We start from the raw sequence: 72089 nt of genomic DNA on the forward strand, positions 1-72089 counted from the left end.
TTTTAGATTTCTAATTTCTTCTTCTTTGGTTTGACTGTATACTTTCCTGTGCTTTGTCTAAGTCTGATATTCTCTCTTTTGCCTCACTGATTATGCTTTTAAGGTTCTCCACTGCATTTTTAATTTCTTCTATTGATTTTTTCATTTCATTTTGATTTCTCATTATGATCTCTATTTCATGTTCTATTGAATTTTTCATTTCACGTTCATTCCCCCTTAGGATCTCAGTTTCATGGGTGAGATGTTCTTTCATGTCCTGCATGGATGGATTTCAGTAGTTCATGTGCTTGCTTTTGATTACTTCTATGTAATCTTATGATCAATCTTTTGAGCTCCATTTCTTGCATTTCTTTTATCTCATTGTCTTCATAATCTAGTATTGATGTGTTATTTTCCTTTGGAAGCATCATGTTGTCTTCCTTATTCTTATTCTTGTTTCTTGGATTATTGTGTATGTTTTTCAGCATTTGTGGAGATATTCACTGGTTTCTTTTTTTTCCCCCACTGTGGCACCTTTTATTGTTGTACTATGACTCGATAGTTAAGTGGGTTGTCTGATTTCTGTGAATCTCTAGAGGCCTTTAGTGGGTGTGGCTAGAGAGCTCTGTTCAGATCTCCATGGTTAAGAGCATGCCTAAGGTGACACACCCAGTTTGGGGGTGTTAAATCTTCTCTCTCTTTTTTTTTAACCAGAAGGTAAATATATGCTGCACAGCTGAACGTTTCTCCTCAATGGAGACCAGTGCCTGAGCACTAGCCACGATGGTTATAATACTCATCTGCTCTGTCCCAAGGATCACACAAAGGATTGGTGCAGTCCTCAGTGTAAGTTCAGATCCCCAACAACGTCTCTCACCAGGTATCCAGGAACTCCTGAGCTTGTGGCATCTCCCACTGAGACTGCTTAAATCCCAGCCACACCATGAATTCTCACACACACCCTCAGTTATTTTTCACAGTCCCAGTTCAGAAGCTTCACACAGTCACAAGATCCTAGCCCCCTGTTATTTCTTCCCACCAGAGTCAGGAGTTTCCACTCAGTTGATTGCCAGGCACAGATGTGAGCTGGTGCAGCTGTTACATATGTCCACAATGGCACCTGCTCTGTCGGCTTGTCACAGTACACCTTTGTAAAGTGAGCAGAGAGAGAGAAATGTGTCCATACTGTCCTTTTTTTTTCTCCTTTAGTTTGGCTGATGCACTTTTCGCTATGGGGCTTCATTCCCTCTAGGCTCTTCCTGCCACTTTGTTGCCAGTGGCTTGTTGTTCTGTGGTCTGATCTCACCTCACTTTCCAGTGCTGGTGTGTAGATTCTCAGCTATTGGAGTCCCAAACTTTGGGCACCCACAAACTCCACATAGGTCCACCATATCCCTCTAATTTCCATAATTTCCTCTCTCATTTTTTCCCTAAGTCTTCTCTGAGACTACACTGTCTCCACTTTTTTTAAACTATCTTCACTTGGGCTGGAGCAGGAAGCTTCCTCTCTATTCCACCATCATGGAACCTCCAAATAGCTGAAAATTGACCTCAAATTTTAGTCCTTTTGGGATCCTAAATTAGTCAGTTTCACTCTGTGGTTATCATTCTCTTCATATCACAATAACTATATTTTTCATTCTTCTTTTAGTGCTAATCAAGTATTAGAGCTCTCTTATTGACTAAGTGCTCAATATTACAATTGCCAGTCATTACTCAGAAGGTACATTTAAGATGCAAGGAGAGAAAATTATTTGTTAAAGTCCAATCAACAACAATTGAGTATGGCCTTTCCACTTCCTCTCTTCTCAGGACTCACCTTAGAATCTTCAACTGCAGTTACAAAATGTGCAACTCCTATTGTCAGAGGTATGTGGCTACCACCATAGGGAGCAAAAACTCTTGGAAAGGACAAGGGAATCCACTACTTCATGGTACCATTCTAGCTCATTAGTGTCTGCAACTTCATTTTCTGTTTAAATTGTATGATGCTGAGAACTAAGTAATAATTTGCTTTTGGGTCTGAGGTGAAGTTACTTAAAATGGAAGCTCAAGACTGAGGTCTCCCAATTTGTAGAATAAAGTCACTGAAAGGCAATTACCAGATCAGAGATGGTACAGAAATTTGAACAGCATAATTCACACATTGTACTTAAAAACCAAAAATTACCAATTGCTGTGGGCCAAGCATCAATGCCCATGACACTACTAGTCAGATTGACAAGAATTTGATAATAATTTCATGACTATTCTTATTTAGACAGGAAAAGGAGGAAAAGTAGGAGATCTTTGACACTCTTATTTTGTCTAATTGCCTAATTTGTGGGAGAAACCAGAAATTAAGTGCAGATCTAAAAAAAGTTTTGTTAGATATATACAGAAAATCAGTTGAGCTGATGAATAGATGAATTTCAGGAACTTTTGGGTAAAGAAATATCAGATAGTACAATTTTAAATATTCACAAAGTTATTAAAGAATACTCTGTTTTCCAGCTATACTAATCCATTAAATGTATTAGAATAATTTTCCTCTCTGGGAAGTATAATCCATTGATGGCCAACAAATTGTTTTTGTAGGAAATATCAAGCATAATTTTAAAGGATTAAAATGAGTTATTCAGGAATATTAATTACTTCAATGAAGATTTTAAGTTAGAAGTAACACCATAAGAAAATTCAAAACACAAAGTTAAACCTTTTAAGTTAATTTAAAAAAAACACTTAAGGATCAAACATTATCCTGACAAGAAATTATAGCCAGTGGACCAGGAAATACATACTGGACCACAGGCAAAAAAGGACTATTAAAACTCCCAAGGAGAGATCAACTAATATTTCTGTAAACTTAGGTCAAAACTCTTGTGCTTATCTGGAACAGCACCATGCCTGCGAATTGCCAACCCAACCTGGATCCATCAACAATACAAGCCATCACTACCTTCACTAAAACCATTGCTGCCCTCAGATGGATTTATGACAACCAACTACTAGACGTCCTTGTGAGTATCCTGGACAAGAGTCCAACCTCAGAGTTTGAGTCCAACATCTTCAACACTTACACTGACACAGACATTAACATTAACATTCAATAACATTGATCTATCCTGATGATGGGATGCTAATCTGCCTGTGCAACCCCATGAAATCAACTTCAAGATTCTTCAAAACCTTACTCTCTACAATATATACAACCTGTTTAATCTTTACTGCAGTTGTCCTGTCTTGATATTAACATTTTATGAACAGTGAGTGAACAGCAGTGACTGGTAGAGAAAGCTCATCTCCAACTGCACCTTCTGTTTGATTTAAACCTTAAAAGAATAAAAATAAATGGATATTAATAACTGGACTATAATCACTACAAACCCATATACATATATGGTAGACCTGCAGAGCCCAGATGGATTTATACAAAGATTCCATTCATCACCTTTTACACCAGATCAATTCCTAGCTGGATACACAATCCAGGAATGTGAAAAAAAGAGCCCAATAGTGTATGGAAACAGATAAAACCAATGAAAGCATAATCTTGATTGATGATGAAATAGATAGCATTGATACAAATCAAGAACCGTTCATCAAAAATATAATAACCTATATCGATGACCTACTTCCACAATTAAATATTCATCATCTCACCATTTTATACCAATTATTGGCATGCTCAATGAGAAGACATCTTGACAAACTTTACTACTGCTTACAACCTGAGACAGAAACAGAATAATATGAATTCCTTATCATCTCTTATATTATCCATCAATTTCTTCAAATCACAATCCCAAAGCTTCTCCCCCCGCCAAGTATTTCACCACCAACCCTAGTACTCCAACCTACAATCATACTGACAATCTGGAAAAATCTTGATGAAAATATTACCAAAATTGCCAGATATTTTGATCATAAATAGCTTGCCAAAATCATCTCTTATAACATTAATAACTTCAATGCCAAATATGCCTTATGCTTCCATTTAAGTTAATATGTTTATACAGACAATGCAAAGAATACTACAAAGCAAATAGAAGATATAGCATCTGGTGCTACACACACTTTGATACACCAGAACTAACTTCAGCTGACCCACATACATATGAAAAAATGGAAATATGGAGACAAGTTATGGCATCCAAATCAATATAACCATACTACAGGTAGATAGTAGGAAATGACATAATGTAAGTGTTAAAAGTAAATGAAACCCATGAATTTCTACAAAAATAACTGAACTCTATAAAGGTATCAAATAGACAGATCAAGAGGATACAGTGACACAACATGTCTCAGTTTTATTGCCAAAACGCTATGAACTTTAAACTTGTCAGCCTGGAACCAATTCTTTTTTTAAGTTTTATTTATTTATTTATTTGAAAGGGTTAGAGAAAGAAAGGCATAGGGAGAGAGAGAGGTCTTCCATCCAATGGTTCACTTCCCAATTGGCCACAGTGGCTTGAGCTGAACTGATCTGAAGCCAGGAGCCAGGAGCTTCTTCTGGGTCTCCCATGTGAGTGCAGGGGCCCAAGGACTTGGACAATCTTCTAGTGCCTTCTCAGGCCATAGCAGAGACTGGATTGAAAGTGCAGCAGCTGGGACTCAAACCTATACCTATATGGGATGCTGGCACTGCAGGTAGCAGTTTTACCCACTATGCCACAGCGCCAGGCCCTGGAACCAATTCTGGTACCAACTGGACATGGGGGATGATGAGGGCTGTGAGGACTATGGCAAACAACAATATAAACAACAAGAGGGAAAACAAACAGAAGAAGAGGAGAAAGAAAATACTATTTCTTCTACTTCAACCACTTCAACTGAGACAAACCAAGATAAAGGACCAACACTGCCAGTGAGACATCCTAGATTTTCATCCTCAACTTAATCAAAACCATTCCCATATGGACTTCCATGGCCAGAAGATACTATAAGACAATACAACAACACAAACACCACAATCTTATGCATGGTCGATTTTCCAAACCTGCCATATAATGGAGAGCTTAAAATAAAAGGTCACAATAACAACTGGGACCTGGCAGTAATAAATATCTCACAAGCATAGAAGACTCATGGAAAATTACTGCACTAAGAACTAAATTTTGGACATACCCTGTAGTACTAACACAAACCATCCCACAAGTCTTCAAACAAAAATATATTATGGACTAGACAATAAACAAATATCCCTATGTACACAGATCACTAATTACTGCTTTTTTGGATTAAATGTACCAGGACTTATTAATAATAGTCAAAATACGACAGACTAGATGCCATCCATTGCTATTATTTGCTTCCCATGAATTAATATATGATTAACAAATATTCCCAGTTATAACCTTCCAGATATTAAATGGACAAACTACTTTGGACAAAACATAACAACAAAATAGATTAATAAAACTGTTCAACTTCAAGCAAATGAAAATATATATACAATCACTGATAACAACACAGCTATAAGTTACAAAATTGGAAAAAATAAGCTTAACTTCACATTTAACTCAACAGGACTTTGCAGAGCCAACTCCTAATACATAAAATGACTAGAAATTAATACTAGCTTCTCAGTCTTATGAGTGGGATGGGGTTGGGTAGAAATTTGGTCTTGCCTCAATGTCAGCTCTGGCAGCAGCTAGGACGTCTAGACAAGGTCGGGTCCAGTGGAGTAGCAAGCAGTTTTGGCCAGTGAACAATCTGGCAGAGCTTTGGAAAGATGCAGCAGACCCACTCAGCCATCACTTGCAATAAGCCATTGTTCCCCAAGAGGATGGAAAGCAGTTGTGAGGCTTGATTTTTATCCCCCCTCTGGCGTAGGTGGGCAGTGATTGTGATCTTGGGTGTCACCAATCACAGGCCCATCCTTTTTGGGTGTCACCAATCAGAAGTTGGTTTTTGGGTGTGGCCAATGGTGCAATAGAAGCCTTCTGAGTGTACGCAATTGTGATACGGTAAAGTGGGTGAAGTAATGTAGTTGCCAGCTGGTTGGCTGCTTCTTAATGATGTAATGTTTCCTTGTCCTTATCGTGCTTACCAGCTGTGTCTGTTTCTGGCAGAAGGTCTGGACAGTTCCTGGTGCTTAGTAGCTTTAGCTTAAGTAACTCCATCTTGGTTTGCTTTTTCTCTTTTTTTTTTTTTGGGCTAGTGGTGTTCTGTAACTCTTGGGACTCCTGTGAGATTCCCCACAATGTGCCAGCTGGAGTTGTTTATTTTGAAGTTGGAGATATAGATTCAATGGGGATCTTTGAGAAGAGAAAAAGTGGGAAAGTCACACTCAATTGTTGCTGACTTCCCTTTGTCAACTCAATTTCTCTGTCTGAATCAATGTTATACCTCTCACACTATGACTAGAGCTTGTAATTTCAAGCTGCTTATCAATGAACTGAGTACTAATATATATTTTGTGTTAAATCTATAAAAATGTATATAATACAGCTGCTGTGGTAAACACAAAGAGAGTGATATATGTTTGTGTAACTGCAGATTTTATTACCATTTTTCTACTTCTCATCACATTTAATTGTTCCCTAATTTTCATCCTATCAGATACTATATTGATTTTACCTGTACAAAACATTTAGACATCCCATGCTAGTTTGTGTGTGTGTATATAAGTGTAAGTGTCTGTGTGTGTATGTGTGTTCATGCAGGTGCCCATATAAGATGGTGATTGTATTGAAAATGCTGTGAGGAGCCCTACTCCTAACTTCAAATACTTAGTCCTCCTTAGAACTGCCTGCCTCTGAGACAGAGCACTGGGTCCCTGTTCATTGTTCTGGGCTGAATTGTTTGTTCTCAAAATTCATATCTTGAAACACTAATCCCAAATTAAACTGTTTACCAATAAAACCATTTATTAGGTAATTAAATTATAATGATATCATGAGGTGAATCCTTAATTCAAATGAGTGGGGTCTTTATAAGACACTAGGGATGCACAAAGACAGAGGAAGTACCATGCAAGCACATAGCAAAATGGTGGCTGATTGGAAATCAGGTAAAGAGGCCCCAAAAGAAATCACATCTACACTTTGAACTTGGAATTCCAATGTAAACAGCTATGGAAGATGAGAGACTATCCCAACTGGGGCAATATATTATGGAGACTATGGCAAAGTGGTACATTCTCATTTCTTCCTGTGTTAGCTGCAAAAGCCTGGAAGATTCACACAGCGTGGTATTAGAAAAAAAAAAGTGGCTTTATGTGTCTAAATAAAAAACTAGGAAAAAAAGGAAAGAAAAGAAAAAAAAAACCCAAAAGATTAAAAAAATAAAAAAAATCACAGCTGGTGTTGTGGCACACTAGGTTAAGGCAACACTTCTGATGTTGGCATCTCATATCAGAATACTAGTTAAGTCCCACCTGTAATGTTTGTAATTCAGTCCCTGCTAATATGACTAAAAAGCAGTAAGAGTGGCCCAACTTTTTGGGCCAATGCCAACTACGTAGTAGATTTTTGATGGGGTTCCAGACTCCTGGACTTGGCATGGTTCAGCTCTGGCCATGTGGCCATTTTAGGAGTGAATCTGCCATAAAAGATTTCTATATATCTGTCTTCCATTTAGTCACTGTGACTTCCAAATTAAGAAAACTTTTTGTGAACCAAAAACTGTCCAGGAAAAAATAAACTAGAAACAGGAAGAAAATACAAAAAAAATAGTAACTTAGCCATGTATATGTATATATTTTTGAAAGCCCCATATTCTGAAATAATTAGAAATCTAAAATTTATTTTAGATAAAAATATAAAAATGACACTAATTGAATTCTGTGTTCCTACAACATAAGATCTAAATTACCTTTCACAGCTTCTAAAAAGCCATATATCTACAGATTTATGGGTGTAATGAATGGTGTGGATGAAATCAGAATCTTAACTAGGCATTACAATAAATTTAGAGTGTCACTTTTACTCTTAAAATAATTAATAAATATAAAACAAGGACATCACTTAGTCACTTCACTTTAACACTGCTTCAATTTTCCGCAGTTCAATGTGACCAAATGTCCCATTGGTGGCTGAGATTCCAATTGCATGAGTAATAAATCTAAAGCAATTTTTGGAAGTGACAAATTGGCTAGATAAAATGGGACCCTATAAAGCCCAAATTAAGTTAAATAAAATTGACCAATATAAAAAAAATTAAATCATTCAAGAAGTGAAATGTATTACATGGGGACAGTGTTATGGCGTAGAGGATTAAATCACCATCTGCATAGCCACCATCCCATATATGTGCCAGTTCAAGATGTGGCTCCTCCTCTTCCAATCCAGCTCCTTGCTAATGTGTCTGAGAAAGCAGTGAAAGATGGCCCAAGTACTTGGGCCCCTGTACGCATGTGAGAGAACCCTGTGAGTCTCCTTTTTCCTAGTTTTGGCCCAGACCAGCCATGGCCACTACAGCCATTTGGGGAGCAAATCAGAGGATAAAAGGTCTCTGTTCTTCTCTCTATGTACCTCTGCCTTTCAAATAAAGAAATCTTTTTTTTAAAATGCATTAGGAGCCAGCACTGTGGTATAGCATGTAAAGCTGTCATCTGTGATGCTGGCATCCCATATTGTGCCAATTTGAGTCCCAGCTGCTCCACTTCCCATCCAGATCTCTGCTATGGCCTGGGAAGGCAACAGAACATGACCCAAGTCATTGGGCTCCTGCACCCATGTGGGATACCTGAAGGAACCTCCTGGCTCCTGGCTTTGGATGGGCACAGCTGGAGCTGTTGCAGCTGTCTAAGGAGTGAACCAGTGAATGGAAGAGCTTACTCTCTCTTTCCCTCTCTCTCTGCCTATCTGTAATTCTGCCTTTCAAATTAATAAATAAATCTTTTTTAAAAAAGAAAAATTTAATGTATTACAGAAGGCCTAATTAACATAGGGGTGATTATGCCTCTTCTTCCACATTTCATAGTTCAATGTTGCCTGTTTGCAAAACCTAGAAAGAATAAATGGCACTTCATGGTGGATTATAATCTTAATGCTATTTGTCATCTATTATGCTCCATATCTTATAGCAAATATTTTTATTCTGTTCAATAATTAAATCAGTTGTCATCCATTGAGAATGTGGCCAATTTATTCTTCAGTGCTTTATCTTTATCTATTATATTATATATATTTATCTATTATATATTGCATATATTTATCTATTATTTATATATATTTATCTTTATCTATTATCTTTATTCTTCAGTGCTTTATCTTTATCTATTATAGACTCAGTCTGTTTGCTTTTACCTTGAATGGCCATAGTATATCTCATCAAGATACACACGGGACATCTCAACAGCCTGGTCATAATTCACAACATTTTCAAAGATATTAACTGCATCCACCTTACATAATGGACACAGGTATAACATCATACTAATGACATCCTCACCCAAGGAGATCCATTTCATACAATCTGATACCTTTTGGTAACAAGGTACTTTGTTACAAGGCATCTTGGTAATAAGGCAATGTATGCCTTATTCATAAATTTTGATTAATCTTCATGATGATATTTTACAAATCATTACATGCTAACCAGGGCCCCTAGCAAAAAAACTCTAGGATCAATCTAAATGAAAATCAGTCTTCATTGCTCTCAGATTTGTTCACTTTTGGGGCCTCAACAACATTCTCTTCTGTTTTCTGAGTTCTCTAAATATTCTATGACAACCACTAGTTCTCAAATGTTATGAAGTTAGAGACTCTCCCTTGGAACCATGATACCAGTGAAATAAAATTTACTGCCTACCTCCTGTGCTCTCCTGGAAGTAGCACCTTCTATAAGCACTGAGCCTGTGACTTTCCACACCCAGTTGTCTACTGTGACTTTGGGCTTTGAAGTAACACATTAATATCTCAGCATGCATACTGAGGCTTTCTCAATATATGGTGGAACCAAACCCAGATTCTGGAATAGTCCACTTTCCAGAGGGTGGCCTCCAATGTCTACTCTCTGACCCACTGACAATGTTGTAGGCATCAATAGCCAACACCAATCAATAAAAGCTATTTAAATTAGATTCTCCTATTATGGTTTTTCTGGGTATATGCATGAGTTTGCAGTCCAGAAGCTCAAAGCTTATAGGTAAGCAATCAAAGGTGACAAAGGGTGTGACATAAATCCCATTGGTTTTGGCTAACTCAAGCCTTGCTAGGAAAAGATTTTTCACCTAGAATGATAATTAAGGCAAAACAGACCTAGTTACAGGTTCAAACTAATGATGAAGCTACAATATTGGACATAGATATTTTCAATGACAACATGATACCCTAGTAGCATTTGATCTTATTAAATGACATGCTTTAAAATCCTGCCCTAGCTTTCTATCATAAGCTTCATGAATCTCCTATTATAATTATCACAAACATGTATTTCCTGGATGTGATAAACATAATGTTTATGTCTCCCACAAACATGAAACCACTTAAATACATTTGTGGAAGAAGTAATTTAAAATGTTTGTTATGCTCTAAGTGTTTTAAGCCTATGTACATAATTTTTAAAAGTTCATGAAAAATATGTGATATTTTAGTTTCAAAACTATCCATATGAAAATAAAGTTATCTTTTACTTTTACTTTCTCATCAATTTTTTTAGTGACCTCATATATAAGCTGTCCCTTCACCATGTTGACATTAGTAGATGAGGTCATTGGAATGTAATCAGTGTTAAAAGTTAGCAACAGAGGTGTAGCCTTCTTGTTAGCAGTAGCGGACCTATAAAAAGTGGAAAAGAGAGCATTACTCCTCTGCATGCACATGCCGAGGAAAAGCCATATAAAGACTCAGCAAGAAAACTTGAGTCCACAGACACCCATCACCAGAAAAAAAGGAAGCAAGCACCTTGATACTGGAACTCCAGCTTTCAGAACTGTGAATAATAATTTTACTTTGTGTAACTGAGATCATATGTGGTATCTTCCTATGGTATCCTCAGCAATTAGAGACATGGTAGCATAAAATTCAGGGTAATTTTTTAACAACTACTTAAACATGTGGAAGTGGATATGGAACTGGATAATGGATTGCAGAATGGCATGGTTTAATGAACATACAAGAAATACAAACATAATAGCTACAAAAATAATTAAATACCTTGGAAAGCAATGATATCCTTGATTACAAGGATATCAAAGATCTTTATGATGAACATTACAAAACATTAAAGAAAAAATGGAAGAAGACACTAAAAATGAAAAAAGTTATTGATGAGCATGAATTGAAAGAATCAACATCACGAAAATATCCATACTACTGGAAGCAATTTAGAGATTCAATGTAATCCTAAAAAAAGCATCAATGGCATTATTTTCAGATCTAGAAAAAATTATGGTAAAATTCATATGGAAGCACGAGAGATCTCAAATAACTAAAATAATCTTCTCCAACAATAACAAAAACAAAACAAAGGCATCACAATACCAAATTTCAAGACATATTACAGGGCAAGGGCCAGCACTGTGGCATAGTGGGTAAAGTCACCATCTGCAGTGCTGGCATTCCACATGGGACTGGTTTGAGTCTCCACGGCTCCACTTCTGATCCAGCTCTCTGTTTTGCCTGGGAAAGCAGTAGAAGATGGCCCAAGTCCTTGGACCCCTGCACCCATGTAAGAGACCTGGAAGAAGCTCCTGGCTCCTGGCTTTCTATCAGTGCAACTCCAGCCATTAAAGAAAATTGGGGAGTAAACCAGCAGATGGAAGACCTCTCTCTCTCTCTCTCTCTCTCTCTCTCTCTCTCCCTCTCTCCCTCCCTCCCTCCCTTTTTCTTTCTCTGCCTCTCCTCTCTCTGTGTAACTCCAACTTTCAAAAAAAATAAATCTTAAAAAAACATATTACAGGCAATTATAATCAAAACAGCCTGGTACTGGTAGAGAAGCAAATGTGTAAACCAGTGAAACAAAATAGAAAATGCAGCAATCAATCCACACATCTACAACCAACTTATTTTTTACAAAGGAGCTAAAATAAATTCCTGGAGCAAAGACAAACTCTTCAACAAATGGTGATTCTGAGAAAACTGGATCTAGGCATGCAAAAATATAAAATGAGACTCCTACCTTACACAAAAATACACTCAAAATTAATCAAAGACCTAAATCTACAACCCCATAACATCAAATTACTAGAGAACATTGGGAAACACTGTAAGATGTTGGCATAAGCAAAGACTCTTGGAGAAGACTCCAGAAGCACAATCAAAGCCAAATTTGATAAATGGGATTACATCAAACTGAGACGCTTTTGCACTGCAAAAGAAATACTCAGCAAGGGGGTCAGAGCTGTGGCGCAGAGGTTAAAGCCCTGGCTTAAAGCACTGGCATCCCATATGGGCACTGATTCTAGCCCTGGCTGCTCCTCTTCCAAGCCAGTTCTCTGCTGTGGCCTGGGATAGCAGTGGAGGATGGCCCAAGTGCTTGGGCCCCTGCACCCACATGAGAGACCCAGAGGAATCTCCTGGCTTCAGATTGGCATGGCTATGGCTGTTGCAGCCATCTGGGGAGTGAACCAGCAGATGGAAGAACCTCTCTATCTCTACCTCTCTTTGTAATTCTTTCAAATAAATAAAAATAAATCTTAAAAAAGAAACACTCAGCAAAGTGAAGATACAACCAACAGAATGAGAAAATGTTCTCTTTTTTTAAAGATTTATTTATTCAAAAGTCAGAGTTACACAGAGAGAGGAGAGGCAGAGAAAGAGAGATAGAGATAGAGGGAGAGAGAGAGAGAGAGAGAGAGGTCTTCCATCCAATGGTTCACTCCCCGATTGGCTGCAATGGCTGGAGCTGTGATGGTTCAAAGCCAGGGGCCAGGAGCTTCTTCCAGGTCTCCCACATGGGTGCAGGTTCCAAGGACTTGGGCCATCTTCTACTGTTTACCCAGGCCATAGCAAAGAGCTGGATTGGAAGTGGAGCGGCTGGGTCTCAAACTGGTCCCTATATGGATGCTGGCACTTCAAACCAGGGCATTAACCCACAGCACCACAGCACTGGTCTCAAGAAAAACTTATGAGAAATGAAATAACAAATTTAATTTAACAGAATTCTAAACAAAATATCGACAGAATGGCTTAGTTTCTCCTAATATTATAGTACAGTGGAAAAGGAGAGCAATATACTGAGGGTGTAAAGGATACTAAAACAGAACAAATGTGAAAATTTTTGATAAAGAAAGCCTGTCCATATCATAAGAGAATGAATATTTAGAATAGAACAAATGCCGTAGCTGGAACATCACTGACGAGTAAACTATATTCTATGTGGAGAATAATTGGTATGTTTAAAAGAAGTGGTGTTGCTGTTGATGTCTTCTGTGAGGATTTGTTCCTGAGAGGAGGAGCATGGTGGGGGCAAGAGTGGCGGAGTCACCACACAGACCCCGGGAGTCGGGTGAAAGCAGGCCAGAGGCGAGCAGCCCGCAGACTCATTTATTTCAGTTGGTACAACAGCTTATATAGCCAAGGCAGCCAATCTGGTCAAGGGGCAGTTTATGCCCTAACCAATCACAGCCTGTTGCCAGGCAGGCTCCATTGCCAGGTGGGTTTCAAAGCCATTCCTGAGTAACTGGTGCTCACTTGCCAGTGGCCATCTTGGCATGGCCTTCTCATTCCATCACATTTCCCCATTTTTGTTTATTTTTGAGCAATGAGAGGCATGAATTTTGGCCATATAATTGTTGACCCTGTTTCCAAGTGGTCTCTGTACACAGCTGTGCCTGTCTTAGGTTGTCCCCCAGGGGATCTTACCCATTGTTGACTAACCAGCACTCAAATCGAGAGACCACAGGATTGCTTGCTCAGATAGGGGTAGGAATGAGGAATAATGGTTATCAGGAATGGCATGACCGCACACAGTCTGTGGGCCATTTGAGTGGCTGACCAGAGCTAGTAGGGTTTAAATCAGTAATGGATGTGGCTATGGGCAGTTGCAGATTCTCAGGGTAGGATGATAGGGCAGGTGCATCTGCTAACAAGGCAGACTCTCAGTCTTGTTCAGCTGGTTCTGGTTGGCTGTCAGTTGCAGGCTTGATGTTTCTGGTTGGTACCCAAATGGGCTGTCCCATAATCTCTGGAAAGACACAAGCATATCCTCGACCCTTGGTTAGCAGAAGGCTTTTTACAGGTGTTGGAATCCAGGGCCTGAATTTTGCATCCACTCCTACATTTACTGCAAACATGCGGGTGGGATGGGGTCTAACGGTTGCCCTGAGAGCCTGGGGTGCCTGAGTACTGCCACAAATGTGAGGATCCTCACTGGGTCGGATGGGATGACTTCCCATGAGTTATTGCCTCGAGGTCCTCTAAGTTCATCCCACAGGTATGTGGCAGGTGGCTGACTAGGCATTGCTACATTGTTTATTTCATTGTTTGCTACATTGCTATTTTCACTGTTGGAGCTCTCTCCCCCTAAGTTATCAACTGTTGCCTGTGAGACAGGGAACTGGAGTGTCAGGTCTGATCACTCACAGATTGACTATGTTTAGTAATCTGCATGCACTTCTGAGAGGGGGATATCTTTCCCATGTTTGAGTGTTTAAGAGCAGTGCACCACACCAACTCTAGCCAAAGGAAAGACACCCACAGCACTGCTGCCATACAAAGCAAATCCCTAGCAACTCAGCGGCTGATGGCATTATGCAGGGGGTTCCCTTCCTTAGAAGAATAGACAGTGGTGTATCAGATCGTACATATGTCCTGTGCTTAGTGGGGGACTTCCTTGATTCATTAGGTCAAGGCCGTATGCCCACACGGTGTCTCTGGAGTGTCACCTCTCTCCAGTGAGGGAAGATGAGCTGCTTCTGAATTCTGGGATGATCAGTCCCTTATGTGAATTCACTGGGTGAACAGAAAGTAAAAGGAGGAGCCGAGAAGCAGCATACACTTCTGAGCGGCATGTGCCTAACCTAGGGTCATTTAGATCGAGGACAAGGACAAGGAAAGGGGCGTAGCAGGGGGTTCTGTACTCACCCTCACAGAACCAAACAGCACACAAAACATTGAGGGGCCTACTTGTCGAAATCCAGGGGGGACCTCATGGAGTCTGACACACTGTCTTTCTGTCACATTGACATGCCAGATGTTGCTGTTGATTTCTTCTGTGAGGATTCATTCCTGAGAGGAGGAGCATGGTGGGGGCAAGAGGCAGAGTCACCACGCAGACCCCGGGAGTCAGGTGAAAGCAGGCCAGAGGTGAGCAGCCCGCAGACTCATTTATTTCAGTTGGTACAACAGCTTATATAGCCAAGGCAGCCAATCTGGTCAAGGGGCAGTTTATGCCCTAACCAATCACAGCCTGTTACCAGGCAGGCTCCATTGCCAGGTGGGTTTCAAAGCCATTCCTGAGTAACTGGTGCTCACTTGCCAGTGGCCATCTTGGCATAGCCTTCTCATTCCACCACAAAGGGGAAATATGGAAGGAACTAAAGAAAAGATGTCAGCCTTTTTGGATACCACTAGGTGGAAATATGGGAGCAAGTAGAATGTGAAAATGTGCTCTTATTAAATAACAGGTAAGAAAGACTCCAAAACTAATTAGACATCATGAGGGCTACCTTCTCATGTTTAAGGTCAAATGCATTATAATCAAAGGTTTAGGGGCAATACTACCCTTGAGAACTGTGAGCTTGGAAGAACTTGATACATGGTGCAGAGCCATACAGTTTTTGGGAGCCATGGTTTCTCATGCAGAGCCATGATAATAATGCTGTCACCTCTACTTCTGGAAAATGGAGTCTCCAATTAAACAGCATTATTCTTCAGCATTAATACATGACGGCATTTGTTTTGCTATGTTTTGAATTTCATTGGGACCTACCTCTCTCACTTTCTTTAATATTTCTTGATGTAGAATGAGAATATCTATCCTTTGGTGACCTTACCATTGTATTATGGGAACACATAACTTGTGTGGTTTAGTTGTTTACAGGAATTTTTGTCCAGAAGAAGTCATATATCTCATTTCTGTCATATTCAATTTAGAGGATGCTTAAATGAGATTGGATTTTAGATTTAGAATTAATTTAAATATTAAGACTATCAGACTACTATAATGGAATGAATGTAGTTCTCATGGAAGAATTTGTGGGATCAGCAGCTGTAGAAGATTACAAACTAATTTTTTCTTCAACAAATTATACATTGAAGATTTTATCCCCAATGTGATGGAATTTATAGAAGACTTTGGCAGGTGAATACCTTCAGATTATTTCTTGAGGTAGGGCCCACAGATTGTTATAATGGTAAAAGGTTCAACCTATATATAGAGAAAGTGCACTTTCAGGGGAGAGTTGGAGAGAAAGTTGAAGAGGACATTGTGTAGAAGGAGGGGCTATGAATCTGTGTAGAAGGTATAGATGCACAGCAATGAACACTGACATAACAAATGACCCCAGCATCTCTGAACCTGAGAAAGTGCCAGCTTTGGAAAGCAAGATGAAATCAGACTGTAGTGGTCAATTCCACTGGTGATATTGCCAGAGGGAGTGAGAGATGAGCAAACTACACTGTCATTGAGACCAGTCCAGAGCCCTGATGGATGCCTGCTGACCCAGAGAAAAAGAAAATAAGCACATCTCTCTCTTCCTATACGCCCATAATGGCACCTGGCAACTGGCTGAGATAGGGAGAGTGCCATTTTGTATATAGATAGGCAACAGCTCCTGCAGGTCTTGGGCACACACCCAGCAACTGGGGGGAACAGTGGAGGTAACTGCAGCTGCTCAGCTGCAGCTGGTGGGGAGAGTCACCATATTGTCAGCAGAGACAAATTGTCTCTCCTTCTCTGTCTGTAACTCTCTCAAATAAATACCTAAAATCTTTTTTAAAAAATAAATAAAATTGAAGCCAAAAAAGCAATACTAAAGATCAGTGAAATGAAGAGTTGGATTTTTTTTGAAAAAACATTGATATGTCAATGGTCCACAAACCAAAAAAAATGAGATGAGAAGACCCAAATTAATAAAATCAAAGATGAAAAAAGAAATGTAACAACAGATACCACAGAAATTTAAAAAATCAGAAATAACTACAAAGAGCTGCACACCAACAAATCAGGAATCATAAAGGAAATAGATTGATTCCTGAATGCATGAAACCTACAAAAATTTAATTATGAAGACATGCAAAATGTAAGCACACCAGTATCCAGACGGAGACTGAATCAGTAATGAAGACCTCACAACAAAGAAAATCCCAGAACTAGATTACTTCATTCCTTAATTTTACTAGTTAAAGATGAATAGATTCCAATTCTTCTCAAGCTATTCAAAACAATTGAGAGAAAATTCTCCCAAACTCCTTCTATGAAGACGCCATCACCTTAACCTCCAAACTCGAAAAAGATACAACACAGAAAGAGAATTACATACCAATAAACCTGATGAACATAGAGACAGAAAATCCTCAACAAAATGCTAGTTAATCAAATCCAACAACACATCAGAAGTATCATTCACTTGGACCAGGTGGGATTCATCCCTGGTCTACCGGGATGGTTCAACATTTGTGAATCAGTAAATGTGCTATATCACAGTAACAAACTAAAGAACAAAAACATGATTATCTCAATAGATTCAGAGAAAGTATGTGACAAAATACAATATCGTTTCATGATGGAAAGCTTAAAAAACTTTGGTATAGAAAGAACATTTCTTGGCCAGCGCCGCGGCTCACTAGGATAATCCTCCGCCTTGTGGCGCCGGCACACCGGGTTCTAGTCCCGGTTGGGGTGCCGGATTCTGTCCCGGTTGCCCCTCTTCCAGGCCAGCTCTCTGCTATGGCCCAGGAAGGCAGTGGAGGATGGCCCAAGTGCTTGGGCCCTGCACCTCATGGGAGACCAGGAGAAGCACCTGGCTCCTGCCTTCAGATCAGTGTGGTGTGCCGGCCACAGCGTGCCAGCCATGGCGGCCATTGGAGGGTGAACCAACGGCAAAAGGAAGACTTTTCTCTCTGTCTCTCTCTCTCACTATCCACTCTGCTTGTCAAAAAAAAAAAAATTTCTCAACACAATCAAAGCAATTTATGACAAACCCAGAGACCACTGTGGTGTAGTGGGTAAAATTTCCACCTGCAGTGCCAGCATTCTATATGGGCCCCAGTTAGTCCTGGCTGCTCCACTTCCTATCCAGCTCTGTGCTATGGCCTGGGAAAGCAGTAGAGGATGGCCCAAGCCCTTGGGCCCCTACACCTGCATGGGAGACCTGGAAGAAGCTCCTGCCCCCTGGCTTTGGATCAGCATAGCTCTGGCCATTGTGGCCAACTGGGGAGTGAACCAGTGGATGTTAGACCTCTCTCTCTGCCTCTCCCAGTCTTTCTGTGTAACTCTGACTTTCAAGTAAAATAAATAAATAAAAATGTGATGATTTTTAACAGTCCTTGTCTTGAGGAATAGTTTTTCATACAATTTTTTGAACACTTTATTAGTCTAGGGTTAATCTTATAAGCATTAATTAGTCTGAAAACAGACCTTTGTAAAAAATAACAATGAGGAAAGAATAAAGTGGAGGAAGAAGTGTGAGAGCATAAGTAGGAAGGAGGATAGGGTGGAAAGGATCACTAAATTCCTAAATCTTTATGTATTAAGTACATGAAATTTCTATACCTTAAATAAAATTAAAAAAAGAAAGACTTCTATTTGTACTTCTTCTTTATATTCTCATCATAAATAGTCTATGCACATAGATACTTAAAGTATGGCATAAATCCATACTAGTATTCAAGCCACTCAAATATCCAAAATTCTAGTACAAATCTGATGTGAAAATTTCAAGGTTTAAATTTCACTAAATTTAAAAAAAAATGATGTGTTTATTTGAAAAGCAGAGTTACAAAGAGGCAGAGGGAGACGGGGAGAGAGAGAGAGAGATCTTTCATCCATTGACTCATTCCCCAGTGGCTGCAATGGCCAAAGCTGGGCCTATCCAGGAGCTTCTTCCAGGTCTCTCACATGGGTGCAGGGGCCCAAGAACTTGGGCCATCTTCTACTGCTTCCCCAGGCCATAACATAAAGCTCAATAAGTGGAGCAGCTGGGATTCAAACTGGTGCCCACATGGGAAGCCATTTCTTAATCTAGGTGGAATGCTTTTTGTGTGTGTATGCTTTTCCAATGTTTTTAACCACTAATGCCTCAATAAATTTCTATATTCTAAAGCTCATTGGCATATATTCTGTTTACAAATAATCCTGAGTGGCAGGAAGAGGACAGATATTTTCAAAAATTCTCTAATATCTCAGAATTTAATTTTGGTATTTGATTCCTACATGGATTATGACTTACAGTGAGTGGGGCACTTGTTAGTTTGCTGATTGATGCTACTATAATCACTGATTAAGAAATGGCTTCTAAAGATGTACCACATCATGTATTTTCCAACATTGATGGTGTTAAGGAAAGAATTGCCATGTATTAATACTTAGATCTGTATCAGGAAGCTACCTTATCAATCTGTTGTTGATCCTACTAGCACTCTGTCTAGCTCCCCAGATCAGATCATTATTTTGACTTCTACCACCAGAGATTGTGCTCTTCTATTTCATAGCACTTTAGTTATCTCCAGAATTCAAGTAGCATTCATGAAATTTCTCTCCTCTGTGAACTGATGGATTATCAGCTTTGGCTTATGGCCAAAGACTCTTCACAGTCATTACATCCATAAAACTTCTCTCTTGTGTGAATTCTTTCATGTAATATGAGGTTTGACTTCTGGCCAAAGGCTTTTCCAGTTAATGGGTTCATGAGGTTTCTCCCTGTGTGCATTCTCCTGTGTTATGAGTTATGATTTATAGCAAAAGGATTTTCCACAGTCTTTGCATTCATAAGGATTCTTCCTGTGTGAATTCTGTGATGGATTATGAGATGTGACTTATGGCCAAAGACTTTTCCACACTATAACATTCATAAAGTTTCTCCCCTGTGTGAATTCTATGGTGTTTCATGAGCTGTGATTTATAGCAAAAATATTTTCCAGTCATTACATGCATGATTTTCTCTTGTGTGTGAATTCTCTGATGCATTATGAGGTTTGACTTCTGGCCAAAGGTTTTTCTACAGTCATTACATTCATGAGACTTCTCCCTTATGTAAATTCTCTGATGCATTTTGAGTTGTACTTATGGCCAAAGTCTTTTTTACAGTCATTACATTCATAGTTTCTCCCATGTGTGAATTTTCTGATGCCTTTTGAGCTGTGGCTTAAGGCCAAAGGCTTTTCCACAGTCATTACATTCATAAGGTTTTTCCCCTTTGTGAATTCGCTGATGTATGACGAGGGATGATTTATGGCCAAAAGCTTTTCCATAGTCATCCCATTCATAAGCTTTCTCCCCTGTGTGAATTCTCTGGTGTGCAATGAGATATGATTTAGAGCAAAAGGATTTTCCACAGTGATTGCATTTGTAAGGTTTCTTCCCTGTGGGAATTCTCTGATGTCTGCTGAGGGCTGACTTACAGCCAAAGGTTTTTCCACAATCATCACATTCATAAGGTTTCTCCCCTGTGTGAATTCTCTGGTGTGAAATGAGATGTGATTTAGAGCAAAAGGATTTTCCACAGTGATTGCATTTGTAAAGTTTCTCCCGTGTGTGAATTCTCTGGTGTGAAATGAGGTCTGACTTTCATCCAAAGGCTTTCCCACAGTCATTACGTTCATGAGGTTTCTCCCCTGTGTGAGTTATCTGATGCTTTCTGAGCTCTGACTTATTCTAAAAGGCTTTTTCACGATCATTACATTCATAAGGTTTCTCCTCTGTGTGAATTTTCTGATGTGTTATGAACTATGATTTCTGGAAAATGGCTTTTCCATATTCTTTACATTCATGTGGTCTCCTCTGTTTGTGAATTTTCTTATGTGTAATGAGATCTGACATCTGATAAGTGGTCTCTCCATATTCATTACACACATTGCAGTTTTCCTATATGTGAGTACTGTAATGGATGTTGTGACAGCACTTACAACTGACTGATTTTTCATAAGGTTTACATGCATAGGGTTTTTTCCTGTATGTGGTCTCTGATTTATTGCAGGATGTGATTGGTAAGTGTTGAGATCCATATACCTAATATATTCATATAATTTTTTTCTTGTATGGGTTTCTTGATGCATACTAAGATTAGAATTTTTATAGAAAGTTTTTTCTTTATTGGAGTTGTCTTTTCAACAGTGACAGTTGATATATTATAGGTTTCTTCCATATGAATCCATTCAGATTTACAGAGTATCTTCTCTCTTGTGAACTTTCACTGGTCCAATATTTTCAAGTGCTTTCTTCACTGTCTGACTCTTGTGATGCTAATAGGCTCACAGAACTGGAGTGAGTTCCCAGGTACCTTAGTGGCATCACATTTTTCACCAGCTTGTAGTTGATCACGCCCACTGTGACATACATTGCATTCCTCAGATTTCATTCTTAAATAGTTTCCCTTTTTGATAATCAGTTTTGGAATATGGCTTGAACTTAAATTAAGTTTTTTTCTTAATTCAACTCTCTTGAAGTTGATGTTTTGTTATTTTTCATAACATGTTAACTCAGATTTTTGTCCTGATTTTCCTAGTGGGTCCAAATCAAGTCATCCCTTTTCATGGTAACTGAAATGAGAAAAAAAAAACCATATCACTTAATCACATATAACTGTTTCTCCTGGCATACTCATATAAAGAAATGAAGTTACTTGTTAAATAAGTGGTGTAAGATTTTAACAAAATAAGTACAAGTTACTTATTTATGATCATTATTTGTTTTTTTTTTCTCATTAACATATTTTTTTTTTTGATAGGCAGAGTGGATAGTGAGAGAGAGAGACAGAGAGAAAGGTCTTCCTTTGCCGTTGGTTCACCCTCCAATGGCCGCCGCGGCTGGCACGCTGCGGCCGGCGCACCGCGCTGATCCGATGGCAGGAGCCAGGTACTTATCCTGGTCTCCCATGGGGTGCAGGGCCCAAGCACTTGGGCCATCCTCCACTGCACTCCCAGGCCACAGCAGAGAGCTGGCCTGGAAGAGGGGCAACCGGGACAGAATCCGGCGCCCCAACCGGGACTAGAACCCGGTGTGCCGGCGCCGCTAGGCGGAGGATTATCCTAGTGAGCCGCAGCACAGGCCCCTCCTTAACATATTAATATATTCAATTGTACCAATAGATTTACCAATGTTCACTCATGATCCTGTTTAACAAGTATGGCACAATGGCTTTTGTGGTCAAATGTGTCAATACACTGCTTGGGATGCCTGCATAACAAAACTTTGAGCTGTGGCTACTCTGCTTCCAATACAGCTCTACTTATGTAAACTGGGAGGCAGAAAATGATGGATCATGTGCTTAGAACCCTGTAATACATCAGAGAAAACTAAATGGAATTCCAGACTTTTGGTTTCAGACTAGTAAGACCTAAGTTTTGCTGGCATTTGGAGAGTGAGCCAATAGAAGATCTTCTTCCCCTCTCACTGTCATTGCCTTTCACAAAAATGAAACAACTATAGAAGATTTTTAAAGAATAAACAAATAGTTAGTAGAAATATTCACCAACTGGCTAGCAGCCAATTATTCCCTGTTCTTTTTTTCCAGCATATATATATATAATATGTATATTTTTACATATATAGAAAATATATATATATATTTTATATTTCCAGCATATATTTATAAAAATTGTGTTTTGTGCTTCTCCGATATTTTAACCATAAATGTGGAAAGCTTTTATTTGTTCATTTACTCGCAGATGGAGAATGAAATGTGGGGCCAATGCTGTGGTGCACCAAGTTAAAGCCCTGGCCTGCAAACACAGGTATAACATATGGGCACTGGTTTGAGTCCTGGCTGCTCCACTTCTGCCCCAGCTCTCTCCTGTGGCCTGAGAAAGCAGTAGAAGATGGCCCAGATCCTTGTCCCCTGCACTCATGTGTGAGAACCAGGAGAGATTCCTGGTTCCTGGCTTCAGATTGGCTCAGCTCTGACCATTGCAGTCATTGGGGGAGAGAACCAGTGGATGGAAGACCTCTTTTTCTGTCTGGCTCTATCTCTCTTTGTCTTTGAAATAAATGAAATAAATCTTTAAAATAAATGAAATATGTCTGTACTCTAGGCAGGACCATATTTGATGAACAAGATCTGAATCTATGATTTTCTCATATTCAGTCTTCCCAGGGAAACAGCATTTATGTGATTTTTCAAATGAAAAATTCACTTTTATTTGCATTCAGTGACAGCTTCCCCATATTCTTAAGGAAACCTGACATCTTCAGCTTCTCAGAACTACAACAGGTACAGAAAAGTCCTAATATACTGCCTTGGGTTTACACTCCCTACCAGTTTAATTTTTAATTTTTATTTTTTAAAGATTTATTTTATTTATTTGAAAGACATTGTTACACAGAGAGATAGGTCTTCCATCCACTGGTTCACTCCCCAGTTGGCTGCAACAGCTGGAGCAGTGCTGATTCAAACCAGGAGCCAGGAGCTTTTTCTTGGTCTCCCATATAGGTGCAGGGACCCAAGGAAATGGGCCATCTTCTACTGCTATCCGGGCCATAGCAGAGAGCTGGATTGGAAGAGGAGCAGCCAAGACTAGAACTGGCACTTATATGGGATGCCGGTGCTTCAGGCCAGGGCTTTAACCTATTGTGCCACAGCGCCAGTCCCTCTACCAGTTTAAAGAGTCTGTTTCTGCAATCCAGGATATATTCACCTTCTTTGAAAGGTGTTTTATATATCATTCTGAAACCACCAGCCCTGGTTATCTCTTCTAAATTCTTTCTATAAACGCTAATCTGTGACAATTTGTGTTTCTGGAGGCTTTTGATTAGTTGTCTCCTATTTTCACAGAAAACCCCATTTACTGTGCCTTTCTTATCTTCTTGTTTGTTTTTAAGTGATACTGAAAAATAAGAGAGAATTCATACTTCAAACTCCACTCTTTAACAAATCTGAGCCACTCAACATAAACCTATGAGGTTACTTGACCTTGGGTCAAGTAGTGAGTCTTGGATCACTTATTCTCATGTTCCTATACAAGTTCTTGCTTAACTTCATGATTTCTGATGTCACAGCAGGGAAGTGTACTTCTGACCATCTCTTACTGTTTACTTATTTACTTACCTGAGAGTCAGAGAGACAGAGAATGAGACACAAAGAGAGAATGAAACAGAGGGTTGCCAGCCACAGGATCACTCTTCAAATGTTTCCAGCAACCTATAATTTCCCTATTTATTTGAGAGGTATTTAAGTAAGACATAGAATAGACAATAGCTTTTGGCTTTGTCTCTGATTGTTCTACTGAGAAACATTTGAAGAAATGAAAACACATAATAGCACTGACGGAGACTGTGGACTCAAAAGGCTTCCATAGTCTTGGCAGTTCATGTCAAGAGCCTCAGGTGATCACTGACATCATAAATAAGAGTGTTCATTTTTAAAATAACAGCAGGAGTCACTGTGTACTTACTTTCTATGCAGGATCTCTGTCAATGAATTGTACTATGAGAATTAACTGTAAAACTTGCTCTCAAATAGTTTTTATATTGTGTGTGTGTTTGTGTCTGTGTGCACACAAATCGTTGAAATATTTACTTAGTATAGAATTGATCTTCTGTGTATAAAGTTAATTGAAAATGAATCTCAATGGCAAATGGGACTGGGAATAGGAGAGGGATGAGGAAGTGGGGTGGAAGTGAGGATGGGAGGGCAGGTATGGTGGTAATAATCACTATATTTCTAAAGTTTTACTTATGAAATTTGTACTCATTAAACAAAAGGTTTCTATAAAAAATAAAGATATTACATGGTTTCTAACTCTTTGGCTTCAAATAAAATTAAAGCTTAAATATCAAAAAAGAAAAAATACATTATACCAAATTAAAGTGAAAACAATGTAATTATTTGCCCAAAATTAGAGCTTGGGAAAATCTGCAGTACAATCTGCATTTATGACTTACTGAAAGAAATTCATAGAGATTTGTTTAAGAACCTACAGTAAGCAGCAACATTGTGGTGTGGCAGGTTTAGCCTCAACATGCAATGCTGGCAACCCAGGTGAACAGATAGTTTGAGTCATGGCTTACCAAGCTCCAATCCAGTTCTCTGCTAATGTGCCTGAAAGAACAATGAAAGATGGCCTGAATATTTGGTTCCTTCCATCAATGTGGGAGACTCAGATGAAGTTTCAGGATCTTGGATTTGGCCTGGCCCAGTCTTGGCTACTGTGGCCATTTGGAGATAAACCTATAGATGGAAGGTATCTCTTTCTGCTTGTCTCTCCCAATCTCTGTAACTCTGCCTTTCAAATAAATAAGTCATAAAAAACAACCTGCAGTAGATTCTTTTCTGCATATATTCCTTATTCTATCCCTGAATCCAGTTCAGCTCCTCAAAATTATTAAGGACTGCATTATCCTAACAATTCAAAAACAAACTTAACTAATTTGTGTTTTAACACTAGGTAACTCTTACCCTTGCAGAATGTTAAGTGTTTATTTTCAGGGTGGCACTAAAGCACTGCCCACTACATCATCTATGTTTCAGACATCATGACCCCCCCAAATTAGCATAATGTACTCTAAGTTTCAACTCAAAACATAGTAACAAATGTATGTTTTTCCATGGCAACAGAAAGAGACCAAATTGCCTTATCTTAGATAACTCTGTTTCATAATCATTCCAAATTAATCAGCAATCTTATTTGTGCATACTCCCTGAGAATAAACTTTATGCTTATTTTTCCATTTTAATTAATAAACATTGCACATCTCCTGAAATGAAAAAGGACAAAAAGCTGAGGAATAATTAAGAAAACCACTTACAGGGCCAACACTGTGGCACCTACAGTGCTGGCATCCCATATGGGCACCAATTCAAGTCCCAGCTGCTCCACTTCTGATCCAATTACCTAAAATTGTATCTGGGAAAGCAGTGGAAGATGGTCCAAGTCCTTGGGCCCCTACAACCACATGAGAAACCTGGTAGGTGCTCCTGGTTCCTGGCTTCAGATCAGCTCAGCTCCAGCCATTGCAGACACGTGGGGAGTGAACCAGCAAATGGAAGACCTCTCTGTCTCTCTCTACCTATCTTTGTAAATCTTACTTTCAAATAAATAAAATAAATCTTTTACAAAAAGAACACCACTTACAGGTGATATATTGATTTTCTTTGCTCTTGGAAATATGTGGAGGTGCCCAGAATGATACCTGGAAGAGAAGGTGAATGAAAGGAGTTAAAAGAAAACTTTGGCCAGCGCTGTGGCTCACTAGGCTAATCCTCCACCACCTGCAGCGCCAGCACCTCAGGTTCTAGTCTTGGTTGGGGCGCCGGATTCTGTCCCGGTTGCTCCTCTTCCAGGCCAGCTCTCTTCTGTGGCCCGGGAGTGCAGTGGAGGATGGCCCAGGTCCTTGGGCCCTGTGCCCGCATGGGAGACCAGGAGAAGCACCTGGCTCCTGGCTTCGGATCAGCGTGGTGCACTGGCTGCAGTGGCCATTGCGGGGTGAACCAACAGAAAAGGAAGACCTTTCTCTCTGTCTCTCTCTCTCACTGTCCACTCTGCCAAAAAAGAAAACTCCTCTGGTTTTCTTCTACATTGAACTGTGGGGAAAAAAAATAAAATAATAGAAAGAATAAAGAACAAAGAATATATTAACTGAGAAAACATCAGCTTCATTGTGGAGATGTGAAATTCTATAGAAAGTATGCAACTTACAGCTTTGCATTTTTGGCCAAAATTGCATTGGAACAAGTATACATAATGTATATTTAATGTAATACACTGTTCCATTAATGATTCCAAATAATGTCATTGCTTATATTCGTCCCTTCACAAGTCCCTGGAACTCAATTTAATTCACTTTACCCCATGATACATCAGTAAATGTGATAGAAAGAGATATTTTATAAAGTATTTGCCTTCTCAGGTTTTCCTTATTTGAGAGTTATCTGGAAAACCCTGGGACCTGCCAGTTGAAGAGATAGGATCTAGCCAAGATTCACCACAAACTACCAGACATCTAAATGAAGCCATCTCTAAGATTCCAGCCTCAATCCATACCTCAGATGACTGAATTATTTCTGGTCCCAGAATGATCATAGGAACTGCCCAGCTGAGCCCATCCCAAAATACTGAAACAGAATTACAAATCAAATGGCTATTTGCAAAGCTTTGTGTTTTCAGATTTGTCCTACACCCAATGCTGATACATAGTGTGTGAGCTGGGGAGAAATCTGAATTACATGAGAATTTATACAATTAATACCACTTCACAATCTCATGTAGAATTTGGGCAAATGCTACCAATGTGGGAGACCCAGATAAAGCTGCTGGATCCTGACCTCAGCCTGTCCCTGCCTTGCTCTTTTTCTATGGTCAGGACACATAGGAACACATGCAATGTATATTTTCCAGTTGGATTTTTCTTTAATTTTAGTGTATTTTTACTTTATATTCTCAATTTTGTTTAGTGATTTTCAATTTAGGTATATTAATTTCCCAATTATTAGGTGTTTGTTTTTTTAGCTTAATAGTTGCTACTTGACCTATTTTACTAAATCTGTCTACCACCTCATTGTATTGTGCTTCATGATTGGGTTTATTAGTATGGCCATCTACATGAGTAATCATTTTTTTAAGCTTGGACTCAGATATCTTAGTACATGTATCTTTGGACCATATATCTTTACCATAGATTTGCCAATTATTTTTTTCCATTTATTAGACAAAATTGTGACTCCATTGCATGAGCACTATGAATTATTGCAAATGTAAATAAGTTTGTGTTCTTCTTGGATTGTTTTCTCTACTGCTAACCAAATTGTGCTGATTTGTTTATTCCCTCTTTTGTCAGGATCATTCCCTCTGAGGGTCTACAGGCTGCACCTTTCGAGGATCTACGAAGGCTGAACTATCTGTAAACCAGGCATTCCTGAGTTGCTCTGACCATGTTGGTCCCCATGTACCAATGGGTTAAGGTGGTGGTTTTTGTGTTTATGGTGGTGGAGTTGTCATCTCAGCCACCTATTTAGTGACTTTTGATATGTTGCCACCTGTCTTTGCCTTGTGGTTCTTCAGGAATTCTTGGATATGCCATTTCCAAGTTAAAACCTTTAGTTTCAGATGTACTCTGCAGATTGCCTACCCAAATTGACCCATGGTAGTACAGGTATTGTGGTTTGGATTTCTATGGGTTGATCCTGGCATAGAGGTTCACATTTCTCAGCACTTCATATAAAGTCCATATTATTTTTTTGAACAACGAATACTTGAAAACTGAGTGTGGAAAGCACTTGCAGTATAATTCAGTTGGTATACTGTGTTTTTCAATAATTTTATAAAGTGCCCAATTACCATACCATTCCAAAAATATAATGTCTATAGTATTATTGTTTCCCTTTATATTATGTAATTCTTGGTATGTTTTAACATATTCTACATATTCTTTTAAAGTTTGGAGGACTTGTTGTTGCCCCATGTAAATCTGGATGCTTTTCTAGTAATTTGATATATTGCTTTAAATATAATTTGTAAATATGGAATGTGAATCCTCCAACATCCAATTAATTTTTGTGCTCCATTTTTTTCCATTGTAGAAGATAAACTTCTTAATTTATCTATTATAATATTAGGGATTGTTTTATCCTCACTGTTCCATTCTATGCCTAAAAATTTTACTTGGTGGCTTGAATTTTGTATTTTATATTGGGTTATTGTCCATCCATTACTTACTAAATGTTTGATAAGCTTATCTAAAGTGTGTTAGCCACTCTTTCTTATCTCCATAAATTTTTAAATCATCAATTTAACTTAAAACTTGCATATCAGGATTTTTATTTTTAATTTGTTTTCAATATCCATTTATTATTGTATGTGCAATATTTGGGCTATTTTTATATCCCTGACATAGCCTGGTGAATTGATATTGAATATTATTCCAAGTATATGTAGTTTGTTCTCTTGAATTTTTAGATAATGGAATGCAAAAGAACATATCAATTAGGTCTATTGTGGCAAAATATTTAAGATTGTCCATAGTAATTTTATTGATAATTTTTTCTACCTCTAGTATGTTTCCTGGTATGGCAGGTTCATTTTTATTTAAGTTTCTAACATCTACTGTGAATCACCATTGGGGTTTTATTATAGGCCATACCCTGTTATTGAAATTAAAGGTTTGGGTTTGTTCAATTATTCCCTCCTTTTAAAGCTTCCCTATTTTGTTATTATTTCTTTATGTCCTCCTTTTAGGGGGTATTGTTCAATAAAAGTTGGTTTTGGAATAGGTAATTCAATTAGTTGAATATTAATAGCTGCTAGTAATGATTGTTTTACTGATTTTTAAGATGAATGTGGTCTTTAATTATCATTGGGATCCAATTCATTCCCAAAATATTATATGGGGATTGTGCTAGAATTGCTTTACCTAAAATATCTTTCCTATCATAATTTTTTATTTTAATTGGGATGTTATACACCTCTATAGTCTGTCCACTAATGCCTTCAATAGTTATCTTATTTTTAATTTTAGTGCCTATGTCTCTAATTATGGTTACTTGGCTTTCAGTATCTGTTAAGAATTTTAAGTTATAATCTATATTTTTAAAGTTAATTACTAAATTCATAAATAGTCTATTATCTATATAGTTACATTTTAATTGTGCCTTTTGGGTTTGGGTTTCCATTTCTGGAACTTGAATTTTCTGTATCCCAATTGAGGGGTGCTGTAGAGCTGATTGGGCCATTCACTGACTCTTTCCTGTTTTGATGGTATGAGGGATGATTTGTTGGCCTTAGAGAGTTTGGGGGGAATTTGGAGCCCAACAGATTTCTATTGTAACATGGGTAATTCTGGGGTCCCCTGTTGGAGTTTTTCGCTGTTTCCCCTTTGATAATTATTTTCTGTTTTCAGTCTGGGTTCCCATTGGATGTTTTTAAAGCTTTCCCCATTAGGATTTTCAAATAGAGGCAGATGTCTGAGTTTGGGTATTAAAAATGATAAATTTTGGCCCCCTTCTAGGTCTCCAGCCTGGTGGAAGTAATCCACAATTTCTTACATTACTCTGGCCCTCATCAGGGTGATCATGGTAAGACGCAAGTGTTGTGGTCAACCCTTAATAATTAAATTTTTAATCCCTTGACACTATCATTGGAGTGGTTGCCTCTCAGGACCATATCATTAACACCCCAATTTTTCTACATAGCCTTATGGCTTTGTTGATATTATTACATTTAATTTGGGCAATGAGATGCTAAATCTAATATTGGAAAAGCCTGCTGCCAAGCTTCCATTATCCAGTCAAAAATTGACTGTTCATCATACAGTCATCCATTATTTGACAAAGTTTGTCATGTATTACCCAATTTTCCACTATTCCAGTTAAAATATTCATTTATCACCCACTAACTAAAATGCCATTTGATCCTTTAGTCCAGAGCTTGTATAAGAACTCAAGATTTTAAGTCTCTTTTTGGGCAAAGTCCTGCCTGTATTTTTGAAGTTCAGCTTGTGTAAACTCTGATTTCTATGCTGACTTTGGGATCTCTTATTCTTTGAGTCCTATTTTATTTTTTAGCAGCTACTGGTAACCTGGACTTAGGTTGTTTCTTTTCTTTTTTTTTTAAAGATTTATTTATTTATTTGAAAGGCAGAGTTACACAGAGAGAGGAGAGGCAGAGAGAGAGAGGCCTTCCATCCAATGGTTCACTCCCCAATTGGCCACAACAGCCAGTGCTGTGCCAATCTGAAGCCAGGAGCCAGGAGCTTCTTCTGGGTCTCCCACGTGGATGCAGGGAGCCAAGGACTTGGGCATCTTGTACTGTTTTCCCAGGTCATAGCAGAGAACTGAATCAGAAGTGGAGCAGCCAGGTTTCGAACCAGCACCCATATGGGATGCCAGTGCTTCAGGCCAGGGCATTAACACATTGCACTACAGTGCCATCCGAGGTTTTTTATTTTCTAAGAATGGGTATTTAAGAATGGATTAATTTGGGTCTTGTCTAATACCTGTCTGGCTAATTCCTTTCCCCTAGATAAATCTGAGTCAGTATCTGCATATTATCTTGGAGACTTCATGAGGGGAAGCTCTTCCCAGGATTGGCTCCACTACTTCTGGAGAGTGCAAGTTAATTGTAAACATCAGTCCCCTTTTTACACTTAGTGAATTTTTCTTGAGTAATTAATTCCAACTTGCATCAAGGATTATTAACCATTAATTCATTTACCTCTTTTTTCTTCCAATTTTTGATTTTCTCCCAGATCTCACTAATTTTGTCTTATATTTATAAACAATATGGCAATTTGTACCTATACTTATGTAAATATCTATAGAAAGTACAAATTACCTATGTGACTTGCTTATACCGATATAAATAAATACATATTTATGCTGATATTTCAGATTTTTTTTTTTACCAAAGTTAATTAAGCTACATGGATGGCCAGATTGATATGCACTTTAACCCACTTTTCCCTCAAATACCTCCTAACCTTCCCACACCGATCTTTAATGCTTACTAGGTAATGAAATTCCCATTCTAGGTAATTATATAGCCTTTTAGACAGCCAGCCACACATTTAAAACCTAGTTCTCATGAGATCAGCATCAAAGGCCCATTTTACCTCGACCAGAGCTGCTCTTACCATAACCTTGCTCTCCTAGCCTTAGCCATGGGTGACTTTTGGAGGCAACTAGTCTGGTGCCCCTGTGGTCAAGCGACTTAGTATGGGAGTCTTGAGTCTAGGAATCCATTTTGCCCCTACCTGAGCCAGTCTTTTAACAGCCTTGACCTCCTAGCCTTAGCTGTGTGTACATTTTGGAGGTCACTAATTTGGGTCTCCTTCATCAAGGCCTCAATTTAGGTGGGTATTGGTGAGCCCTTACCAGAGCCAGTCTTACCACAGCCTTAGCCACCTAGCCTTAGCCATGAGTGCCTTTTGGAGGTGACTCTTGCCAAATACTAAATTTGGGTAAGTATCAAGAAGCCCCTGCCAGAGTCAGTCTTACCACAGCCTCAGCCATGTAGCTTTAGCCCTGGGTGCCTTTTGGAGACGTCTCTTGCCAGACACTCATACCAAGCTTAAAATCACCTGGAAGAGATTTTGTGAGTGGATATTTTTGAAATCCTGCTGACTATGCTAACTATCATGAACGTAGTAATGGCATTAAGCTGGTCTTCGTTCCAATAAGGCTTTTTATTATGTAATAGTAAATCACAAGTTTTAATTTGTATAACACAACATACTGTGTAAAAACCAACCACCTAAGGCTCCCAAAGAACCTCTCATGCTCCTCATGACATGCCTTAGACCCAGAGAGAGGCATTGCAGAGTCTGCAGGGGTGGTGCCTCTGAGCCAGAAAGCACAGATCTCCAAGGAGATTAGAGTCTCAGCATCTTGCTGGTGTTGGGCTTCAAAAAGGAAGAATCTCAGCTCAGGGAGAGAAGAACCTCAACACCCAGTGAGTGCAGGGCTGGCTGGGAGAACTTTGCTCACAAGAATGTCTGAGTGTTTTGGGTCAACCTGGAGCTTTCACTTGGCTGCACTCATCCGAGGCTCTTCACATGAGCTGCTTAGGCTATGGAAGCTTTTTGGATCCACAAACTTTATCAGTATTTAGACAAAGCCATAAGCAAAGTAGAAGTTCTATCCTCCATTCAGAGACAAATATATCCTTCTTTGATGGCCACTTCTTTCCACTGATGTCTCACCCACAGAGCTTCTGCATGTAGAACTTTTTTTCCACACTATCTAGGCTGAAATGCTCTCCTGAGCTTCTCAGTCAGACCAGAGTGACTTAAGGGCTGATTCTAAGATCAGAGTGCTACTTAAAGTGATTGTCATGCTATGAGACTGCTGCATGGACTACTTCCCATGTTGGAGCATTCACAACTTTTGAATTCTCTTTATTATTATTACTGAACACTTAATACTACTTATCTGATCAGTTTAACACTTGATCCTATCTATATGATCACTTTACCACTTAAGCCTATCCATATGATCTCTATAAAACTTGAGTTGCTATTTCTATCAGCAGCTTAAGGGAATTTGGGGTCCCATTGTAAGTTTTTATACTGTACCTTTAGAAGTAAGTCCATATGAATGTATGCAGAACTGTATTGCTTTATAGTTACAAAATTCATACATTTTACAATTACATATTTAGAATCATGGTAATTCTTACTGTGCCCACTCTCCCACCCACATCCCCACCCCCTTCCTCTTCCATTTTTTATTCTCCCTTATTTTTTACTAACATCTATTTTCTTTTTTCTTTCTTTTTGATGGAAAAAAACTACCAGTATTTTTTATTCTTGATGGAAAAACAGAACAAAACCACAAGTTGGAGCCATGGAATGAAAATACAGATGAAATAGAAAATACTCTCTTGTCATGATTTCCCTCTTTCAAATGTCATTCTGCATGGAAGTGATTTTACTGGGACAAACAGAAGATCAAATTGGAGTTTCTTACTTTTGTAAAATGGGGAATCAAAAACCTGCTGATCAATAAACAAAAAAAGTAGCAAGAATCCCTGGTAAAGCTATTCTGTACACATAATTATACACTTATATTTTACCAGTAAAAGACAGCCCAGGGAGAGCAATGACTAGAGACTGGTATGAAACCAAAGTGAATGCTCTGGAGCTTTTTCTAAACTCCTATCCTAGCGTAGTGTTTTTCAGTGTCTTTTGAAAGACAGATTCCTTTGAAACATTCAAGTCTTAGCATCTTAATTCATTCCTCCCTTCCTTTGTCTCTTCCCATTTAAAGTGAAGCACAGTTTTGTCCAGCACCACTCAGGAATAAAAGGGGTTGGACTCCTGGGATTGGAAGAGTTTCCTGCTACAATGATTTGGGTGGAGGAGATGTCAACAGAGTTTTTCCCTAGTTTTAACAAATATAAATGAGGAATGAGATCATTTGGCAGTTCTATTTTCACTAATAGGTAGGCACCTTTACTTCATGAATTATGCTCCTTATAATAAATAATAAAATTAAATCAGACTTTTAAAAAATTTGGTTAAAGAAAAATGGAAAATGAAGAGCTCCAAAACTCAAGTACTGTCCTGTTAAGATGTCTAATGTGCACTCAAAATATTGGAAAGCAGATATTTTTACCAAAAAGCAACTGTCACTATCACACATGAACCATAGTTATTAACAGGAATTAATAAAAATGACAAGGTGCTTGTGGAAACCAGAGAGGAAACACCAGCAAGGACACAGAGTGAGCGGGTGCTGTGGGTGTAAAGCTCTTGAGAGATGAAGGACTCTGGTCCCAGAGGTGGGTATCTGCCTGACCATCTTGGCTCCAAGGAGGATGAATATAACTGGTGGGATTTGAGGAGCGGGCACTCCTGTAGACCCCAAAGCAAGCCTCAAGTTTTCGCTCCTAAGTGGACATGCTTTGTGGACATCAGCAAGGTCTCCTCAGGAGGATCTGCTTTCTGACGTGTAGTGACGATACAGGAAACCTATGAGAATAGTGCCTAGGATATTAACATCTATTTTCTATTAACTTTTTACACATATGATTAATTCTATGTTAAGTAAAGAGTTCAACAATTAGTATGAAAGAAAAACTAAGGAAAACATGATAAAGGAAAAGAAAAGAAAAAGAAAAATTAAAAAACAACTGTTCCTCTCCGGCTCCGCGGCTCACTAGGCTAATCCTCCGCCTTGCGGCGCTGGCACACCGGGTTCTAGTCCCGGTCAGGGCGCCGGATTCTGTCCCAGTTGCCCCTCTTCCAGGCCAGCTCTCTGCTGTGGCCAGGGGGTGCAGTGGAGGATGGCCGAAGTGCTTGGGCCCTGCACCCCATGGGAGACCAGGAGAAGCACCTGGCTCCTGCCATCAGATCAGCGCGGTGCGCTGGCCGCAGCAGCCATTGGAGGGTGAACCAACGGCAAAGGAAGACCTTTCTCTCTGTCTCTCTCTCACTGTCCACTCTGCCTGTCAACAACAACAACAACAACAACAACAACTGTTCCTCAACAGTCAAGAGAAAGACTGTTCAAATTCATTGTTTCTAAAAGCATCATTTTCATTTCTACAGGTTGTCTTTTAGGTGCTCTATTAGATATCACAGGTCAGGAAAAACATATAGAATTTGTCCCTTTAGGATTTGCTTATTTCACTAATTATGATGTTTTCTAGTGTTGTGTATTTCTGTGTGCCAGTCATTCTAACTGGAGTGAGGTGGAACCTCGTTGTGGAGTATTTTTAGACTTTGAAGTCCTTTAGAGCCAGTGGTTGAAAGTGGGCTCAAGCCCTAAAGAACTCTTGACCCCAAAACACATAGCAACAGGGCTTATATAGGCTAAAACCACAAGGAGCGGAGGGGGAATACATGGTTGTTAGGGTTAAGCTGACCTAAAGCATATGAAAAACTAATATCAGTTACAATCTTTTTTTCCCTAAAGAAACCTTTTATTTAGGGAATACAAACTTCATGCATTTCATAAGTACAATTTTAGGAATAAAGTTATTCTTGCAACAATACCCCCCTCCCACCCCCTCTTTTACTCCTCTCCTATCCTCAGTCCCATTCTCTACTAAGATCCATTTTCAATTAACTTTATACACAGAAGACCAACTATATATTAAGTAAAGAGTTCAACAATTTGCACAAAAAGGGCTTTTCCTATCCTCCATTTAATACACTAAAACAAAATAAATCTTTGAGAACAAGTTTTACTGTTAAGTCTCACAATACAACTCTTTGAGGACAGAAGTCCTGCATGGGAAGTCAGTGCACAGTGACTCCAGTTGTTTATTTAACAATTAAAACTCTTATGTATGACATCAGTGATCACCCAAGACTCTGGACTTGAGCTGCCTAGGCTATGGAAGCCTTTTAAATTCACAAACTCCATCAATATTTAGACAAGCTCATAAGCAAAGTAGAAGTTCTCTCCTCCATTTAGAGACAAATATATCCTTCTTTGATGACTAATTCTTTCCACTGATGTCTCACCCATAGAGCTCCTTCATGAAGCTCATTTTTGCCACAGTGTCTTGGCTTTCCATGCCTGCAATGCTCCCCTGGGCCTTTTAGTCAAACCAGAATGACTTAAGGGCTGATTCTGAGATGAGTGCTACTTAAAGCAATTGCCATGCTATGAGTCTGCTGTATGAACTACTTCCCACGTTGGAGCATTCACTCCTTTTGAATTCTCTCTATTATTATTACCAAACACTTAATCCTATTTATATGGTCACTTTAACACTTCAATAATGTTCTCCACAATACCAATCACAATCTTAACAATAGCAATTACAATCTGTTTTTTCCCCAAAGAAAACATTTTTAAGGAATACAAACTTCATGTATTTGCTAAGTACAATGTTAGGACTACACTGATTCTTCAAACCATACCCACCCTCCAACGCTACCTCCTACTCATTCTCCCATTCTCAGTCCCATTCTCCACTAAAATCCAGTTTCAATTAACTTTATACACAGAAGACCAACTCTATAATAAGTAAAGAATTCAACAGTTTGCACACACACACACACACACACACACACAACCTGCTCCTAAACATTTGAGACAAGGCTTGTTCAAAGTCATTGCATAGCTAAGTTAATTTCACTTCTTTTTTTTAGAAATTTAATTAAATTTAAAGAAGCACCCAAGAAGGATACATCTTTTGCTAGTACTTAGATGTAACTATAACTTATGAGACATAAGAATATCCTCCACTTCAAATAAAGTAAGTCCTTGAGAACAAGTTTTATCATAAATTAATGAAGTAGCTAAGAAAACAAGCAATGGAGTTGGACACTTAGGCTTAACTAAAACTTATGAGACATCAGAATATCCTCCACTTAATACACTAAAACAAAATAAATCTTTCAGAACACTGTTAACTCTCATAATACAACTCTTTGAGAACAGATGTCCTGCAAGGGAAGTTGGTGCACAGTGACTCCTGTTGTTAATTTAACAAATAACACTCTTATGTATGATGTCAGTGATCACCCAAGGCTCTTGACATGAGTTGCTTAGGCTAAGGAAGCTTTTTGAATCCACAAACTCTGTCAGTATTTAGACAAGATCTACAGGTGAATTTGTAAAGAAATGTGATCTATGCACAATGAAATGTTATATACCCAATAAAAAGTGGGAAATCCTGTGACTGAATGAACCTTGAGGACATCATGATAATAAGCCAAAGAAAAATATGATTCAATTCTACATATATAAAGTATTTAAAGCAGTCAAAATCCTAGAAAGTAGAAAGGTGCTTAAGGATGACAGGACTGGTTTTCTCTTCAGTGGGAAAAGGTTTTGCTAGACAAAGACATTCCCAAGATGTGCTGTAGATTAATGTGTTTGCATTCTATGTCACTACTGAACTGTACTTGTAGAATGTTAAAGATAGTAAATTTAACATTATATGCCTGTTCCTCTGGGGTCTTTTCTAGGAGCTCTTTGATTGTGCCAATGTTTTACATAGTTTCCTCAATGCTCTGTAATAATTTGATGGTGTCTGGTGGTAGAATTATGTATTTAATCCATTTTGAGTGGATTTTAGTGAAAGGTGTCAGGAAGGGGTCTTGTTTCATGCTTCTGCATGTGACAATCCAATTTTCTTAGCACTATTTGTAGAAGGGACTGTCTTTGCTCCAGGGATTGTTTTTACCTCCTTTGTCAAAGATCAGTTGGTTGTAAATGCTTGATTTCTGGCATTTCTGTTCTGTTCCATTGGTCTATCCACCTGTTTTTGTACCAGTACTGGGCTATTTTGAATATAACTTCCATTTAGTATCTGGCATAGTTATGCCTCCAGCTTTGTGTTTGTTGTGTAAGGTTGCTTTAGCTATTTGGGGTTTCCATATGTATTTCAGCATCATTTTTTCTGTATCTGAAAAGAATGTCCTTGGCATTTTTATTAGCATTGCATTGAATCTGTACATTTCTTTCAGAACTGTGGACATTTTTATGATATTGATTCTGCCAACCTGACATGGAAGATTTTTACATTTTGTGTATCTTCTTCTGTTTATTTCATTAATGTTTTGTAATTTTCATCATAGAGACCTTTGAAATCCTTGGTTAAATTTATTCCAGGGAATTTGATTTTTTTGCAGCTAATGGGATTGATGTTAGAAGTTCTTTCTCAGCTGTGTTTGCAAAGGATGATAATTTTTGTGTGCTGATTTTATATCCTGCTACTTTATCAAGCACATCTGTGAGTTCCAATAGTCTCTTTTTTAAAGAAAGCTTTTATTTAATGAATAAATATTTTTTTTATTTAATGAATAAATAAATTTCATAGGTACAGCTTTAATAATATAGTGGTTCTTCCTCCCCATATCCACCTTCCCATCCCACTGGCTACTCCCTCTCCCATCCCATTCTTCATTAAAATTCATTATTAATTAACTTTATATACAGAATACCAACTCTGTGTAAAGTAAAGATTTAAACAATTTGTACACACATGCACACAGTATAGAGTACTGTTTGAAAACAAGTTTTGCAGTTAATTATCATAGTACAACTCATTAAAGACAGAGGTCCTACATGGGGAGTAAGTGCACAGTGACTCCTGTTATTGATTGAACAATTAACACTCTTATTTATGGTGTCAGTGATCACCTGAGTCTCTTGACATGAGCTGCAAAGGCTATGGAAGCCTTCTGAGTCCACAAACTCCAGCAATATTTAGACAGGGCCATAAGCAAAGTGGAATCTCTCCTCTTTTCAGAGAAAAGTACATCCTTCCTTGATGGCCTCTTCTTTCCACTGGGGTCTCACTCACAGAGATCCTTCATTAAGAACATTTTTTGCCCCAGTGCCATGGCTCTCCATGCCTGAAATGCTCTCATGGGCTTTTTAGACAGATCTGAATGCCTTAAGGGCTGATTCTGAGGTCAGAGTGCTGTTTAGGGCATTTCTCATACTATGAGTCCACTGTGTGGTCTGCTTCCCATGTTGGAACATCTCTCCTTTTTAACTCTATCTATTGTTATTACCAGACACTTGGTCTTATTTATGTGATCCCTTTGACAATTAACCCTATCTATATGATCAATTATACACTTAATATAATCACTGTAACACATAAGATGGCATTAAAACCATCCAGCTTAATGAGGTTGGGAGTCTCATGGCAAGTTTTTAGATTTACCCTTAGGGTAAGTCCGTGGGAATGTGCACCAAACTGTACAGCTTGTATCTCTCTTATTTCCACCCTTATTTTTTACTGGGATATATTTTCCATTGAATCAATACACCTATGATTAATTCTATGTTAAGTAAAGAGTACAACCAATGGTATTAAGTAGAAAAAATAAGATAATAAGCTGTTCCTTGACAATCAAGACAAAGGCTGTTCAAGTCATTGCTTTTCATAGTGTCAATTTTACTTCTACAGGTTTCCTTTTAGGTGCTCTGTTGGTTGTCACAGAATTTGTCCCTTTGGGACAGGCTTATTTCACTTAATATGATTTTCCCAGATTCATCCATTTTATTGCAAACGACCTGTCTTCCATTGATGGGTGATTAAGTTGTTAATTCTATGTATTAGCTATTGTGAAAGTGCAGTTAAACATGAAAGTGCAGATAACTCTTTTGATGGCTGATTTCATTTCCCTTGGGTAAATTCTGAGGAATGGGATGGCTGGTTCATATGGTAGGACTATAATCAGATTTCTGAAGTATTTCCAAACTATCTTCTATAAGGATTTTACCAGTTTTCATTCCCACCAACAGTGGGTTAGTGTACCTTGTTCCCCAAATCCTTGCCATCATTTATTGTTTGTTGATTTCTATATGAAAGCCATTCTAACCGGAGTGAGGTGAAGCCTCATTGTGGTTTTGATTTGTATTTCCCTGATAGATAATGATCCTGAACCTTTTTTCATGTGTCTGTTGGTCATTTGGATTTCCTCTTTTGAAAAATATCTGTTTAAGTCCTTGGCCCATCTCTTAACTGGATTGATTGTTTTGTTGTTGTGGAGATTCTTGATCTCTTAGATTCTGGTTATTAATCCTTTATCAGTTGCATAATTTTTAAATAATTTCTCCCATTCTGTTGGATGCCTCTTCACTTTCTTGACTGTTTCTTCTGCCATACAGAAACTTGTCAATTTGAAGTAATGCTGTTTGTTAATTTTGACTTTGACTGCCTGTGCCTCCAGGGTCTTTTCCAAGAACTCTGCCTGGCCAATGTCTTGCAGGGTTTCCCCAATGTTCTCTAATAATTTGATGAAATCAGGTCATAGATTTATATCTTTAATCCATGTTGACTGGATTTTTGTGTAAGGTGTAAGGTAGGGGTCTTGCCTCATACTTCTGCATATGGAAATCCAGTTTATCCAACACCATTTGTTGAAGAGGCTGTCCTTCCTCCAGGGATTGGTTAGCTCCTTGGTCAAATATAAGTTGGTTGTAGATGTTTGGATTGATTTCTGGTGTTTCTAGTCTGTTCCACTGATCCACTGATCTATCCATCTGTTTTTGTACCAGTACCAGGCTGTTTAGATTAAACTGTCCTTTATTATGTCTTAAAGTATGGTATTGTGATGCCTCCAACTTTGTTTTTGTTGTATAAGATTATTTTAGTTATTCAAAGTCTCCTTTGGATCCATATGAATTTAAGTATATTTTTTCTATATCTGAGAGGAGTGACTTTGGTATTTTGATTGGTATCACACTGAATTTGTAAATTGCTCTCAGAAGAATGGACATTTTGATGTATTGATTCTTCCAATCAATAAACATGGAAGATTTGTCCATTTTTTATGTCTTCTTTTATTTATTTATTTAATGTTTTATAATTCTCATTGTAGAGATCTTTGACATCCTTGATTAAGTTTATTCCAAGGTATTTAATTTTTTTGTAGCTATTGTGAATGGGATTGATCTTAGAAGTTCTTTCTCAGCCATGGCAATGTCTGTGAATACAAAGGCTGTTGGTTTTTGGTATTGATTTTATATTCTGCTACTTTGCCAAACTCTTCTATGAGTTCCTGTAGCCTCTTAGAAGATTCTTTTGGTTCCCCTCTATATAGAATCATGTCATCTGCAAATAGGGATAATTTGACTTCCTCTTTCCCAAGTTGTATCCCTTTGATTTCTTTTCTTGCCTTATGACTCTGGCTATATCTTCCAGTACTATATTGAATAGAAATGGTGAGTGTGGGCATCCCTGACTGGTACTGGATCTTAGTGGGAATGCTTCCAACTTTTCCCCATTCAATATGATGCTGGTGGTGGGTTTGTTATGAATTGCCTTGATTGTGTTGAAGAATGTTCCTCTAAACCCAATTTGTTTAGATTTTTTCATCATGAAAGGGTGTTGTATTTTGTCAAATGCTTTCTCTGCATCTATTGAAATAAGCATATGGTTTTTGTTCTTCAATTTGTTAATGTGATGTATCACATTCATTTACAAATGTTGAACCATCCCTGCATACCAAGAATGAATCACACTTGGTCCAAGTGAATGATCTTTCTGTTGAGGTGTTGGATTCAATTGGCCAGAATTTTGTTGAGAATTTTTGTGTCTTGTTCATCGGGGAAATTGGTCTGTAATTCTCTTTTTCTGGTACATCTTCAGCTTTAGCAATTAAAGTGATGCTGGTTTCATAGAAAGAATATTGGAGGATTCTCTCCGTTTCAATTTATTAAATAATTTCAGAAGAATTGGTTAGTTTTTTTAATATCCAGTCCAGGGCTTTTCTTTGTTGGGAGGGTCTTTATTACTAATTCAATTTCTGTCTTTGTTATGTATCTGTTTAGGTTTTCTAAATCTTCATGGCTCAATTTAAGTATGTTGTAAGTGTCCAAGAATTTATCTATTTCTTCTAGGATAAGATGTGTGCCTCACAGTAGAAAATGGATAAATTACATGTTTATATGTCTTTATATTTAAAAATGCAAACAGAATGACATAATTATTGCACATCTTGGAGTACCAATGGTATCTTTATGTTTTTCATATATAAAATAACCATATGATATTCAGCTTTAAAATACTAGTATGCTTGTGAGAAAGTTAGAATTGGAGTCATTACAGAAGATAAACAATTTTAAATTAAAATGTTTTAATTCTAAAATAATTTTAATTAAAATAAAGATGAGGGAAAAGGGGCAGATAACATTAGGTAATAGTTATGAAAACCTAGTTATAAAGGAATAATCAGTTCTTGGCTTTCCCATTACAGCAAAGTAACTATAGGTCACAATAATGCATTATATACTGTATGAACAACTACAGGGAAAGAGTTGATGAGCTTAGGAAAAAACTATAAGGAAATGGAAACACTAATTACTTGATTGAGCTACTTATACATGTGTTGAAATATTGTATTATACTCCATAAGTTGTATGAGTACTACATATTAATACAAAAGACAAAATATTTGTTTTCTGTGATTAAAAAAAAGCTATATAGAAATGATGTATATGTGGGGTCAGTGCTGTGATGTAGTGGGTAAAGCTGCTGTCTGCAGTGCTGGCATTCCATATGGGCACTGGTTTGAGTCCCAGCTGCTCCACTTCCAATCCAACTCTCTGTTATGGCTTGGGAAAGCAGTAGAAGTTGGCCCAAGTCTTTGGGCCCCTGTGCCCATGTGGGAGACCTGAAAGAAGCTACTGGCTCCTGGTTTCAGATCAGCAGAACTCCGGGTGTTGTGGCCAGTTAGGGAGTGGATGGAAGACCTCTCTCTCTCTCTACCTCTCCTTCTCTCTCTGAGTAACTCTGACTTTCAAAAAAGAAATAAATCTTTAAAAAAAAAAGAAAATTGAGAGTCACCAATTAAACAAAAACATTAAAAAATGGATGTATATGTAATGAATATTTATAATATTTATTTTTATTTACTTATGTATAGTATGCATATTTTTGGAAGAAATACATTACATTTATATGTACAAGAGTGCATATATGAACACAAGCATTATTTTTACTGTAAGAGTTTAACACTAAGAGATTACCTGTCACTTCAGGATGGAATAAAATCTCTTCCCTGTACCTCTTTAAGATAAAACCTTACACTATATTGACTATATTTTAAATTGTTTAGGGGCATTTATTTTCGTTTTATCAAAAATGTTCAAAATATTTGCTGACATTCTTTTTCTATGAAATTATTTTTGAAGCTAATGAAAGTATACATTGAAATGCTTTTAACACATTGACTATCATATTAATGTCTGTTGTTAAGGTAAATGAATTTACTATAAATTCAAGAATAACACTTCTTTTCTCATATTTGTTTAAATGAAAAATGGTCTTAGAGAATACCAGGGACTGACTTTTTAAAAAATAATTTTTACTTATTTATTTACACTTGGATTTTTAATGTTAGATCATTAAAATGTAGAAATAAATTTAATGCTGTCTAACATATTGACTTTTCATAAGATTTATAGGTTTTTCTTTGGTTATTTAAGTTTTTCTTTTTTGGACTATCAGATTGAAATGGGTGCAGTTATGTTAATTTTGTTCACCACAATGTAACTTTAGTACTTACCATAACATCTGATGCAAATATGTTTGGTAATTTTAAATCTGCAAATGTCTTACATTGCACTTAATTAATGGTTGGGTCACTCATGAATTTTAACATTTTAAATTATGATTTTACATGTAAAATGGCTTAATATGTTTTACATGTTAGATTTTCAATTAAGATTTTTATTTTAAAATAGTGTTCCACTGCTGAAAATATTTGAGCCATTAGAGAGACAGATTAGATTAGAAAAAAATTTCATTAACATTTTCTACTTTTCTAATGTTCATTATCAAAGAAAATGGTTCAAGAAGTTGGCTCCTACATGGGCATATCAGTAACAGGAGGCCAATCACACTATGCAAAGTAAACACAGATTAAAACATGTCATCTAAACCACTAGTTTCCAAGCAATGATGTTTGAAGACTTTGATAGTTCCTCAGGAACTGAATGCAGTGCAGGTGTGGTGAGGTTAAACTGTTATGGTTTTGAGAGCTCTCTTTGTTTGAACCAGTTGATATTATCTGCATGATCAATGAGAATTGGACATAGGGTTTTATTTTATACAAGGGTTTGGAGAAAATAAGCTTGAAGAAAAATGTTTGACAAACAGTGAAATAAGGATGTAAATCAAAAAATAGATCTTGTAACTACTGACATTTTAATTACATTTTATTTTGTCTAAAAGAGTCTAGTGTTTGGTATCTGTAGGATATATCATACTGGAAGAAACAGGGAAAACATCTTCATTTAGCTAACCAATTTAAAACATGTTCTTTTCTTACAACACTAAATCACCTAATGACTGAGGAAATTTGAAAAATGATAAAGAAGCAATGTGGGGCCACAAGTCCATCTTGCAGCCATTCCTGGCACATATCATGTGGCCCCCATGGCTGGAGGGGGTGTGGCATATCCCTCACAATGCCGGAGGCACTCCTTCTGGTAGAGCTGGATGGAGCTGCTGACTAACTGCTCGTACTTCTTACTCAACCAGAAGATACATTCCTTCCCTAGAAATACCATTGTCTTTGGTGCCCTCTGACTTACAGAAGACTCCCTGAATGTGATGTACTGCTTGAAGATCTCATGTGCCCAATTTGTTGCAATCTGTTCGATGATCCTCAAGTTTTGCCTTGCTCACATAACTTCTGCGAAAAGCACCTGGAAGGTCTCATAGAGGGGAATGTGAAGAATTTATTGTGGAGACTATCATCATTCAAGTGCCCCTCCTGCCATAAGGAAATGTCAGCTGCTGGAGTTAGCAGGCTGCAGGTTAATTATTCCCTGAAGGGTATTATGGAAAAGTAGAACAAGATCAATATTTCTCCCAAGATGCCAGTGTACAAAGGACACTTGCAGCAGTCTCTCAATTTTTTCTGCCTGACTGATATGCAGCTGATTTGTGGGATCTGTGCTATTCCTGGTGACCACATCAAGTATGTCTTCTGATCTATTGAGGATGCCTGGGGCTGGCACTGTGGTGCAGTAGGTTAATCCTCTGCCTGCAGCGAAGGCATCCTATAAGGGTGCCGGTTCTAGTCCCAGCTTCTCCTCTTCTGATCCAGCTCTCTGCTGTGGCCTGGGAAAGCAAGAGAAGATGGCCCAAGTTCCTGGACCCCTGCACCCACATGGGAAACTGGTAAGAAGCTCCTTGCTCCTGGCTTTGGATCGGCGCAAATCTGTCTGTTGCGGCCATCTGGGGAGTGGACCAATGGATGGAAGACCTTTCTCTCTGTCTCTCCCTCTCACTGTCTGTAACTCTACCTCTCAAATAAATAAATAAAATCCTAAAAAAAAAAGAAGAAGATGCCTATGCTCAGGAAAGGAATGCCTTTGATTACCTCTTCCAGAGCTTTGAGACAATGTGTCAGGGAGATGCTTTTTCTCACTAGGAAACCTTGGAAATGAGCAAGAGAAAATACCCAGTTACTAATGATTAAGATAAAATTAAGGAATTTTTTGAGAAGTTGAAACACACATTGGATCAAAAGAATAATGAAATCCTATCTGATTTTGAGACCATGAACTTTGCAGTTCTGCAAGCCTATGACCCAGAGGTCAACCAACTCAACACCACCTTGCAGGAAGAATGATTGGCCTTTCAGTGGAGGATGGCCCAAGTACTTGGGCCCCTGCACCCGCATGGCAGACCAGGAGGAAGCATTTGGCTCCTGGCTTCAAATCAGTGCAGTGTGCCAGCCACAGAGGCCATTTTGGGGGTGAACCAATGGAAAGAAGACCTTTCTCTCTGTCTCTCTCTCTAACTCTGTCTGTTAAAAAAAAAGATAAAAAAAGAAAAATGATTGGCCTTTGACATTGCTAAGGCTTTCCAAGACTTGTCAGAACCTATGATATTTCTGCAACAGGTGTAGGAGTTCTGGGAGAAAATCAAAGTCATCAAGGAAATTTTTTTACCTCCCTCTAATTTGCCAGCAACCCCTTTAACAAAGAACGTTGACCAGTTAGTGTGAGAACATCAAATTAGTAGATGTGGATACTTTCTTTGCCTCAGGGCACTGTCACATTCATTAGCAAGATTCCCTGGTACTTTTATCAGTTATTTGCAGTAGTCATTCTGCTTGGCCTCATTTTCTTCAGTCCCACTGCATCCCTAAAGTGATCTTTATTTGATGAATATGGCAGGCAATTCACTCTGTCAGCCTATGTTCTTTGGGTGTGTGCAACTTATTAGGTGTGTTCTCAGCAATCCTTATCCACGCTAACACAGAAGGCCTCTTATGGCAATGCTGACATCCAGAACAAGTACAACGGCTTACTGAACTCCTGGAGAAAGATCGATCTGTAAGGGCAGTTCATGGCATCAAAGCCACAGATATCAGATTAGATAAATGAGATTTAATGCAGAGGTGCATTTTGATGGATGAGTTGTTACAAGACTTTATTTGGAAGGACAAGATTTTTGACTAAGTGATATATGAAATTGAAGATGTGAAACACTAGAACTAGAGACCTTTGCACTTAAAGATAGAAAAAATATCATTGATACCTTAGGAACAGAAGTCCATAGACTTGAGCATGAAGTAAAATATGAAATCCTGAAGTTCCATGTGTAAATCTTGAGATATTATAAAATGATACAATGAATCACTTCAGAAGCATGTTTGCCCAGCCACTCTGAAAAGCCGTTTCCTACCCTTTGACGCTGACTACAGGGCCATTCAGAAGACACTGTTCTAAGAAGAAGAAAATATTTTGTGTGAAGAGCAATTGAAGAGTCCACAGAACCAGAACAACTTCCTAAATTCTATGAGACACATTACAAGTTAAATTAATCTGAAAATCCTGTTTTTGTGATTCAGTATGGAGCATTTTAATATTTGAATTGCTTATAGTTTCTCATTTTAGCCTATCAATGTGTGTTGCACTTTGAAATAATGTTTCTTCTCTTTACATTGGTAAAAGTAAGTGGCATCCCCAGGATTATGACTTTCAGTTTTGTTTCCACTGAAGTTTTCATTCCATCAAAATCTGCCCATGTTGAATATGTTGGCTATATCTCAGTATGTGATTTTTAAACAGTCCCTGTTTCAGAGTCAATCTTTCCTCATAAAATGTGTAAATTGTTACTACATACCTTGTGACTTTGACCAGAGTCCTAACAGAAGCACTATCCTAACTTAATTATCCACATTGTTCATTCCAGAAATGACTTAGTTGCTGAACTGAATGAAGGTATTTCAGGACACTCTTTTAGTCCATAGTTGTTATACATTTGTAAAATGGCTTCTTTACATTTTTTTAAACTTTTATTTAGTAAATATAAATTTCCAAAGTACAGCTTATGGATAACAATGGCTTTTCCCCCCATAACTTCCCTCCCACCCGTAACCCTTCCAACTCCCACTCCCCCTCTCCCATTCCATTCACATCAGGATTCATTTTCAATTATCTTTATATACAGAAGATCAATTTAGCATATATTAAGTAAAGATTTCAACAGTTTGCACCCACACAGAACATAAAGTATAAAATACTGTTTGAGTACTAGTTATAGCATTAACTCACATTGAACAACACATTAAGGACAGAGATCCTACATGAGGAGTAAGTGTACAGTGACTCTTGTTGTTGACTTAACAAATTGACACTCTTGTTTATGGCATCAGTAATCTCCCTAGGCTCTTGTTATGAGTTGCTAAGGCTATGGAAGCCTTTTGAGTTCTCTGACTTCGATCTTATTTAGACAAGGTCATAGCCAAAGTAGAAGTTCACTCCTCCCTTCAGAGAAAGGTACCTCCTTCTTTGATGGCCCATTCTTTCTACTGGGATCTCACTCGCAGAGATCTTTCATTTATGTCTTTTTTTTTTTTTTTTTTTTTTTTTTTTGCCAGAGTGTCTTGGCTTTCCATGCCTGAAATACTTTCACGGGCTTTTCAGCCGGATCCAAATGCCTTAAGGGCTGATTCTGAGGCCAGAGTTGCTGTTTAGGACATCTGCCATTCTGAGTCTGCTGTGTATCCTGCTTCCCATGTTGGATCATTCTCTCCATTTCTTATTCTTTATCTTTTTTAAATATTTCATTTAATTTTCCTTATTTTATAATCCTATCTTGATTTTACATTGTTGTAGTAACATTCTACTGAAGGGAAAAGTTTTCCTCATCAGCTGGATGTATTAATAATTCCCAAACTATGGTTCCTAATCAAAAAACAAGAAGGTAAGATCAATACTTCATAACAAGAACTACTATTTCATTTTTCTCAAATGGCCACAGCCCAAGCACCATGACTCCCAAGAACAGAGTATCTTGTCTGATGAAAGAATAGAATGATTATGTTCTTTTACCCAGTAATTTCATCTCTAGGAATTTATTCTAAGGAAATAAAACAAATAGACCACAAAGACATCAGCACATAATGTTCTTCCCAGGGTTTCTTAAAATAGCAACCAATCAACAAATAAGCAGGAAAACAACAGGGGAAAAATTCAAATCTCTATCAGAAAACAATCGGCCGGCGCCATGGCTCAATAGGCTAATCCTCCACCTAGCGGCACCAGCACACCGGGTTCTATTCCCGGTCGGGGCGCCAGATTCTGTCCTGGTTGCCCCTCTTCCAGGCTGCTCTGTGCTGTGGCCAGGGAAGGCAGTGGAGGATGGCCCAAGTGCTTGGGCCCTGCACCCCATGGGAGACCAGGATAAGCACCTGGCTCCTGCCTTCGCATTAGCGTGGTGCGCCAGCTGCAGCGTGCCAGCCGTGGTGGCCATTGAAGGGTGAACCAATGGCAAAAAGAAGACCTTTCTCTCTGTCTCTCTCTCTCACTATCCACTCTGCCTGTCAAAAAAAAAAAAAAAAAAAGAAAAGAAAGAAAGAAAGAGAAAACAATCTATAAGTCATTATTGGAACACCCAACAGGATTAGTCTACACATTGAATCCTACAGTCCAGTGTCAACAAGAGAAGTGATCTCTTAAAATCACCAGAGACAAAGAAAGATCTCCATCCTTAAAATTCACTAATAGAGTTTCATTTATGTTTCTTAGTTATTTATTGGAAAAAATAAATAGATTTCAATTAAAAATAAAATATATACATCATACATTCACTTATTATGAACCATGTGTATTTTAAAAAGTATGATGTGAATGGAATTCAAAGGCAAGTTTATTTTGGTGCATTAAAATTTGAAATTCATGAATCTGGGGGATCTTTAAAAACTCATTGAAAATGTCTGTTATGAAAATCTATACATGGATGTTAAGTGTTTTTGAATCAAAATAATCTCAATGCATTTTACATGAATTTCTTGAACTGCCATTGTACATATTGTTTTGAAATATATACACATTGTGCAATGGTTTAAAATAAAGTGGATTAACATATATATCATAATGCATTTTTTTTTATTTTTTTTTATTTTTTATTTATTTTTTTTTTTGACAGGCAGAGTGGACAGTGAGAGAGAGAGACAGAGAGAAAGGTCTTCCTTTGCCGTTGGTTCACCCTCCAATGGCCGCCGCGGCCGGCGCGCTGCGGCCGGCGCACCGCGCTGATCCGATGGCAGGAGCCAGGAGCCAGGTGCTTTTCCTGGTCTCCCATGGGGTGCAGGGCCCAAGCACCTGGGCCATCCTCCACTGCACTCCCTGGCCACAGCAGAGGGCTAGCCTGGAAGAGGGGCAACCGGGACAGAATCCGGTGCCCCGACCGGGACTAGAACCCGGTGTGCTGGCGCCGCTAGGCGGAGGATTAGCCTATTGAGCCGCGGCGCCGGCCATAATGCATTTTTTTTTGACAGGCAGAGTGGACAGTGAGAGAGAGAGACAGAGAGAAAGGTCTTCCTTTTGCCGTTGGTTCACCTCCAATGGCCGCCATGGCTGGTGTGCCGTGCTGATCCGAAGGCAGAAGCCAGGTGCTTATCCTGGTCTCCCATGGGGTGCAGGGCCCAAGCACTTGGGCCATCCTCCACTGCACTTCTGGGCCACAGCAGAGAGCTGGCCTGGAAGAGGGGCAACTGGGACAGAATCTGGCGCCCCAAATGGGACTAGAACCTGGTGTGCCGGCGCCGCTAGGCGGAAGATTAGCCTATTGAGCCGCGGTGCCGGCCCATAATGCATATTTTTAAAAGTTAAAATTCCTTAAATTTTTCTCAAAAATTTTGGAGAAAACATTTTTAAGTATAGTCACCATGTTTCACTTTTTTCTTTATCTTCCAAATCTTTCCTTTTTATCAACTAATTATACATCTATATTTTTCTTCCCCTCATTAAAATCTTTAAATTTGCTTTTCACTTCTGCAGTTTAGTTGCTCTTTTCCTAGCTTCTGCACTGAAAGTTACCCACCATTGTTATGTTTTAAGAGCATGTATTATCTATTAGTGAGGACATTCAAATATTCTGGCTAAAGCAACCCTTGTCCTCTCCACTGGGACCTAGCACATTATTTTATTTTTTATCCAAAGCACTTCAAATATTTAAACTATTTTACACAATGCTATAATGTATACCACTTTCTTCAAATATGCTCTATGAGGGCAGAATTATGGCCACTCCAGAATGTCAAATTAATTAATAGAAAAATCCGGTACGTGAATCTCACTAGCATCAACACAAGTTGGTAATTAGCAGATAACCCCATAAAGAAAAAAAAAAAACCTGACAATCAGAGCAGTTCTATTTGCTATGAAGGATTGATTTAGAAGCAACAACTCAGACGTAGCCAGCAGTATATATAGAAATGTCTAACTTAGGCTGTCTGGGAAATTTCATCTGCTTCTCTAAAAGCAATCAAGATGTGATATATTTTAAGGGACCGTAGCCCTTTTGCAGACATGGAAAGGGTAGTTGATGGGCTGTGATTACCTGGGCACACAAGTGTAAAAAATGGGTCTCTAATGGCTGGAGCACTAATTTACCAATCAATACATATGGGTTTCAGAACTGGAGACACATGCGACCTGTGATGGAAACAGGGGTTGGAAGCACATGAAGGAATAAAGAGGATGCTGTAAACCAGTGCTTAGAGATCGTTTATAACCTTAAATGATTATGTTAGGATAAAACACTGGAAATCAATCACTACAGCTTCCTTGTTAATTATAAACAAAAAAAAATCAGAGTATTGAAGAAAAGAAAAAAGAGAACAGCAGACATGTATGAAATGCTATAAAATGTACCACAAATAAACAAGGACACAATGACTTTTTTAAAAAAATGTTAACAAAGTTAACAAACCATTAGGAAAAATCAATTAAGGAACCAATGGGGAAAGTAACACAAATAACCAGTTTAGGAATTAAAACAGAATCATTCTTTTGTAGAGATAATAGCTTTGACCAAGATACTAGAGAAAGATACGAAATTCTTAGGAGTAAAATTTGACTACAGAGATCAATATCCACCCTATTTTGAAAATCAGGTTTCCAAAAAACAAACATAACATAAAATAGAAAAACTCCTATATAACCCAAGTAATTGAATCACATTTTGAAAACTCCAGAAAGTCACACAATGACACTTTCAGGTCCAGAATTTGACAATACTTCAAAATTTTACAGAAGAAAAACAAATTTACATTTCAAAGACCTACCCAAAGAGAAAATAAGCAAAGCTTATTTTTCAGTTTCTTTTGGAAAACCACCATTACAGTGAGGATGGTGCAAGCAGGCCAGGACTTGAAATTAAAAAAGGGGGCTGGCGCTGTGGCACAGAGGGTTAAAATCCTGGCCTGAAGCACCAGAATCCCATATGGACACTGATTCTAGTCCTGTCTGCTCCTTTTCTGATCTTGCTCTCTGCTATGGCCCGGGAAAAGCAGTAAAAGATGGCCCAAGTTCTTGGGCCCCTGCACCCATGTGAGAGGCCTAGAAGAAGCTCCTGGCTCCTGGCTTTGGATCAGTGCAGCTCCGGCTGTTGCAGCCATCTGGGGAGTGAATCAGTGGATGGAAGACCTTTCTCTCTGTTTCTACCTCTCCCTGTAACTCTGTCTTTCAAATATATAAAATAAATCTTTTAAAAAAAGAAATTAAAAAAATTAAGTTTGGATCAAGATGTGAAATAAAAATTAAGTTTTATTAAAAGCATCTCTTTCATAAATAGAGCTACTAGTATCCTAAGCAAAATATTCATGTAATAAATGAAATCATCTAAGAAAATATATCAATAGGAAGCAGGAACATAATAAAAAATGCACAGACAAGCCATCCAGGCAGGTAAAAAACACAAGAAGAAAATCCTATGGTCATTTAGATTCCATGTTGGAAAGCATTTAGCAAAGTTCAGCAGCTAGGAAAAAGAAAACTGCTAGCAGAGCAACAACAAAAAAGGCAGTGACTTATTTACTGTGACTAAGAGTGAAATGAACCTACAATAAACGACGCAAATAATAAAGGGTCATTGAAAGCTTTTTTTTCCTTACAGTAAACCTAGGCCATGATTCCTTCACTATCTCTCAGACTTTCTACTACAGGTGTAATAAAGGAAATAAAACAGCAAAAAGTAATTATATGGTATAAAAATCAATTCATAAGTCATAAAATGTGAATATACTGGATGATGCTTATATATGGAGATAATCCATAAAAATGTAAAAACTAATAAATGAGATTACTGGAAGGATTATATATACATGTGTGTGTGTGTGTGTTCTACTAATTACTAAGTACTAGCAAGAAACAGAAAATAATAATAAAGGACAACAGGCAGACTACAAAAAAAAAAAAAACAAGTGAAATTGGAGAAAAGGATTAAATTTTGTGATATCCTTAAATATTCTTTAAATCAATACTTAAAAAACCACAGATGATTCAACAGAAAAAAGTGTCACATAGATGATGAAAAAGGCTCTGAAGCCAATAAACAGCCATTAAATGGTAACTGACCTGAATTAGATTACTGCAACCTCCAAGTAGGATCCTCTCAGGAAGATGCAGGTGGGGGCCCAGCAGTGAGCAGGACCAGAGAGAAAACTCCCACCCCTCCCTGCAGGAAGGGTGGCGCACAAGAGGACGGAGTTTCAGAAATGAACCCAAGACTCCTTCTTGTTTCTGCCGTCCAGCAAGACCTGGAGTTATGCATCAGCGTTATGGAGCACGCTGATTGGCTGCATCTTTTATGATGTTGTGTGTCCTCACAGCTATGCAAGCTGTCCAATCAGGCGTGGTAGCATAAACGCTACGTAATCCTGCAGAATCTTGACGCCATAGTAGTCAACCAGTTCCGTGGTGGAGAGGCCCTAGGAGGGGCTCCAACACTCGGAACTCTGAATGTAGCCCACGTCCATTGTTCTCATACCTTCTTCCATCGCTGGAAGCTGCTCACCTTGGACCTCGGGACATGGTGTGTGGGGCCGAGCTTGAGGAGAGGGGAAGGCAGAGTGGGGAAGTTGTTAGAAAAGTCTGGCAGGATGTGGGCTTCCCAGAGGTTGTCGCTAGAGCCTGTAGGCCCCCTCTCATTGCTGACAGGACCCTTCACTCAACCCCTTCTGGTCTGCAGGATGGACTGGCACCCGGGACCCGGGCACCCTGTTCCTTTCCTGCTCACAGTCCAGGGGCCATCCCTGGGCAGCTGTTGGTGGCATCCCTTTGTCTTCCCCTATTGTGCAGTGGGGACAGGATGGCCATTATGGAGCATACGGGTTGTGTGCTGGGTTCCTGCAGCGAAGAGCTGTCATTTACAGGATCCTCAGTTCCTCTCTTCTCCCCGGGGTGACCGGATTCCCCAAGTTTTCTGAATAGTTCAGAAGCTGAGTCTCAGCTCGTGGACCCTGACTTTTCAGCGTAGCTCTTTCTGGGAGTCTGACCACGTTTTCTGTTGGTAACAACAGTGTCACAGACCAGGTAAGTTAATGAAACAGTTTTATTTTGATCAGGGCTTTGGTCTAGGTTTTAGGGGGGACAAGAGGACGCTGTATTTTGATCTTGGATGTCATCTGAGCCTTTACATGTTCCTTTTACAGGCTGTCATCTGTCTCTGAACTTTAAAATAAGAACTTTTAGCTAGTCACATTAAATATCAATGTTTTTAAAACTGTTTCTGTTCCATGACAACCTTCACAACTCCAAAGATATAAACCTAGTTTCTTTAGTTTTAATTTTTATTTTGATATAGGGTGATTGCTTTCAAAGTTATTGGCGTATAATTGACAAACAAAATTTGTATATATTCAAGGCCTGCAACTTGATGTTTTGATATGTGAAGAGACTTTTTAAAAATTTATGGAAATTTCACTATTTAATCCTGCTTTTCACAAACGTTTTGGAGTTCCCTTGTACATATACATTCTGAAATGATTAGGACAAACTAATATATCCATCACCTTGCATAGTTTTTTTTTTATTTTTTTTAATTTATTTCTTTTTTAAATTTTTTTTTTGACAGGCAGAGTGGACAGTGAGAGAGAGAGACAGAGAGAAAGGTCTTCCTTTGCCGTTGGTTCACCCTCCAATGGCCGTCGCGGCCGGCGCGCTGCGGCCAGCGCACCGCGCTGATCTGATGGCAGGAGCCAGGAGCCAGGTGCTTTTCCTGGTCTCCCATGGGGTGCAGGGCCCAAGGACTTGGGCCATCCTCCACTGCACTCCCAGGCCACAGCAGAGAGCTGGCCTGGAAGAGGGGCAACCAGGACAGAATCCGGCGCCCCAACTGGGACTAGAACCCGGTGTGCCGGCGCCGCTAGGCGGAGGATTAGCCTAGTGAGCCGCGGCGCCGGCCCACCTTGCATAGTTTTGAAAAGAAAACCTAATGCCTTAACAAGTTGTGAGTATCTAATTGTATATTCATAACATTTCTGGGCTGTACATTATCTCCTAACAGTAAATGTGTGTCGTTCAACTAACATCTTCCCAATTCCTTCACTCTCAGCACCTAGCAACCACTATTCTCTTCTTCAGTTTGACTCTCTGAGATTCCATAAATAAGGGAGATTGTGTGGTATTTATCTTTCTGTGACATTTCAATCAGCCTGATGTCCATATTCATACTTTTCAATCCAGATTGTGCCAAATGTCAGAATTTCCTTGTTAAGTTTAAATGTGATTCCATTGTGTGTGTATGGCATTTTCTCTATTCATCTTTCATAGACAATGTTTATTTATATATCTTGTTCTTGTGAATAGTGCTCACATGAACATGGTTGTGCCAATGTATCTTTGAGATAATAATTTTATTTCTTTAGACGCACATCCAATAGTGGGAATGCTTTGCCATTTGTTAGTTCCACTTTTAATTTTATTTGAGACACCTCCATAGTGGATGTACTAATTTGCATTTCTAGAAATGATTTATATATTGCCTTTTCTCCAAAGCTGGTTCAATATTTATGTTCTTTACTTTTTTATAATAGCTATTTTTACATATGTGTCATAACCATTGTGGTCTTAATTAGCAGTGCTGAGCCCCTTTTCAAATGCCTGTTAGCTGCTTATGGAAAAACTGATCAGATCCTTTGCCCATTTTTTATTGCAATATTTCCTTTTGAATTGTGTCTGTTCTTTATATTAATCCTTTAATCAGCTATGATTTGCCAGTATTTTCTCTCATTCCTTGCTTCACTTTTCAGCTTTTCCTTTAGTAAGCAGATTTTTAAAAAAATTTTTTTTGCAGTCCTACTTACTTATTTTTGCTTTTGTCACTTGGACATTTGGTGTCATACCTATCATCATTATAAAAGTCTGGCAAAGCCACAGTTGTAGACATTGGTGAAGTGAGTCAGTGGATGGGAATGTCCTCTCTCTCTCTTGCCCCCCCCCCCATTTATTTCTCTGTGTGTCTCTTTTTCTTTGAAACTAATTAATTCAGAAATTCTTTAAAAACTTCATGGAGTAATTGGTACCAAATCAGAGTGAGATGATAGTGAGTTCCTTATGTTACATAGCATTGCAGGTGACTATAGTCCACAGTAATCTATCCCGTATTTTATGAACAAATAGAGGAAATGTGCCCCAAGGCCCTGATTTTGAAGTATAATGTCAGAGAAGGGAAAATGTTGTTTACACTAATTTATTCAGTACACATTGTACACATAAATTAAAATCTCACACTGCAGTCCATAGGTATGTATAACTATTGTCAACAACAACAACAAAAAACTCAGAACATCATTCTTGGTGTATAACATTAAGGGGTATTAAAATACTTAAACTGGTATCACAACTAAAATTATGATCTAACATAATCTAGAAATATGTGAATTGGCATATTTTTTAAAGATTTATTTTATATATTTGAAAGAGTTATACAGAGAGGTAGAGACAGAGAGAGAGGTCTTCCATCCACTGTTTCACTCCCAGGATGGCTGTAACAGCCAGAGCTAAGCTGATCCAAAGCCAGGAGCCAGGAGCTTCTTCCTGGTCTCCCACATGGGTGCAGGGGCCCAAGGACTTGGACCATATTCCATGCTATTCTAGGCCATAGCAGAGAGCTGGATTGGAAGTGGAGCAGCTGGGACTAGAGCTGGCACCCATATGGGATGCCAGCACTTCAGGTCAGTGTTTTAACCCGCTGCACCACAGAATTGGCCCTGGAAGCATATAGTTTTGCAATATTAAAATATCTTACTGAAATCAATAAAAATTGTATGTTATTTTTTGTAATTTTTTAGTATAAAATTCAAGGTTTTTTCTTAAATTTCTTGTGGTATTTTCACTCTTTGATGCTGAATGTTATTGTTAATTATATTTTTAGAATGTTCATCACTGTTAAACAGAAATACAGTTGATACTTACATCTTTATATTCTACAAAAATACTGAATTTTACTGTATTTTTGGAGTGGGATTTTAGTGACTTCCTCAGGATATATTTTATATACAAGACTATGTGTTGAGTGTTACAAATCAACTTTGCTTTTTTTTTTTTTTTTTTTTTTTTTTTTTTTTTATCTTTTATTTAATGAATATAAATTTCCAAAGTACGACTCATGGGTTACAATGGCTTCCCCTCCCATACCGTCCCTCCCACCAACAACCCTCCCCTTTCCCACTCCCTCTCCCCTTCCATTCACATCAAGATTCATTTTCGATTATCTTAATATACAGAAGATCAGCTTAGTATACCTTAAGTAAGTATTTCAACAGTTTGCTCCCACACAGAAACATAAAGTGAAAAATAATAGATGATTTTTTTTAAATGATGATGAAATCAGATCAGACCTATTGTCATGTTTAATCCCAGTGAGAGTCAAGTTGGGAATTGAAAATTTCTTTCTTTTTTTTTTTTTTTTTTTTTTTACAGAAGATCAGTTTAGTGTACTCTTTTGTTTGCAATCTGGAGTTTCATTTTTTGCTTTGTTCATCTTTTTTAGTAGAATCATCCACTACACTGTTGAATAGAAGTGTTAAAAGTAGCAGTCTTATTCCCATTTTATAAGAGTTTATTGTAAATTTCCCATAGGTGCCCTTCCTGTAGTGGAAATTCACCTCAGTTAATAGTTTATTTAGGGTTGTAATCATAAATTGAATTTAGTCAATTTTTTCTCTATTGATGAGGTTATCAAATCTTGATTTTGTGATTATTACATTAAATATTTGCCCTTAATATTTTTATTTTTTAATTTGAGAGGCAGAGAGAGCTAGAGCCCCTATCTTCTGGTTCACTCTACATGTGTCTGCAATGACAGGTCTGGACTGGAAACAAAATCCTGGCCTCTAATGTGGGTGACAGGATCCCAGTTACATGTCCCATCACCACAGCTTCCCACATTTTCCATTGGCAGGAAGCTGGATTCAGAAGCCAGAGGTGAGAGTTGAACATAAACACTGTAGTATGCAATGCAGATATCTTACCCAGACTCTCAACTGAGACCAAATCCGTGCTGGTATGTCTGGTTTTCTTCAAATATCACACTGTTTACACTACTTTTGTTTTTGAATTAAGAGAATGGGAGGCCTTTAACTTTGATCTTATGTTCAAGAATATTTGGGTATTTAAATACTTTGACATTCCATATTAATTTTCTGTATAGTTTTTAAATTTTTGAGTAAAAATAACTATTGGGATATTATGAAGAATGATTTGAATCTATAGATCACTAGGAACATTGATTTATTATATATATGTATTATAATCCATGAACAGAGTATACACATACATTTATTTGTGTGATCTTTAATTCATTTCAATAATCCTTTATAGTTTTCAATGTTTAGGTATTTTTATTTCCTTGGTTAAGTTTATTCCTAAGTATTTTATTACCTTTGGTGCTTTTTGAAATTGAATTGTTCTCTTTATTGCTTTTAGTTATTTATTTTCAATTTTTTATTTATATAAGGTGAACAAATTTCATGTGTTTCTTATATTCAGATTTAGGAACATAGTGATACTTCCTACCCTACCCCCTCCCCTGCCCAGGCTCCCAACCTTTCTCCCTCCTTTATTATGATTTTACTTTTAATTTTTACAAGACATACTTTAAGTTTATGTTATAATCATGTTTGACCCTCCACAAAGTGAAGGATTCAACAAATAGAAAGTAGAAGAAAACCACTGTTCTTCAAAGAGTAAAGAAAATGTTATAAGCAATAATCTCAAAATGTAAATTTTGCTCCTACACATTACAACTTTTATACTCCGTATATTAGTAACATGTATTAAGGAAAATACACAATATTTGTATTTTTTGAGACTCACTTATTTCATTAAGCATGGTGGATTCCAGTTGCACCCATTTTATTGCAAAAGACAGAATTCCATTCTTTTTTGTGGCTGAGTAGTATTCCATAGTGCATAGATACCATATTTTTTATCCAGTCATTACTTGATTGACATCTGGGTTGATTCCATATCTTAGTTATGAATTGAACTGTAATAAACATGGTCATACAGATAGCTTTAATATGACAATTTAACTTCTTTTGGGTACATTCACAGTGTGGGATGGCTAGGTCATATTGTAGATATACTGTCAGATTTCAGAGGAATCTCTATTTTGCCTGTAGTAAAGGTTGCGCTAGTTTACATTCCCACCAAAAGTGTACTAGGGAAATTTTCCCCCTACATCCTCACCAGCATTTATTGCTTCATATTTTTTTTTTTTTTTTGTATGAGAGCCATTCTAACTCTGGTAAGGTGTAACCTCATTGTGGTTTTTATTTGCATTTCCTGGCCAAGAGCCAGGAGCTTCTTCTGGGTCTCCCACATGGGTGCAGGGGCCCAAGGACTTGTGCCATCTTCTACTGCTATCCCAGGCCATAGCAGAGAGCTGCTTCAGAAGTGGAGCAGCTGGGACTCGAACTGGTGCCCATATGGGATGACAGCACTTCAGGCCAGAGTTTTAACTGCTGTGCCACAGATCAGCACAGCTTCAGCCATTGCAGCCATCTGGAGAGTGAACCATCGAATGAAAGATCTCTCTCTGTTTCTACCTCTCTCTAACTCTGTCTTTCAAATAAATAAAATAAAGCTTAAAAAAAGAATAACTTTAAAAAAATTGTACAGTTATCTCAATAGATGCAGAAACCATTTGATAAAATACAATACTCTCTCATGATAAATAAATAATTTTCATTCTTCTATTTGTTATTGTGATGTGTCACATTTGTTAATTTGCATATGTTGAACCATTCCTGCATATCAAGGATACCACTTGGTCCAAGTGAACACTCATATTTTGTTCATCTGTGGTACTGGTTTATAATTCTCTTTGTTGTATGTTTTTCTGGTTTTCAAATTAAGGTTATGCTGGTCTCATAGAAGGATTTTGGGAGAATTTCCTCCATCTCAGTTGTTTGAAATAGATTGAGAGGAATTTGAATTAGTTTTTCTGTATGAGATTGGTAGAGCTCAGCGTGTAACCATCCACTCCTGGGCTTTTTTCTATGTGGGGAGGGTCTTTTTTCTTGTTCAGTCTCCATCTTGCTTATTGTTTTGTTTAGGTTTTCAGTGTCTTCATACATCAATGTTTGGTAGTTTGTACTTATCTAGGAATGTATCAATTTCTTCTAAATTTTCCTATTTGTTGGCAGATAGCTTTTTTTTCACAATTTCTGATGAATTTTATTTCTGTGGTGTCTGTTTAACATTTCCTTTTTTATTTCTGAATTTATTAATGTGTGTCATCTCCCCTCTACCTCTTTTTTTTTTTTTTTGATTAGTTAGGTCTGTGGTGTATCAATGTTAATTTTTTCAAAAGTATTGCTCATTTCACTGATCTTTTGTTTCTTTTTTGTTTCAATTTTATTTCTCCTTTAATTTTAAGAACTTCTTTCCTCATATTAATTTGTGATTTGATTTATTGCTTTTCTAGGTTTTGAATGGACTGTTAGATCATTTGTTTGATCCTTTTCCAATTTTGAGGTAAGCACTAATTGCTATAAACTTAACTCTCAGAATTGCTTTTTCTGTATATAAGTTTTGATATATATGTTGTCATTTTCATTTCTTTCCTGTAATTTTTTGATTTACTTTTTGATTTCTTCTGTGATCCACTGTTCTTTCAGGAGCAGGCTGTTCAGACTCCACGTGTTTGCATGCTTTCTAGAGTTTCTTCTGTTCTTAATTTTCAGATTCATTCCATTGTGGTCAGAAAAGATACATGGTATGATTTCATTTTCTTTTAATTTGCTGAGATTTGCTTTATGGCCTAACATATGATTTGTCCTAGAAGAAGTTCCATGCACTAGTGATAAGAATGTGTATTCTGCAACTATGGGATGAAATGTTCTGTATATGTCGCTTCTGTCATTTTGGTTCATAGTGTAGATTAGCTGTGTTCTTTGATTTTTCTTTGTCTAGTTGTCCTGTGTATTGATGAATCTGTGATATTACTGTCGCCCATTACTGCTGTATTGAAGTTGATGTTTCTGTTTAGATTCATTAACCATTGTTTTAAATAATCAGGCACTGGGGTTGGCACTGTGGCAAAACAGGTAAAGCATTCCATGTGGGCACTGCTTTGAGAACTCACTGTTCCACTTCTGATCCAGTTCTCTGCTGGGGCCTTGGAAAGCAGTAGAAGATGGCCCAAGTCATTGGGCCCCTGCATCCATGTGGGAGACCCAGAAGAAGCTCCTGCCTCCTGGCTTCTGATTGGCTCAGCTTTGGCCACTGTGGCCATTTGAAGAGTGAACCAGCAAATGGAAGACCTATCTCTATCTATTTCCACCCCCCGCCTCCTTCTCAGCCTCTGCCTCTCTGTAGCTCTGCTTTTCAAATAAATAAATGAATCTTAAAAAAATGTAAAACAATCATGCACCTGGCATTGAGTACATATATATTTACCATAGTTACATCTTTCTGTTGGATTGATCCCTTCATTAATACATAATGCCTTTCTTTGTCTTGTTTAATAGTTTTTGTTTTAAAGTCTGTTTTGCATGATATTATCATGTCTAATATTTCTCTTTTTCACTTTTTGTTAGCATGGAATATCATTTTCTATCCTTTAACTTTCAAAGTCTGTATGTATCTTTGTGGCAGAGATATGTTTATTATAGGCAGTAAAAGAGGGGTCTTGTGGTTTTTTTTTTTAAGAAAGTAATTTGATTTTATTTATCTTTTTAAAAATCTCTAAGCCTTAAGACATTTTATGAAAAGCAACATAACTTTTGCTTCCTTGTATGGAAATTCTGCCCGTTAAAGTAAAACAAATGCTCCCTTAGGGCAAAACCCACCTACTCAAAGCCCTTGTTGGAGCAAACATTTAACTTCTTTTTTTTTTTCTTTTTTTTTTAACTTTTATTTAATGAATATAAATTTCCAAAGTATGGCTTATGGATTACAATGGCTTCCCCCCCATAACGTCCCTCCCACCCGCAACCCTCCCCTTTCCCACTCCCTCTCCCCTTCCATTCACATCAAGATTCATTTTCGATTCTCTTTATATACAGAAGATCAGTTTAGCATACATTAAGTAAAGATTTCAACAGTTTGCTCCCACACAGAAACATAAAGTGAAAAATAATAGATGATTTTTTAAATGATGATGAAATCAGATCAGACCTATTGTCATGTTTAATCCCAGTGAGAGTCAAGTTTGGAATTGATAATTTCTTCTTCTTCTTTTTTTTTTTTTTTACAGAAGATCAGTTTAGTATACATTAAGTAAAGATTTCAACAGTTTGCACCCCCATAGAACACAAAGTGAAATATACTCTTTGAGTACTCATTATAGCATTAAGTCTCAATGTACAGCACATTAAGGACAGAGATCCTACATGAGGAGTAAGTGTACAGTGACTCCTGTTGTTGACTTTACAAATTGACACCCCTGTTTATGGCATCAGTAATCTCCCTATGCACCAGTCATGACTGGGTCTTGTGTTTTAATACATTCAGCTAGTCTGTATCTTTTTTTAAAGATTTAGCCATCCATTTGAGAGTTACACAGAGAAAGAATATAACAAGAGTTATAACAAGAGTTATAACAAGAGTTGTAACTCAGAGTTACACAGAGAGAGAAGGAGAGGCAGAGAGAGAGAGAGAGAGAGAGAGAGAGAGAGAGGTCTTTCATCTGCTGGTTCACTCCCCAATTGGCCGCAATGGCTGGAGCTGTGCCAATCTGAACCCGGGAGCCAGGAGCTTCTTACAGGTGCAGGGGCCCAAGGACTTGGGCCATTTTCTACTGCTTTCTCAGGCCATAGCAGAGAGCTGGATTGGAAGGGGAGCAGCTGGGACTTGAACCAGTGCCCACATGGGATGCCAGCAATGCAGGCAGTGGCTTTATCTGCTACATCACAGTGCCAGCCCCTTGATTTATTTTATTGTTTTTCTTTTGGGAACTTCATGATTTTAAGAGTGAGTTAATCTTACTCCTAATTGTGATGCATGCTCACCATTTATCTACACCATATATTTAATTACTAACAGTTTTTATTGGGCATAACTAGTTTACAAAAGTCTCACACACTAACATGACATGCAAGAAGTTGTAGCTCATAATGATTATTAATACAGGACTGAGTTTCACCTGAAATATCAAATGAAGCTAAGTTAGTTTCTCCAAACTCCTTCACTCTGTATTTTGCTGTCACTTGCTGCTATTCAGAGGTATTAGATTGTGACCTGTATGTTCCTGCTATTTTTCTGTGCAAGGGTATAGGAGTCAGTGCTGTATCATGAGAACATTACTCTTTATCTCTAAATGGATTTAAGCAAGTAACACTCACTCAGGCTGTGTGCTTCAATGTGGCACCATATAATAACAGATGCATAGTGATAATTGTATGTAATATTTCTTTTTAAAAAAAAAACATTTATTTGAAAGTCACAGTTACACTCAGAGAGAAGGAGAGGCAGAGAGAAAGAGAGAGAGGTCTTTCATCCACTGCTTCACTCCCCAACTGGCCTCAATGAACCAGAGCTGTGCCAATCTGAACCCAGAAGTCAGGAGCTTCTTCCAGGTCTCCAATGTGGGTGCAGGGGCCCAAGGACTTGGGCCATTTTCTACTGCTTTCCCAGGCCATAGCAGAGAGATGGACCAGAAGTGAGCAGCCGGGTCTCAAACCAGTGCCCATATGGGGTGCTGGCACTGCAGGCTGTGACTATGCCACAGTGCCAGAACCTATATTTCATAAGAAGGTATTTCAAAAGGTTCATGGGAAATACACATTATCATTTAATTTTATAACCATGAAATTTTGAATGCTTTTATATAAAACATAGTTAAAGAACTAAAAATCATTAGGATTATAGTATGTATATTAATTCCACAGAAGAGAAAAATCTACCCAACCTGGACCTCCATATCTGTTCAAGCTGATGTACTAAGATTTTTAAATTGGCATAATTGAAAATGTTAGAGGTTCCCAAAACAAATGTACATATTTTTAATCTATTTGATTGTAAGTAGAATATGCAACTTATTTTGTATTATTTTTAAAATAAAATTGAGGGCCAGCACTGCGGAAATAGTGAGTAAAGCCAACAACTGTGGTGCTGGCACCCCATACGGCCACCAGTTCAATTCCTAGATGGTACAAGTATTTGGGGTCCTGCACCTTTGTGGGCATCCCAGAAGGAGCTCCTGGCTTCTGGATTTCGATCAGCCCAGCCCTGGCCATTGTGGCCATTTGGGATGTGAACCAACAAATGGAAGGTCTTTCATCTCTCGCTCTCTCTCTCTCTCTCCCCCTCTCTCCTTCTCTATCTCTCTATCTCTGTATCTTTCTATATCTCTATCTCTAATGCTATCTCTATAATTCTTTCAAATAAATAAAAAAATCTTTATGATATGGGTTTAAATGTTTTCAACTACAATACAGAAGAATAAAATGCTTTTGAAGAAACACTAAATAACTCATTTTAACATTGGATAAAGTCACCTATTTTTTTCTCTTTTTAAAAATGTATTGTACTCATTTGAAAGGCAGATTTATAAGGATAGAGAAACAGAGTCGAAGAGACTTTCCATCTGCTGCTTCACTCCCCAAATGGATGCAATGGCCAGAGCTGGGTAAAACCAAAGCCAGGAGAAAGAAGCTTCATCCTGGTCTTCCATGTGGGTGGCAGGGACCCAATCATGTGTGTCGTTTCAGCTGCTTTCCCAGGCCATTGGCTGTGAGCTGGATAGGAAGTGGAGCATCCAGGACTTGAACAGCTACCCATATAGGATGCCAGCATTGCAGATAGGACATAGCCTCCTCAGCCACATTGATGACCTCCTAAAATCACCTATTTCTAAAGAGTTTATTTTTATTTATATTCTTTTTATAAAAGACTTATTTGTTTATTTCAAAGCCAAAGTTACAGAGAAGAGGGAAAGACAGATCTTCCATCAGCTGGTTCACTATCCAAGTGGCTGCAAATGCAGGGGTTGAGTTAGGTCAAAGCCAGGAGCTTCTTCCAGGCCTCCCATGTGGATGAAGGAGTCCAAGCACTTGGCCAATTCTCTGATGTTTCCCAGGCCATTATCAGGGAGCTGGATCAGAAGTGTAGCAGCCAGAACTTGAACTGGCACCCATATAGGACTTCATTCTCACAAATGGTGGCTTAAATGGTAGCCCCTTGTTATATTCTTTTTTTTTTTTTTTTTTTTGACAGGCAGAGTTAAACAGTGAGAAAGGTCTTCCTTCCATTGGTTCACTCACCAAATGGCCACCACAGCCAGCATGCTGCACTGATCCAAAGGCAGGAGCCAGGTGCTTCCTCCTGGTCTCCCATGCAGGTGCAGGGCCCAAGCACCTGGGCCATCCTCCACTGCCCTCCCGGAGCACAGCAGAGAGCTGGCCTGGAAGAGGGGCAACTGGGACAGAATCCTGCACCCCAACTGAGACTAGAACCTGGAGTGCCAGTGCCACAGGTGGAGGATTAGCCTAGTGAGCCACAGTGCTGACCCCTTATATTCTTTATAAAATTACTTTTAAAAGTCTTATTCTAAATAAACAAAAGATATCCCTATTATTTACCAAGATTATTGTGCAATTTATTAATTGTCTGTATTTACAAGTCAAACTAACACCAGGATTTATTAAAAAAATCGAAATGGGGGGCATTGCTATGATGCAACAGGTTAAATCCCTAGCCTGCAGCACTGACATCCCATATGGACACCAGTTTGATTCTTGGCAGCTCCTCTTTTGATACAGCTTTCTGCTGTGGCCTGGGAAAGCAGTGGAAGATGGCCCAAGCCCTTGGACTCCTGCACCATATGGGACATTGGAAGAAGCTCCTGGCTCCTGGCTAGGATCAACTCAGCTCTGGCCATTGCAGTCGTTGGGGAGTGAACCAGTGGAATGGAAGACCTCTCTCTCTGTCTCTCTGGCTCTACCTCTCTCTGTAACTCTGTCTTTCAAATAAATAAAATATATCTTTAAAAAAAAATTGGCCAGTGCTGCAGCTCACTTGGCTAATCCTCCACCTGTGGCGTTGGCACACAGGGTTCTAGTCCCGGTTGGGATGCCAGTTCTGTCCCAGTTGCTCCTCTTCCAGTGAAGCTCTCTGCTGTGGCCCCAGGAAGGCAGTGGAGGATGGCTCAGTCCTTGGGCCCCTGCACTGGCTTGGGTAACCTGGAAGAAGCTCCTGGCTCCTGGCTTCAGATCAACGCAGGTCTGGCTGTTCAGGCCAGTTGGGGAGTGAGCCAGCACATGGAAGACCTCTCTCTCTCTCTCTCTCTCTCTCTCTCTCTCTCTCTGCCTCTTCTATCTAGGTGTAACTTTGACTTTAAAATAAAAAAAAAATCTAAAAAAAAAAAAACAACTGGGCGGGCACCACGGCTCACTTGGCTAATCCTCTGCCTGCAGCACCAGCACCCCAGGTTTTAGTCCTGGTTGGGGCGCCAGATTCTTCCCAGTTGTTCCTCTTCCAGGCCAGCTCTCTGCTGTGGCCTGGGAGTGCAGTGGAGGATAGCCCAAGTGCTTGGGCCCTGCACCTGCATGGGAGACCAGGAGGAAGCACCTAGCTCCTGGCTTCGGATTGGCGCAGCACGCTGGCTGTGGCGGCCATTTGGGGGTGGTGAGCCAATGCAAAAAGGAAGACCTTTCTCTCTCTCTCTCACTAACTCTGCCTGTCAAAAAAAAAAATTAAATAAGTCATACTCCTTAGATATAAACTCAGCTACATCTACAGTGTCTGTAATCTGTCCATAGTAAAACTCAAGTCTGGTACATAGCTCTCTTCAGGTAGACATTACTGTGTCCTCCCTTTAAGAATCAAGAACAAGGGTCAGCATTTGGTGCAGATTAAGCAGCTGCTCACAATGCTGGCATCCCATATGAACTCAGGTTCAAGTCCCAGTTCTGATCCAGTTCACTACTAATGTGCCTAAGAAAGCAGCAGAACATTGCCAAAGTACTTGGGCACTTCCCACCCATATGAAAGAACCAGTTGTAGTTCCATGCTCGTGGTTTTTGCCTGGCCCAGTCCCAGCCATGGTAGTCATTTGGGGAGTGAACCAGCAGGTGGAAGATTCTCTCTCTCTCTCTCTCTCTCTCTCTCCCTCCCTCTCCCCACCCCCATCTCATCCTCTCCCTCCACTGCAAGTCTGACTTTCAGATAAGTAAGTAAATAAATATTAAAAAAAAAAAAAAGAAATTAAGAAGGGCCAGCACTGTGGTGCAGCAGGTTAACGCCCTGGCCTGAAGTACTGGCATCCCATATGGGTGCCGGTTCAAGTCCCGGCTACTCCTTCTGATCCAGCTCTCTGCTAATAATCTGGGAAAGCAGTAGAAAATAGCCCAAGTCCTTGGGCCCCTGCACCCATGTGGGAGACCTGGAAGAATCTCCTGGCTCCTGGCTTCGGATTGGTGCAGCGCCAGCTGTGATGGCCATTTGGGGAGTGAACCAATAGAAGGAAAACCTTTTTCTCGGTCTCTCTCTCTCTCACTGTCTATAACTCTATGTGTCAAATAAAAAAATTAATAGAGTCCAGAACAGATTATAAATGTGCTGCTACTGCACATTTGTCACTGTGATGTGCTAAATGAAAAATAATTAATGTATATTATCATGTACTTATTTGGATTATTGATTATTGGTAATTAGTATTTAGTTTTAAAAGAAAAAATTTCAAATGACAATATTTATCAGTAGAAAAAAGTTGAAACAAAGCATTCTCTCTTAATCTCACAAAGTCGTGTGTATAGAAAACATATCTGATTTATTCTAATCAGCCTTCCTAAAATTTACAATTTTTTTTTCTGGCAACAATGAATTTGGCTTATCATAGGAAGTTCTTTGAAGACTGTTGTTAAACTTGTTCCTCTTTGAAAAATAAATTCTATTGCATGTTACTGCAAGAGTTAAATTTTTGATTTATAGGACATTTGAAAAACAATTATGCTTAGTCTCTAATTTCTGATTTACTTTATAGAACAAAAATTACATAGATAAATTTCACTTTGTCTAATATTTTTAAATATTTATTTTTTTGACAAGCAGTCACAGACAAGAGGAGAGACAGAAAGAGGGGTCTTCCATTTGCTAGTTCACTCCACAAATGGCCACAATGGCCAGAGCTGGGCCAACCCAAAGCCACGAACCAGGAGCTTATTTTTTTTTAAATGTTTTGCTGTATATTTAGGTTTTTTTTTTTAGAGATTTATTTATTTCACTTGAAAGTCATAGTGACACAGATTGAGGAGAGGCAGAGAGAGAGAGGTCTTCCACCTGATGGTTCACTCCCCAGATGGTGCAATGTGCCAATCCAAAGCCAGGAGCCAGGAGCTTCCTCTGGATCTCCCACTTGGACGCAGGGGCCCAAGGACTTGGGCCATCTTCCAGGCCATAGCAGAGAGCTGGATCGAAAGTGGAGCAGTCGGGTCTTGAACCGGCACCCATATGGGATGCCGGCACTGCAGGCAGTGGCTTTACCTGTTATGCCACAGGAGCTTCTTCATACATGGGTGCAGGGGTCCAAACACGTGGGCCATTTCCACTGCTTTTCCAGGTCATTAGCACAGAGCTGGATTGGAAGTAGAGCAGCTGAGACATGAACTGGCACCTGTATGGGATACCAGTGCCACAGACAGAGGCTTAATGACTGTTGCACTGCACTGACCTCCAATTTATCTAAATTTACAATAAACCCATAAGTTGAACCAGAATGCAATTTTCTTTCTTTCTTTTTTTTTTTTTTTTTCCTGTGTTATGAAGCTTGCACATTGCATCCAAGGACATGGACCAGGGAGAGAGGTTTATGATTACTATGTGCAAGAACTCTCCTCTTGGGGGTCAAAGCATCTGGCAAGGAAACTCTCCTAGATTAAGTCCTCAAGTGCCTCTCTCAATAACAAGCGAGAGAAGGTGTGCTAACTGGACAGCATGTTTGGTTTAATTAACTCCGGGAGGTCTGAGTGTTGCTGGGGTCCTCATCGGGATATATCATGGGTCATGAATCATTTGAATGTGACTATTCACCACTAGAGGGCTCTGTAGGGTCAATGAAATTTTCACAATCATTGACACCTGATTCCCCACTGTTGTCTCCAGCTGCTCTTCTGGGGAAGAAAATCTGCTCCACTTGCAGGATACTTAAGTCCAGCACTGGTGGAAACATAATTGAAAGAGCCCGCAGCTGAGGTCAAGGCATACAGATACTTGCTTCCATGTGAGATTGCTAAGAATACTGTCTTGATTGGGTAGAAGTCATCATGAAGAGGATCAGGGACCTCTGCATCTCCAAGTGTATTTCTACCTCCCAACTGTGAACCCAGAATAGGGCATCCAACGAATAAACAATGATTCCATACTTCCATGTGGTGCTTCTCTGCTTAACCTTGCTTGCTGAACTCTTCTTGTTCCCATATATTGTTACCCAGCATGATTTATATTGATTTTTTCACTTCTCCCTGACAATACTCAACAAATTGCACATTGTGCTTTATACCTGCACGCCCTGCCAGCACTTTCTCTTGATGTGCATTATAAATCTGATAAATTGCCCTAACGATTTTTATTATTCCATCATTGTAAAAATGCCAGTATCCTGTCCTTTAATAAGTTTGGCATAATACTGAAAGGTGTTTGACACTGAAGACACTGTGTTTTTGCTTGCTAGTATTAGCTAGATTGGGAGTAGTGATATCCTCTGATTATACCTTCAAATTGAACTAAAGAGAGCCTAAATTCTAAAACAGGAGTAAAATTGCTGAGAGTGGAGGTGAAGCTGAGGAGAAGACAAGATTGGGCACATTGATGGTGTGAGTGAGCTGTTGATGGGTGATCTGTTCCTTATATAAAACCTGCTGCTGCAGGTTTGCCAAGTTATGTACCACTCAATAACCTTCTTTCACGTATCTTTAAGGATTCTGTCCCAAATATCTTCCCTTAACTTCACTTTCACAGTTACAGAAAATGCAATTTTTAACAAGCCTCATGGTTATGGATTTCAATTATTTGCAGCAATTCTGTCTTGCTAATGTGTGAGTCACTGATGATAAAAGTTTCCTCTTGTCTCTCCCAGCAAGATTCCCCACTGTTGTCTCCAGCTGCTCTTCTGGGGAAGAAAATCTGCTCCACTTGCAGGATACTTAAGTCCAGCACTGGTGGAAACATAATTGAAAGAGCCCACAGCTGAGGTCAAGGCATACAGACACTTTCTTCCATGTGAGATTGACTAAGAATACTGTCTTGATTGGGTAAAAGTCATCATGAAGAGGATCAGGGACCTCTGCATCTCCTTCCAGCTGCAAACCCAGAATAGGGCACTGTGTTTTTGCTTGCTAGTATTAGCAAGTGATATCCTCTGATTATACCTTCAAATTGAACTAAGGAGAGCCTAAATTCTAAAACAGGAGTAAAATTGCTGATAGTGGAGGTGAAGCTGAAGAGAAGGAAGACAAGATTGGGCACATTGGTGGTGTGAGTGAGCTGTTGATGGGTGATCTGTTCCTTATATAAAACCTACTGATGCAGGTTTGCCAAGTTATGTACCACTCAATAACCTTCTTTCATGTATCTTTAAGGATTCTGTCCCAAATCTCTTCCCTTAATTTCACTTTCACAGTTAAAAAAAATGTAGTTTTGAACAAAGCTGATGATTATGGATTTCAATTATTTGCAGCAATTCTGTCTTGCTAATGTGTGAGTCACTGATGCTAAAAGTTGCTTCTTGTCTTCTCTCTCTCTCAGCAAGAATCTTTCATGGTCCACATTGCTGCTGGTGCTGTAGAAACTTATAGTGCTGAAGGTGTAGTCCAAAATGGAGGCTGTCATGATGAAATTATTTTAATATCATGCATTTTAAATAATCACTTATTGTATTTTGGTGTTGCTATTGACTAACTCACAGTATCATGTTATCCTTTTCCTGTTATCCTTTGCCTATTATCAGCATGTTCAGCTGAGCTATCCAATCTTCTTTATGGACATTATCATTACCTTTTACCCAGAGATAAGTATTCATTACACATCTCATCTGAGTTAGGCAAGTATCAAGGAATGAGGTTGTGTTGGTAAATAATTCAGTTATACTGTGTGGTCTGTGGAATTTAAAGTTTAAAAGAGATAATTTATCATAACCACCACAAAGGTCCTTTGGTACATCTTTCTGAATCACTTAGAGATGAGAACTCCTTTGAAAGAAGAAATGAAGTAGTTGACACATGGAGCGACTACCTGTAATGCCAACATCTCATGTGAGCACTGGTTTGAGTCCCAGCTGCTCCATTTATGATCCATCTCCCTGTACTGCATCTGTTTGGGGAATGAACCAGCAGATGGAAGATCTCTATCTCTCCCTGCAACCTTCTCTCTATCTCTGCCTTTCAAACAAATATTGTAAATCTTATTTTAAAAGAGCTTAGGGTCCAGTTCTATGGCATAGTGGGCTAAGCCTCTGCCTGTGGTGCCAGTTCGAGTTCCAGCTGTTCTTCTTCCAATCCAGCTCTCTGCTTTGGCTTGGGAAAGCAGTAGAAGATGGCCCAAATGCTTGGGCTCCTATACCCATGTTGGGGAGAAGAGTAAAGATCCAGGCTTCTGGCTCCTGGCTTCAGACTGACCCTGCTCAGTCTGTTGTGACTATTTGGGGAGTAAACCAGTGCACAGATCTTTCTCTCTGTCTCTCCCTATGTCTGTAACTCTACCTCTCAAATAAAATAATAAAATATTTTTTATAAAAAAAAAGAGTTTAGCCTCAAGTTTGGAACTTTTATTAATTTTTGATGGGTTGAGAAGAATTTGCAAAGTTTGTGATACAACTGAGAGCCTTCTGAGTCCTAGCATGTAAGAAGAGAATAGCAAGCAGACAGCTGGTAGAGAAGGCTTACTAGGGTACAACCCATAGCATTGCTTTTCTGAAGACCACAGTAAGGCCTGTGGTCCCTGTTCAAAGGTCAGTAGGAAACCATCCACATGGTTGAAAGAGGAGTGTGACTTGAGATTTTTGTTTGTAAAATGGCCTCTTAATTAAGTCCTAAAGAACATCTCCAGAGAAAACATTGGAGAGTAGAGCTGAATTATAAATATTCATTAATAGTATCAAGACTTGATGAAAGAAATGGCACCTTTAAGGAAAATGTAATTCAGGGAAGAGAGATAAGAATTAGTGAATCTTTTCTCCTAGGATGGTACTTACACCAACTGTAGATATTAAGGCCCTAATTTGGTGTGTTGAAGAGGATTCCTCTAAGATCTGGAATAACTTGAGCATCAGAACACATAATTTCAGACTATAATACCTTTAACAAGATAAGATTCTATGAACTCATAACGATATAGTACATAATGACGCACTAACTAGGACAGAAGAGTGAGCCCTTAGCTTTGATGCTAGATCAAAATATAAAGGAAGAAATAATATTGGGAATTAAAACACCAGCATTTCATATAGTGTTGATGTTTAAAAATAATGAATATCAAA

The 72089-nt window shown here is 38.6% G+C and overlaps 2 pseudogenes; one reads left to right on the plus strand and one right to left on the minus strand.

Annotated features, from left to right (window-relative positions):
- The first annotated feature begins 4675 nt into the window (after positions 1-4675).
- LOC149128626 (E3 ubiquitin-protein ligase TRIM13-like) lies at positions 4676-46028 on the plus strand (annotated as a pseudogene).
- A 23817-nt stretch (positions 46029-69845) lies between these two features.
- LOC149128627 (BRISC complex subunit Abraxas 2 pseudogene) lies at positions 69846-70444 on the minus strand (annotated as a pseudogene).
- Positions 70445-72089: the final 1645 nt, after the last annotated feature.

Source organism: Oryctolagus cuniculus, chromosome 1 (genome assembly GCF_051225735.1).
Source record: "Oryctolagus cuniculus isolate XC-2025 breed Fujian yellow rabbit chromosome 1, ASM5122573v1, whole genome shotgun sequence".
In the NCBI taxonomy this organism is placed as follows: domain Eukaryota; kingdom Metazoa; phylum Chordata; class Mammalia; order Lagomorpha; family Leporidae; genus Oryctolagus; species Oryctolagus cuniculus.